Genomic DNA, 71720 nt, shown 5'->3' with positions numbered 1-71720 from the left:
TGGGCAGGGGGAGCAGAGAGGGAAAACATCATTTCACTTATAAAAGAGTGCATTCAGAGCAGAAAACACTAGGAAAAAATGTCATGTTTCTCAGAAAAGCTATTGCATGCCTAAATGTTGGGTTTACAAGCCCAAACTCCATTTGAAAACAGCAAACTCAGGACTGGTTTCCCAAGAGTCATGTCCAGGAATGGAATTTTATGGATTAAATTAATCACCCAGCATTTGCTAGCTGGTTGTCCACTTTGCTTAAGAAGTTACTTCCTAAATAAAATGTAATCCCTTCACTCTGGATGAGGATCTGCCTTCAAACCACAGCACTACAGCTTTATTCCAGAGAGAAAGTCCCCAACATCCAGCCCCTCAACATCCATGCTCAACACCTTCCCCAGTGACTGCTCTGCCATGCTCTCATCCCTTTCCCCAGAGCACACCAGCAGGCTGCAAATATTAATGCAGACAGAGATCATGGTTGAAGCCCAAAAATACTAATTATTAACACTGATTATTAAACATAATTAGCAAATCATGGACCGGGAAGGAAAAATCATAATAACAGAAGTATTAAGACACAACACGTTTGAATTGAAATTGATCATCATCACCACCTGCCAGTGTCCAAAAATAATAAATAAAAAATCACCTGTTTCCTTGGCAGGCAGCAAATGGAGAGCTTTCCTAAATTTGCAGCATTGGAGTCCACACTGAAATTGTTCTGCTGACGGAAATCCAGCAAACTTCTCCGTCACTGCTGCGGGTAGAGGACAGGCCACCGATGGGAATAGTTTCATAATTCTTTTATTGGAAGCATCTGTAGAAACCATAAAAACAACAACTACAACAACAGCAACACAAAGCCATGTTTTCTCACTTCTTTCCGAGCAAGGAGGGTGCCAGAGCGATTCCCCGCCCTACCCCTGCACTGCATGGTGGTTTCCTTTGTTCATATTTCACTGCCTGGATCCAGCAGCAAGATTTATGGGCTGGTGCTGAGCTCGGGATGTGCACAGGACTGGTCTCTGGGGACCTGGGCTTGGCCCTGCAGAATGGGGGTGCAGAAAGGCTCCTGCCACTCCAGGGAGGGAGGAACTGGAGGGAGGTTATTCCGGGCCATATTCCAGCGCCTTCCACTGAGTAACAGCTCGCCAAAAGCTCGCCCAGCCCTGGTAGCTAATGAGACTCTTCACGGAGAAATGCTGTCACTCGGTGTCTGCGGGGTGTCGCACCCAAGGACACAATGCCTGGATCCAGCCCGATGTCCCCTGCGCTCCCTTCCGGTCTTGGTCCCCATCCCAGCACGGAGGAGCCCATTTATCCCAACGTCAGATGACTTCCCTGCAACAAAAGTGTTCCAGGAGCACTTGCCAGCCTGGCCAACAGCAGCATTTTAGTGCCTCCAGTTCTGCTGGGACCTGGAGTGGGGCTGAGCCGAGGGGATCCCAGCGGGGAAAAGGCTCAGAATGTTGGGAAGATGGTTGTGCAAGAGCAGGACATGAGATGCCAGGTGAACATCTTGGCTCAGACACTTTCCCAATGTGGTTTTTGATAGGTTACATCAGTTCTGAGCTGCCTTACCCCAGGCAAAGGGGGGATGTTGTATTTCTTGACACTTCACGCTGTCATACGGAGGAAAAAAGTCTCCTATTTGAGAAGGGTTGGAGGAAGAGGCCAGGAAAGCAAAGCGGAGAACAAGACAACAAACCAGCCAGCAGTAGAGCCACTCAGCAAAAGCAATGACCACACAGGGTTGAGTATAAATATATCCAGGGTCTGTCCAAATCCTATAGGAGCAGAGCTCCAACACCTCTGGGCAATGACAGGCCTGGGTCCTGTGTATGCAAAACAGGAGATCTATTTCTGCAGTCCTATGCATGTGTGTGTGTTTCTGTGGTGCATGTGCTCATGATAAACCAATAAAAGAAACCCGAGTGAAATACAGACTGGGAAAAACGTAACCTATGAAAGCCACACAGAATCTTTTCCCCCCCCATTTCTTGCTCTTTTTCAGTTTGTCTAAATATACCTCAGGGCTTTTTCTCTTGGTTTCAGCATGCTCTCTCATGGATAGTTTTCAATGTATGTTGAAGTCGCTGGCTGCTGGCAGCTCAGATTTTTGCACTGTGCGTCTCGGCTTTCTCTTCCATTAAGACAAAGTGCTGGCACTGCTCTTTGACCAAGCACATTGTTCATGGTATTGAGCAGCAATTTTCCATCTCTGACTGTCTTTGGGCTCACCCCAGGAGGAAGGGTGAGCCTGGCTTGTTAAGCTCTTGTTTCTCAGAGAGCAGCAACATCTGGAGCGTGGGGTGGGCTGCTGGCATGCCTCAGCGCAAAGGAATTTGGCGTGGGGTGAGGTCTGCCCAGCTCCAGAGGTGTCACTGCAGCCGGGGCTGGGGACAGAGAAATAAGGAAACCCCACATAAAGCAGCACATTTCGACCTGTGCTGGGCTGCTCTGAGGTTTTGTTTCCTCTGACAGGAGTCAGGAGGCCCAGGAACCATGTTGGTCTTGGGTTTTGTCACCCAAGGGTACATTTTGCTCTCCTGCTATGCAAGAGTTTGAAAACTTGTGTTGCCCTTGATGTCTAACTCCATGCACTACCAAAAACCAAGGCAGATGTAGAGGATGAACTCTGCTACTTGATTTCATTGAAGTTCCCTCTGAGGCACTCCTGAAAACCCATCCCAAATGGAGCGGTCCCCTGCAGACAGTGGTACAAAAACCACCTTTGGCTGAGGACAGGTAGCACTTGCTGTGCCCAGCAATGTGGGCATCACCCCTGCCTCTGCTGGATGTCACTTAGGTCCAGTTGAGATGACATGCCCTGGAACCAGCTGGTCTTTGGGACACAGGCCTCCAGGATCTACACACAAGACTCCCATATGTCACTCCTCCACAGCTTTTCACCAAAATCCTCCTTTTCCTAGTGCTCTTACACACCCCAGCTCTCGACTTTTCCTCCAGCTTTTCCCTCTCAATATTACTGGAGAGTCACATGGAAAAGAACCTTGTTGGGTGGGGCTTTCCAGTGCAGTGCTGAGGAACTTTAACTGAACCTCCCCTCAAAATGTTTATGCCTTTGGTCCCCACGTGTGTTTGCAATTGCACTTGCTGGAAAGAGCCCACCACCACCGTGGAGATAAAAGCCATCCAGCACGCGACTCCTAGAAGTTTATTTTGGCTGCCAAGCCAAATGTGGAGATAGTCTCCAGTTGGAAGTGTTGCCTCTGCAGCAGTGCAGAGCAGTAACAAGAGTGGAATTCGTCTGAAGCGTGCGCTGCACTCGCATGGCCATGGTGAATTAAGCAAAAATGTCAAACTCAGCCTGCAAGCAGCAGACACCCTGCATCACATTCCATGTTTGCACCACACAGCAGCCCGGCTATGGGGCACATTTCTTGATGATGTTCATGCTAATTTGGGTTTAAACCCAGAAGAGCCTGGGATGTTCCCTTCTCCACCTTTTCAACTACTGTGATGATGATTAAGGAAGGAGCGTTTCTAGTTAGAGCCTGTCATCACTCAGCTTTGGGAAGATGTGGAACACATTTCATCCAGTGAACCCCAACAGCTGGAGTACACCCACTCAGGGTATTCCTCCTTTGCTGCAACATTTATTTACTTAGAGCTGACTTCTCCAGAGATGTTTATCCTTGCAGAAATATTTGCAAACATCAGGAAATCAGTGTAAAAGCTTTCTGCCAAAATAATACCTCTGCCTGATTTTATTTTAAAGGCTTTAGACCTTCCTGTAATGTACACAGAAATGGTATTTACCTACAGATGACCAGGAGTTACAAAGACTACAGAGTTGAATGAACAGTAGCATTTTTTATCATCACAAATAAACTTCATTTCTCAAAGGAAGAACCATATTTTAAAGATTTGTGGTGCTCTTACTGTGTGTATTACTACACATGGACATAATCCTCAGGTGAAAAGTCCTCTTTGCCACTTTTGGATTTTTTTCTGTAGCATTTTTCCCTAGCATACCCCAACACCAAAAGACAAAAAATAAATAACCAAAGGAGAACCTTCCAGGAATTCTTCAAAACCCAACTTTTTCTTATATGATGACAATATGACTTTAAGGCAAAATGTTCTCAAGAGCTACAAAACTTAGAAATAGCTCCTCCATCAAATGCAGGTCTCTGGTTTGAAGCCTGGGGAGCTAGACCTGCTCTCAAGAAGTGTGAAGCTATTGATTTCCTCCTCTGTGCCAAACACTGTCAGTACCCCCAGCCCTTTGCCAGAGCACATCGCTACACACCAAGCAGGAAAGAAAACCAGGAGTGAAAACAAACCTGTCAACCCCTCTGGGCCTTTGGCTAGAGCTCCACAGGGTCAACAGAGGCCAAGACACAACTGTAAGATTAATTTCTCCCCACCTGCAAGAATTAGTCTGTTTATTTAAATCAGAACAAAAAAAATCCAACACCCTTACAAAACCTCTCAATGGTCACATATTGCAACACGCTCAAACCCTTTTAAAAACCAGCAGCTCCTGGTGCTCACAGATGGGCACATCCAGTCACAAACCCAGTTTATCCCAGCTTGGTGACACCTCAGGCAGTGTTGAAGCAATGTGTCTTCACCAGGAACTGCCCCTGGGGTGGTTTGCTCCCAGTTAACTCCAGTTAAAAGCTGTGCCTGAAGCACCTGACTGTGAACAATCGTTCCCAGCAAAATCTTGTGCAAGCAGAACAAAGAATTTTCTTCCTAATAAAAGCAAGACCTTCAAGATTGATGGAGCCAACAAGTTAATCAAGTTTCCTACTAAACAGGAAGTTGTGGGACTGTGGCAGGAGGAGAAAATCTGTGTTTTGGCTGGAGAAAGAGTGGAGAGAAATAATACAAATTAACCACTGGGGTTTGTTGTTTATTTGACAGGAAAATACCCTTCAAATGTACCAGTTTGGTTAATACCCAGTCTGATAAGACTTGCAATAAAATGAAAGCTGAACTTCAGAAAAGGGATGAGTGAAGCCACCACAGGCATGAGGACCATTGTAACTAAACCATGCTATTAATATTTTTTAGGACTGCTCCCACAATAGTTGTTATTACCACTAATTACAACTGCAGCAATACTTGCACTGCAGAAGTGTTTGGCTTTTCTGCCCTGGAGCAGGATCTCAGCGTGTTGCTCAAATGTGGAACAAAATTAATAGCTCTGAGCCACAGAAGAAGGTTTCTAATATATCACGTTCTTTTGCAGGAGCTTAAAAAGGAGAATAAACTCACTGCTGGTTCCATTCTTGTCCATATAAACCAGCTTCCACTTTCGAGGACTTGCACGTTTCCCTGTCATCTGATGGGCAATTAGTCCAGTGCATCTCACAATGGTGGCGACAGACCAAATCAAGAGGAGCAAAAAAGTACAGACAAAAATGCAATCATGTCATTACAGCAGAACATATGACCACATTTTGCTTCTAGCTACCAAGCAGTACTATGGGATGTGTGTATTCATGTGAAAATAAACCCAACCAGTCATTGAGATATATACAAAATGGATGATTCATGGTACTTGTGACACTGGAATTGCTCGACAAAGAGAGGGAAGAAAGCTGTTGATTGCCAGGCACCTCAAGAAAGACCACAGATACAGATAAATTTAATGTTATAGACACTGTGGACGTGCAAATTTCTGTCTGAAGACTAACAGACCGGCCTGTGAAAAGAAATGAAGAAAAACATGCTCTTTAGATTCAAAATAACTGGGGAAAGTTGCACATCCACCAATTGAAAAAGGGTGAGAGTCACTGAGTCAATATGCAGCACTCAAAGGTCCTAATGAGCAAAACACCCTTTCTAGCCTTGATCCTTTGAAACAGTAAATGGCAGAGAAGACCACAAAGAAAACACATAGATCACAGCCCAGCTATGGTCCTTCAGCTCTTTGGGATTTATCTTTCTCAAAATAAGCAGCATTATTGAACCCTCAGTACACTGGGCGACTTGAAAGTGTAAGTATTTGTTGGATCAAAGTATGCATTACTTCAAAAGCATGAAATGCTTAGATATTGAAGGCCATAAATCTTCCTCTGTAAAATACATGCATATATAATTTATATGATAAGCTTAATACTGAGATTTTTAGCTTGGCTTCCATCAGACATGAGATGCAGGCAATTATGTTCCCTTAAGAGCAAGTCCGTATGTCCCCTCTCAGTCCCAAAGAAAATAACTTTGGAGCCCACTAGCCAATTTCAACCAATTTTGGCAGAGGGATGGAGGTCTTGAGGGTATGAAGTTCCCATATGCTTTGTGCCCCTAGGTGGCCAGGTAGGAGTGGCAGACTCACTGGCCAGTGCCTTGAAGGAATGGCACCAGTATGGACACCACCATTTTGGGGACATCAGAGAACCCAGAGAGACCTCGGAAATCTTCAAATAGATGTGTGAGAAAATTCACATCTCATTAGGCAAGTCAGAGCACAAGACTTGAGGACGTCCTGCTGTTGAAACCACCAATGTCTCCTTCTCCTTTGGTCCCAACAGCAGCTTTGGTACCTTCAGAGCACCTTCACATCCCAACTCCCCACTCACTGCAGTTGTGTCTTTCCATTTAATGGGAGCCCCATTGCATTTTTATGGCTCAGCTCTCTGCTCATAACTGGGGCTATCTCCGAACATATGGAAACAATTCATTTTCTTTGTCATCGTTTGGATCTGAAACTCGGGCACTCTGAAATGTAACTATACATGAATTTCCCTGAACTAATTACATAATATTTATCCTATTTTCTTTAAAGTAATACTCGCTAGCTAAGAAATGAAGAACTGCATTGCTTATAATAAACTCTGCATGCTACATTGTAATCTAAACTGTACAGTTATATATGGTGAAGAACTAAAAGGTTTGAGTTATTCCCCTTGGCAAACATTTTTTTAAGGATTGCTTAAATAAGCAGTACAGAAACCAGATGTCATTTGGTAAGAGTATCTGAATGACCAAAAATTTGCTGTCTGGGTACTTTTTTTTAAACTTTATAAAAACATGAGAAATTCTTTGGATTTATATCATATTTAGCAGCTGTGAAACAGTGCAAACATCTGTTTGTACCTATAGGGAGCTGACCTACAGGGTCCTCATCTCTTAATCACCAAGCAACAAGCCAGTCTCATATACATAGTTTATTGTTTTCTTTTCAGCTGCCTCCTGCACTTCAAAGTTTTTATACTCTCATGTTCCATTATCACGGTGAGAGGGACTGTCCATTCATTACAAGCCCAGATCTGTGCAGTAACTGATCAAAAATGGCCATAAAGCACTGTGGACACAGAATTGCCCTCAAACACAGCCATAAGAAACTCCGAGTGTGTCATAAAAATTGTTCCTTCCCTTTTCCCCCCTCCATTATTCATTGTTGGTCGGCTGCTGTGGGGTTTTATTTAAATGTAAAGGCTGAAAGAAAAGAAGATGAAAAGCAACAGAAGACTCTTTTAGTAGCCAATCCTACTGTGGGAAGAGGGGTTGACAAGAGAACTCCATGAGGTCTCATCTACCCTCTTTTTCTAGGTTTCCACAATTGTCAGTTATTGTAAGAAAAGACTGCTATCTTCTACAGCTATGGAGCACCCCAATGACTCCAAAAGAAGGAAAATAAGGTAACTTTAGGGGATATCCCCTTCCAAAGAGGCTCTAGTGCAAATTCCCAGCACAAAGCCGAAGGAGGATCCCATCCTCTGTCAGGAGTTCTAATGTAAAGCAGGGCATGGAGGGAAAATGAAATTTATTGGAGAAGATTTTGTTGCCCTGTTCATTACCACAACACACATTCACACCCCATCCTTTAGTGATTTAGCCAGGAGCAAAATTTTTCAGCCTCCAAGATAATCTTTTCCCCCTAATGTAATATTGACCCTGGGACCTTGATTTTTATACAGTGAGAGAAGAGTGCAAACAGTGTGGAAGAAAAGATTTGTGGTCCTTGGACATGAGAGTGGAATCAGCACTCCCAGATATACTATGAGAGCTTAAGCTACACTCTGAACTAAGGCTGAAAACAAATGGGAAACACTGTATGATTCCATCCCATTACAGTACAAATAAATCATTTGTGGAAATCTAAAACAAATGGCCCCAGCTCAGCTCTATGGATGATCCAAATGCAAAAAAGCTGCTAATTCTAAAAGGCAGATGCAAGTAACCAATTAAGAATGCAGAAAAAAAAAAAATAAGGAGTGTAACTTGTTTAGCAGGAAGATGTTAAGGCCACAGAAGTGGGTCTTCCAATCACCTTTTTTGGTATTCCTGAGCAAACATTCTTTTTTGCTTACGTTAATATGGAATGTATTATGACAACGTTCTTATGGATATCCATGCCTTTTGTCTATCAGTACTTGCAGATACATTCAAAACAGCTGCAAATATTTTTTAAATTATGTAAAAGTCCCAAACACTTTGAAAAGAATATTAATATCCCTTTAAAACAGCAGTGTATTATATTAAATTAAGGGTAGGAATTTAGAGAACAAAAAAAATGTTGTTAGCATTAACATTTTCACTGCTTTCAAATGCAGTCGCCTCAGATAAGACTTAGAACTATTTTGGTAAAATTTAGAAGCATTACGGTGTTTGCACATTTAGATGACAAAGCACATAATCACACATACAGGTTACAAGGAAAGGTTTGTCTTCTCAAAGCTCAGCTGGTTTTTAACAACTATTTGAAAAAATACAGAATTTTTTCTACATATCACCTCTCCCTAACTTTGCTTTGCTTCAATCTGGAGATCATCATAGCTACAGTCCCATTCCCAGTGCCCATGGAGATATTATTTCTCTTATTTCTTCCTCACTCTTTGTCTCTGAAGCCATAATGAAATAAAAAAAAAATGAAATGAAATTAAATTAAATTAAATGAAAAAATAAAATAAAATAAAATAAAATAAAATAAAATAAAATAAAATAAAATAAAATAAAATAAAATAAAATAAAATAAAATAAAGTACTTTGGAGGGGTTTTCAGGAGGGATCTGGAAAGGGGAGGTATCATTTCTTGCAATGAACCCCTCAACCATCTTCCATCTTCCCACATCCATAACACAGCTGGTAGCAGGCAGGGAAGTTATGGGACATGAGCAGCTCTATCTGTCACATCCACAAAACTCCTGAGGAAGGAAAAACACAAATTAGTGTTTTTCCCTGGCCATGGGAGCAATGCCACATCAACAGAGGCATTGACACCCTCAAAAGATCACTGCAGAAGCACCACAGAAAGTGCAGAATGGGAGAGGTCTGCACTCATCCCACCCTCCCACACTGCATTTTTGGGGAACATCTGCTCTGCAAAGGCAGGAGGATTCGTGTCTTGACTCAGAATCCAGCAAAAAAGAGAAGAGACAGTGCAAGAGCACCCAGGGGAGCTGAAACACCACGCTCTGAAATGCACCAAAGCATGCATATGGAGAAGTGGCTGTAGCTTGGAAATGCATTTCCTGGCTCGTGGGTCAGCCACTACTTTTAATTTTAATTTTAACTTTAATTTTAAGGGACACCCATTTCACAACCTGGACACAGTACAGGCTGCTTGAGCAAGGGCTTTCCACCACTTCTTCTGGCTGTTTCTTTTCCCATGGACTGCAGTTTCATGTCCTTTGGCCAGGTGTGTGCAGCTCCACTTTCTCCTTCCCTAATGATATACCAAATAACAGGGAGGATGAGCAAAGGAGAGAAGAATAAAAGAGGAATAAAGCTGATTCCACGTGCTAACTCCATTGCCGGGTACTTGTAGGCTGTGGTTACTTTCTTTGGTTTTGATTTTTTGTTGGTTTGGGTTTTGGGTTTTTTTAGGATTAAACAGCTAATGAATACAGATCTCATTTCCCATAAATATCATTTTATCTGTCATCTCACTCAAAGAATGATCAATAGTTAGTGCACGAGACTTTACAATACAACAAAATAAGTTCTGCATTTACTTTTCTTGAGATATCTTGGAATCCTCCACCTCATTTTGGTCTTACCTAAAATACCAGTTATGTCTCCCAAAAACCAACCAGTGCCTTGGTTACACACAGATGGATCCCTTCAAAACTTCTGGAAACATGACCTAGACCTAAATAATACCTACATCCTAGGTTGCTCTAAGCCTCATCCAGCCTGGCCTTGGACATTTCCAGGGATGGGGCATCCACAACTTTTTTGGGCAACCTCTTCCAGTGCCTCAGTGTTAACCCAGACAAAATTAGCAACATTAAACTATCAAATGGTTCTTCTCAGTGATCAAATATCAAATCAATAAAAAAAAAAATCTCAATTTTTATCTGTAAATTTTTAACTATTAAAAAATCTACTTGGCTCCTGCTCTTCTTCTTCAGACAGAGGCAAAGCAACACATTCAATGCAGTATTATTTTTGCTTTTCACCTTTACCTTCCACCTCATGGGTGGCACTTATCAAATCTGCTTTTGCACCTGTGCCTAATTTAAAGGTTATAGTTCATCCATTAACCCTGCTAACACCACCCAAGAGACTGAGCAGCAATATTAACTTAGTGGTACCTGGAACTCTGCTCTAAAACCTCAATTTAAAAATTTTAAAAGTTTTCTAAGCAACGTTTATAAATATATCTATGTAATTATATCTATAATTAATACCTATTACATGTTATGTTTTATATATTATCTACTATATATATTATAATTTATATAATACAACAGATATATATCTTGGCATAGAGGCACAATTTTTGATGCCACAAACTCTTGCCCTGGGTTTCCCTTCATGTGTATAAAAACATTATTAGGATGCTTTTTGTGTGGCATCCTTCGAAGCTCCTTGAGTCACCACCCTCGCAGAAGTGGCTGAAATTTGCTGTGTCTGCGTGTGGAAACAGCTCTGCTATCTCTGCCTGTGGTTACCTGGACATTCCGATGGACAATTTTTGGATTATAATTCCACTACCCACTCAGCTACCAAATCTTGCAACCTGTCCCTGCCAAGAAAACTCCAGGAGAAATAAAATCCCCTGAAAAACTTGCTCACAATGCTCCAGCTCAGAGCTTGGCAGCTGCCTTCCAAAATTAAATTATTAAAGTAATGCTAATGAGACATTCATCCCCTTCACCTTTTTCCTTAAAATAAATATGCAGGGCTCTGCATTACAGGTGCATGCAAAATTGCTTAAATAGACATCTTGGAAGCACAGGAAATAAAAACAAAGGACACTCTGGCAGAAAGTTCTCAAAATACTTGAAAACGTAACTGAATAAATAACTCTTGTTTTTGGACTGAAATCTGCAAACCTTAGCAGATGTGTCCAAGCTAAACCAAATATCCAGGGAACTGGATCTCCTTTCTGATGAGAAATAATGAAGAGCACTGCACTGGCAAGGAGACAGGCTGGAAGGACCTGCTGGTCTTTTCCAGCTCCCACTTCCGTGATAGCCTGGAGTTATCCTTAGGCATTGGCTGGATCCATCAATGGAGTTCCTCATTGTGGGCCCAGGCCCCAGGGCTGCCAAACCTACACCCAGATTGAACTGGAAGCATTCAAGCATTCATGGAGTGAATAGGATTATTGGATACTCACAGGCCAGCACGTGCCCCTGTCTTTGTGGGAGTGGAAGCACTGGAAAGATCATGGAATATTAGCAGAGGGTAAAAGTCCACTCAAGAAGAGGAAAAAATATGGGAGCCACTTTTGTTTTTTTTTAATATTTAAGAAATGCCACCACGGAGGTGTCAACTTAAATTATTAGGGAAAATACTAAGGCAAATAAAGAAATGGCATTCCACAGACCTGCATGGAGGTGTAAAGGGGATATTTTCAGTGGGGCTTTTTTTCAGGTCCTGCTCTAACAGTACCTGCCATTGTATTTGCAGGGCAGGGTGTCAAATCTGCTTACAGGATTTTTAGCTGCTCTACTTTGCAATCCTTTCTGCTGCAGGGCCCTGCTCCTCCGAAGGTGAAGCCCACAGCAAAACCCTTCTCCCCAACAACAATGGCAGCAGGAGCAGGCCCCAAGTTTGTAAATATTAACTTCTTTCGAATGACAGATTATTTACTCTCTGCTCTTCGAACCACCCAGGCCAAATGGACGTGGGCCAAGTTTGTTAACAATAGCTCTTGGCTGGGACACGCCGTAGCAAAGGTTAAATCCTGTTTGCCTTATTCCAGTGTGGAGTCCCACTGCTGGCTTAGGGAGGGCAGCAGGCTTGGACACCGGGACCTGCCCTCGGTTTTGCAGGATGCAGAGAGCCCTGAGTGACCCACAGGCACTGAGCTGGAGCCTCCAAGCAGCAAGACCCACCAAGATGAGGGGCTGAAACCCAGCCAGAGGGGGTTTGTAACCATTGAGGAGAGCCTTTGCTGCCACAACACTCAGGCGCGTCCATCTGGGCCTTCTCGCAGTTGTAGTGGGCCTGGTGGGGATCTCAGTGAGAAAGGAGATTACGAAATCACAGAATGGTTTGGGCTGGAAGAGACCCTTAAGTCCATCTCATTCCACCCCCTGCCATGGGCAGGGACATCTTCCACTATCCCAGATTGCTCCAAGCCCTGTCCAACCTGGCCTGGAACACCTCCAGGGATGGGACAGCCACAGCTGCTCTGGACACCCTGTGCCAGGGCCTGCCCACCCTCACAGCCACCAAGACATTCCTGCCTGTCCTGTGTGAATTAATGAGACACCCCTCTTTGCAAGGTCAGCTCTTGCCTCCTTATTGATCAATCATGGAACACCAAGCAGAGGAAAGCAGCTGCCATTTGGCCACAAGTCTCCAAATCCACACCAAGAAACAAGCACTGTCTGGCAAGATGGACACCCCAAAACAGCCTCAGCACAGACACAGGAGTCGCCTTTCCCAGAAGAATCCCGTTTCCATGCAGCAAGGTAGGAACAGCAGCGGCTGACCCACTTTGCACCCTTCCTCATTCTGTGTATGACTCTCCTCTTCCTCCTCCCAGCTGGTGCCAGGGGTGCAAAACACACTGATCCACGAGGGCACAGGGTGTGCTTTGCCCGGCGTGACCCGCACAGATGGCTCGCAAAGGAAGCGCTTGCACAGCAGAGCCAAGTGGCCACAGGCTCATCCAGAGACATTCCTCCCCTGATTAGGAAGGCTGGGAGGGAGCCAGGGGTGGATCTCCTTCCTGTGGCTGCAGCCATTCCTGCCACGACTTGGATCACACCTCTCGGAGACACTCTCGGGTCGGGCACGGGAAGTTCACGGCGGCAAAGGCGCTGGCAGGGAAGGGGGAAGAGCACGGGGATGGAGGGGAAGTTCACTGGGGTTCAGCCAAAGCTGGGTCTGGAAGAACAGAGTCTGATAAAAAGGAGAGAGGAATTGCAGTGGACATGACCCCCAGGGACTCCTCATCCCTTCTCTGGTCAGAGCAAGGTGCTGGACACATCAAGAATGAGGAGCACAGCTCCAAGAAACCCACAGCTTAGAGAGGTTTGAAGAAATGCAGGTACAGACCTACCACCACACCTCACCTGGGTGAAAATCAGAATCTCCAGGTCAGAGGATGATATTTCTCACCTCTTCTGGCATCCCCAATGCAAACTGTCCTGCTGAACTTGGACAGGTTTGCTGTGCTGCACACACTGTGTGCTCCACAGCACAGGAAAGACTAAACAAATCTCTCCAGGCAGCCAGGGTCAAGCCATACCATTTTTATCCCCGAAGCCAAGGAGGAGAAATTGCACTTCCTAGCAGGGAAAACAACGACGCAGCAAAACAAAAAAAAAAAAAAACAAGGGAAGCATTACTCAAATTATCTCCACAGCGAGTGGAGGGATGGGAGTCCAGAGAACAAAGAGATCAGATGACCAGATGGGACAGATCAAGCTGACCACAAAGTCTCTGTCCAACATTTTTTGACAACTGCTAGAGCCATATGTTCATGAGGATTGTTGAATAACTAGGAAGGGTGTGTGGACTCAGAGTGAGCCCAATTGCACTTGGAGCTGTGTGTGTAGGGTGTGAGCCAGGGAACCTTTGGTGTGTGACCCAGATCCCAGCCCTGCACCCTCAGAAGGAAAAGGGGCTGGTAGATCATTTAGCTCACCTCATGACGGGCTCTGACCAGCCCTTCTCGTGTGTTTCCTGGTGTTTGGTCCATCTCTAATGAGCCATGCTCTGGGGGGAATTCTTAGGTCATTTATTTTGCATCACGTCTGCGAGGAGAGGTAGCAAGACTATGGCTAATTAGGAAAGCAGACAGATAGCACCAAACAAAGCCAAGGACAGAGGGGTCGTGTCTGGGGTGCACGAGGGCTGGGAGTGACCCTTTCTGCCAGCTGCCCCATGGACATGAACATCAGCACTCCTGAAGGGCAGGAGCTGCACACCCCAAACGGCCTGTCCTGCCCTTTGGGCGACGTCCCCATAAAAAACACACTTTCCTCATTTATTTTGTCAGCTGCTCCTTTTGATTACTTAGCACATTCCAAGGAGTGCGAGGAAATTCGATGGATGACGTCCTGCAAAGCAAAGGTGACAGTTTTCAGGAGTGAGAAGTAATGGCAGATACCCCTCCTAGGGATGTGCAGGGACATTCAGCCCTTCCCTGAGGCAGTTTGTCACCCACTAATGAGTGGGTCTGCTACACACAGCAAATTCAGGGCACAAAACCAACCAGCCACCATGGCAGGCAATAGTTTTTCCCTCTAAAATTGAAGTGGAGAGAGAATTTAACCACATAATATTACTTAATTTTCACCCTGAGATGAGTGACCAAGGGACCATTTCCCATTGTAATATTCCAAACTGCCCCTGGTCTTTGACAGAGCCTTGGAGTCCTTCTAGAACCAGAATGACATTAATAACTTCCAGCAAAAAAAGGTAAAACAAGTGTCAAAAAGCATCAAACATGGGCAGAGGTGCGCTCCTGCAAAACACCTGCTGGACACACTCAAGCTGCACCAGAGCAGCACCAAGACCCCTCTTGCACCCTTTCCCCCAAAGCCCACATAATCCCAGACCATTCCCTGGATCCCCACATGATGCACAATTTTCTTTCATCTCCAAGAGCCCAGACTGCTCCTCCATCAGCAGATCCAGCCTGTGCTCTGTGCTTTGTTATAACTCCCCAAAACTCCTGACCAGAGAAGGAAACACTGCAGCTTATTTCTCACCCTAAGGGTCTGCAGGTGCTTTGGGATGGTGCTGCAGGAATTCATATCCCAGAGGCTGCTCTTAGGCAGTGGTGGTGGTGTGCTTGGGTGGTGAGGACACTGAGAAAGGTGGCCAAAAGCTCAGCAGATGTCCATGGACCACGGTCCTGGTGCCACAATCACCCAAGTCTCCTGCACACTGTGAAAAGTGAGTCCAGAGGACTCAAATCCCAAAGATGATCAGAGGGTGGAATGCCTCTCCTGCAAGGAAAAGCTGAGGGAATTGAGATTGTTCAGCCTGGACAAAAGGAAGTTCCAGGGTGAGCTTTTTGTGGCACTTCAGTACATGAAGGAGCTACAAGAGACACTGGGAGGGAGTTTGGACAAGGGTCTGTAGTGACAGGACACAGGGAATGGCTTCCCACTGACAGAGGGCAGGGTTAGATGGGATATTGGGGAGAAATTCATCCCTGTGAGGGTGGGGAGGCCCTGGTACAAAGTGCCCAAAGAAGCTGTGGCTGCCTCATCCCTGAAAGTGTTCAGGGAGAGGTTGGATGGGGCTTGGAACGATCTGGTCTATAGAAGGTGTCTCTGCCCTCAGCAGGTGAGATGATCTTTAAGGTCCCTTACCTTAACCATCCTGGGATTTTAGGATTCTGCGAAGGAGAAAAAGGGAAAACTCTGAGAACTCACAGAGAAAACGCTGTGAACAGAAGAGTTCATAGTGTGACTCCACCAGCCTGGAGTGAGGGACAGCAGCACAGCCAAGAACTCCATGGGCAGGGAGTTTCCCATCACTGTGACGGGAGCGCTCCCCTTTGCCAGGACAGCACATCCCCTCCACAGGGGCTGCACCACGAGGGGAGCCCACCCCTCCTCTGTGCCCAGCAGCACTAGCAAGGGGCTGGCTGCCCTTCCCCATGCTCGATATCCCCACCCCCCTATCCAGTGACATTTCCTGGGCAGATGGAAGCAAGGACCAGGTTAGGAAATGCGGCACGAGCGTGTTTGCTGGCGGGTAATGTAAACAGGGCTGTGGGACACTGTGAGTGCTGCCAGGCTTTGATCAGAGCCAGTTGGATGGCCAGGCTCTCCCCAGGGCCATGGTCCTGCTCTGCTGCCCCATCCCTGCAGGGGCCTCGTCCTTCTGCTGGCAGAGAGAGGAAGCTCTCGTGGCTTTGCGTCTCACACCGGCAATTTTGGGATGCAGGAGGAATAATTTGGGTTATTCCCCACCAGCAGCTGGAGGAAGATTACTCCCTGTTTTTGGACCTGAGTTTCCCAAGGGGAAAATGGTGCCTTGGGTTTAGGGAATTTTGTGGGCATTTGAGCTCTAATGTAGCTCACTTATGGTTTTTGTCCACCAGCAGAGCCAGGGAGCTGGAGTAAGATCTTCCTGTTGTCTGAGCTGCTCATGGCTGAGCCTTTTCCCCCTAAATCACTTCACGTCACCCAGTGAAATGCTCCAGGTTACATAAAATAGGAATCTGGGGAGTGTAGCACTTTCTACACTCGCTGGGTCTGGATCACCGCAGGGATGTGGTTCATGGCCCACCTGCAGATGGTTTCTCACCCAGCAAGGGGCAGCAGGGACATCACATCTCACCCCACATCCCACCCAGCTGCTGCTCACCCTGTCAGGAATGCTGCTCCATTGTCCCTCTGGATCTGCAGAGCCTGATCCTGGCCACCACGCAGCTCCTGGGATGTGAGCACTGAGGGAGGGGAGGGGATGTAGCTGCAGCTGCAGGGACATCCTGCCCATGTGCCAACGAGAAATCTTACAAGTAGTCATTTCTCACATCAAGTTTTCCAGAATTCTCATATTTTCCTCCCTGCTACCTTAAGATCAGTTTTACCTCACTGTTTTTTCTATTTATTACTCAAAGTTTATGTCTTTCACCTGTTATAAAGCAACAAAAGCCTTAGGAGAGACAGAGTGAATAAATTGGCTTTTTTTGGTAGAGATTTTGTCCACAACTGTGTAATTCCTGTGTTATGGTTGGGAGAAAAGTGTCCAAGGCTGGGAAACACCAGCATTTTGTGCAGCAGCCTTTTTGAAAGTAGTAACAGCTCAATGAAGTGGTTAGGAGTTTACAAGGGCTTGGAAAAAATTACCTCCTTTTAGAAAGTGTTAATTATATGACTAATTAAATAGAGAGGAGGTTGAAACACTCTCCTAGTCATAACCTGTGTGCTCCTTGCCCGCTCCTTGCGTGACAGAGAAAACAGGGAATGGATCCTGTTTGGCCTTCATGGCAGGAAGTGGCTACTAAACCAGCCCTAACTTCTAATTTATTTACCTGGGAAGCCGTAGGGAACTGTTTTAAAATTGACCAACGTTTCTGCTACTTAAAAAAAAAACCCCAAACCCACCAGCCATTCAGTAAAAACACATTTGGAACAGCCTGAGTTTTAAGTAAGAGATATAAAAGGCCACTTTGTTTATGTTTTTCAGCAATGGTATGCTGGCTTCTTTTTTTCCTAAATGACGGCGAAGAAAAAAAACATTATGTTAAATCTCTTATCTCCACACAAAGTGGTTGCAGCTATCATAAAACACACACATTGTGTCATTTCAAAACACAAATGGGCTCACGGTCAAACATTCTTCAGATTACCTCCTCTTTTCTTTTTCCTTTATAATTCTGTGGGCATTAATAAAAGTTCAGCATATTCAAGTGGGGTGCTTTGTTCCTCCAGTGAGGGATTAATCACATCCTTCTGGAGAAGCACAAAGAAACCACAGGGTCAGGACTGAGCTGCAGTTGCTGCAAAGCCCTCCATGATGCCCAGTGCTGTGGCACCAACCTGCCCCTGATCCCATGGGCTTGTATAGTGACAAAAAGTGGTGGGAATGGGGCTATGATACAGGAATCAGCAAAATCCCTGGTCCAGAGCTCTCTCTGAGTGCAGGCAGCTCATTTAACCTCCCTGTGCCCAGCAGAATAAGTTAGAGTCTCTTTCCATGGGGGATTTAATTTCCATGCAGTGTGACTATATCTCAAACACTTCAGACCTGGAACCTGAGGACAAAACTGAATTTTTGGACGGTCCCAGGTTGATCTGAGCTCACCAGGCTGCCACAGGGAGCTGGCTGGAAGGACAGGCACTTTCACCCACTGCCAAACCCAGGCTGGCACATCTGGCCAGCTGCCACCCACCTGGGCAGGTCCCACTGTTTGAGGGCAGAGCTGAAATCCCTGAGCCAGCTCCAAGGAGAGAGCCCCAACACGGGGGCAGCTCAGCCAAAAAAACAGCCTCTAAATATAACAAAAACTGGGAGGTGGAAAGCAAACAGTGCCTGCTGAGGTGTGCTGTGCCTCAGAAGGGCACGTGGGAGAGGTGGTGGCACAGCTGGAGACTGCCCTGCTCCACTGAATGTGCTGCTGGTCAAGAGGAAAACTCTGCCAGCACAGCCAAAATTATATTTTTGGTACAAAAAAAGGATGTTTTGGCAAAGCTCAGGACTTCTGATGCTGGTGGAGCTGTTGGGTACCTGCTGCCCACCTGAGCAAAGAGAGGGGTGTCCCGTTTTCCTGGAGCATCCAGAGCCCCTCCAGGACATTTCCATTGGAGAGGTTTTGCACCCCAGAGCCCTCCTCTGTCCCAAACTCCCTCCCAGTGCTGCTGTTTGAACCTGTTTGACTCAGAGGTTCCCGTGGTGCCTGCTGGTTTCACTTCCCACATCCTGCCCCATTTCAAGGTGAATCAGACAGAGATGTTTGAGTCATGTTTGAAGGTGCTGAACCCAAGGCATCACGCTGAGGTGGCCCAAAATTACAGGTGGGTTTTCCAGCCCTCAGTCATGAGTATTTCCACCTCCTCCCAGTCCTCTGCCCTCTTTGTTGCTTTGAAAGGCTTGTGGCTGCAGGCAGCTGAGAAGAGGACGTTGTGCAGGGACATGGCAGCGGGTATTCCTGGGGGAAGTGGCAGTGCCACCAGGCTGGAACTCCTCCCTTTGAGCAGATGCAGGTCATTGATATTTGTCTGGGTGAAGCAGCCACGAGGTGTTCCAGCCTGTGAGGAGGCAAGGGAGAACCTTCTACTTCCACACACCTGGAGCTTTTTACTCCACAGTGACCCTTCAGCCTCCACCATTTACAAATGGCACCTCTAAAGATGCTTCCAAATAAGCAACTAATAAAGGAGCAAGCAGGAGGACTGACAAAAGCTTGGATGCGAAAGAGGCACTGGATTTTTGAAAATGAGGAACCAGAGGAACAGAGATGATCAGAGTTTGTCCTGAGCAGTGGCACCTAGCCAGGACACCTGACCAGCCACCACCAGCATGGCCAGGCAGCTGGGGCCACTAAAATCTGTGCTGTCACAACATCCCAGTGTCACCAGAGCAGAAGAAGCCTGGGGCTGTGGAGATCCTGAGAATTGTGGACCCAAATCCAGCAGAAACCAAGATTTGCAGATGGTTTGAACCCCAGCATTGACCTGCATCCTCAGGGTTGTGTTTTGCTGTGATAGTTTGGTGAGCCTGGAGGTCTGGTACCACCACAGGGACACCTGAGGATCGGAGATGACCAAACCACACTTGGCCTGGGGAGAGGTTCCCTCCTCCTACAGCAATGGGAATTTAGAGGAATCACAGAATCTCAGGATGAGCTGAGCTGGAAGGGACCCACAAGGATCATGGAATCCAACTCCTGCCCTGCACAGGACCATCCCCAAGAGTCATAACCTGTGTCTGAGAGCATTGTTCAAACACCCCTGGAGCTCTGTCAGGCTGGGGCTGTGGCCACTTCTCTGGGGAGCCTCTTCAGTGCCCCATCACCCTCTGGGGGGAGAAGCCATCCCTAATTCCCAGCCTGGACCTCCCCTGACATTCCAGGCCATTCCCCATGTCCTGTAACAGGTCACCAGAGAGAAGAGATCAATGCCTGCTCCTCCTCTTCCCCCCATGAGGAAGCTGTAGACTGCAATGAAGTCTCCCCTCAGTTTCCTCTTTGTTTTCTCTTCTCAAGGCTGGACAGACCAAATGTCCCCAGCCGAGGTGAACCCCAGATGCTGCCAGAGCCCATCAGCAGGAACCAGGACCAAAATCTGCAGAGAAAGTGTCCTCTCCAGATGATCCACACACTCCTGCCCCAAACCCATGCTGGTGAGAGTGCAGGACATGGCACACACAGAAACTACCATCACTTGGCACATCCATTCTTTCCTCCACCCTGCCCAATCCAAACTCTGAGCTGATCCTCAGAGCCAACCACCCCAGAGAGAGTTGGGACTGCAGTATATTCGAAATATAAAAGGTTAAAAGCAGCACAGACTGCGAAAACAAAGGCTTGGGCTTCAAAACAACCTCAACACACCATTTCAGGGAAATTTCTGAAAGTGTTTGTTACCGCTGGTGCCGCGAAAGCGATGGATTTAAGGAACTTGGACGTGCTGGAAAAGGCTCTGCCGTGAGTCACCCGCCCCGAGCGGGCACGGCCAGCAAACAAACCCTGAGCACCACACAAACACTGATAACACTTGCACCAGGCAACAGCCACAGGACCTTTCAGCAGCTGAACTAATCTATTCCCACTGTTACGCCGCGTTACTTCGGGCACAAAGTGGGGAATTTTTTTTTTTTCCCTTTCCCTGCTAATTAACATTTGTTCGCGCACAAAATGCGGAGGCCGGTGCCAAGCGGACATACCTAGATAGAGCCTAATATTAGATTTCACAAAAGCATTCATCCTGTCTAAACAAACATCCTCCATAGAGTGTTAACCTCACAATCTTTGCCCAGACAGATGTTCCCACCGCGGGCACGGCTCGGCGTCGTTTCCCGGGACGGAGCGAAGCCTCCACATCCATGACCATCCCCAATTAACCCAGGCATCGACAGGAAAACACTCTGTTATTTTAGGAAGCTTTGCAGAAAGCTTCCTTTCGAATATAAAACCGGATCAGTCATTATTTGTGTCTAGCAGAGGCTTCTCTTCAAGTTACTCACGTTTTGTTACAGCCAGAGACAGCGTCCTGCTTGTAAGAGTTGAGGAAATTTTCTGGCAAGTGATGCGGGAAGCTGATTAACCAATATATGGTTCAGGTCTGGTCTAACAGGCAGGAGGCTGAAATGGGAAAGCAAGTTTTTTAACAATTTGTTATACACAGTAGCAAGAAAAACAGGAAGTAGGTGTTTATTAGCAGTTTCCAAATATACCAGCCAAAATAAAACTCCCCATGCAGTCTGAGGTATTCAAAATACAGCGACGACCAGAATTCCTCAGATTATAAGAGGGTAATTAATCACAAACAGTGTTCACAGACCAGTGATTTGGAAACTTCCTTTTTATTGAAGATCTGGATCAAGAGCAAACTTCAAAGCAAAACTAATTGATCTGAGATTCATTGTGTCTGGGCGATAAAGCAAAAAAATAAAATATCATTCTGACGCAGCCAGGTCCGTGGTTTACATTCATCCTGCCCTGACAGCCTGTAAAGCACATTAAAAAGCCATTTTTCACTGGATGCTATAGCTCTGACCTATTGCAACATGAAAGCTATTCATACACAGGAGACTGTTGCTTCCTCACAATCAGTGTATTGCACCCAAAGCCAGCCGTGTTATTCCAGGCTTGTTCCTCAGGAATGTGAGCATATCTTGGAGACTGATTCATAAAAGGAAGAGAGCAGCCCATTTCTGGGCCAGGCTCACATGCTTTATTCAGAAGTGAAATTTTCTGAATTTTGTTTGGCTCCAGCAACTCTTAACTCTGCTGGAGCCAGCAGAGCAACTTGAAATGAACAGCTCTGTCCTCATTTTTCTAAAAATTGCCAGAAAATAGCAGGGTTCACCAATTTTTCTCCATCAAGGTTATTTGCAGGTCCCAGCCAGGGGCTGCCATTCACCAGCAGCCAGAATTGACTGAAATATTTGTGATTTAACCTGTGTAATCTGTCACCTAAATCATCTGGCTTTCTCTCCTTGTCCTCCACTGGAGGACTCAACAGGTCCCAGTGATACATCCATAAACACACAGCCCCCCTCTAAATCCATATGCCATAAGACAAATAAAAATATAAGATCAGTAAGTTTTCAAAGGTATTTTCTCCACACCTGCTCTTCTGGCATGTGCCACAGATGCTCCCAATTCCCACACAGGATCCTGTCATCTGAGTTCTCAGGTGGCTGAGGCAGAGCCATGGGGCAAGGGAAGCAGCTGGATTTTGCAGGGTTAATTTTCATGTCTGAAATGGCAAGGTTGGATACAGAGTTTAGAAGAAGGGGAAAGTTGGTTTCTTTTTTTGACTGCAATAAATTCCCAGGCTGAAAGAACTCACCCCAAGCAGAGCTTTTCAATAAGAGAATGCTTTAGGTTGGAAGGAATCTCAGAGACGATCCAGTTGCACCCTCTGCCATGGGCAGGGACAACTTCCACTCTCCCAGGCTGCTCCAAGTCCTGTCCAGCCTGGCCTTGGACACTGCCAGGGATCCAGGGGCAGCCACAGCTTCTCTGGGCACCCTGTGCCAGAATCTCACCACCCTCACAGCCAGGAATTCCTTCCCAATATCCCATCTTTGTAATAGCCCTGCCCCTGGCAGTGGGAGCCATTCCCTGTGTCCTGTCCCTCCACCCCTTCTTCCCAGTCTCTCTCCACCTCTCTGGAGCCCCTTTGTGCTCTGAGCTCTCCCTGGAGCCTTCTGCTCTCCAGGTGAGCACCCCCAGCTCTCCCAGCCTGCCCCCAGCCCTGGAGCATCTCCATGGCCACCTCTGGACTTGCTCCAGCAGCTCCAGGTCCTTCTGGATGCTGGGAGCCCCAGAGCTGGACACAACACTCCAGAAACTTCCATCCATGCTTCTCCTTTGTTTTTCTGGATATTCTGAGGAGTCACTGGCAAATCAACACTGAGGTGCTTCCCCCTTCAGCCCCAGACCCTGCTGGGCAGTTCTGCATCCCGGGGTGTGTAAAGGACCAGAAGAAACTCCAGTGGCCTCTGAGCAGGAGATGAGCGCTGGCTCTCCGCTCCAGTGAAAGTTCTCAGGGGGTGAAGTCTGGGGAAAGGTCCTGATCCTGCTAGGAAGACAGAAGTCCCAGCCAGACTGTGGGATGGGGTGTGCTTGGATCACACACCAAACCCTTCCAAAGCCAAGACTTCCCACTTCAAGCTCTGTCAAAACACAGACGATGCGGACGCATCCAATTTATTCTCAATAGGTTTTGCAGACTTTTGCTTTGCTGGGCTGCTTTCCTGGAATCAAAGGCAGAAATCTCCAAGCTCGCCAAAACCTCTGATAAAGATTTAATCCTAAACACAGGCTGTGATTATTTGATTTTTATTCTTTTTTTTTTTTTTGTCTATTGTCTGCTGATAGCTTCACCTGTGTCATCTGCTCTCAGCCAGGCAGCCCAGAGTTGTGAACAGGAAAGATCACCAGGAACAAAACCTTTTACAAGGGATTAAATTTCATCTAAAAGCATGTAATTCTCCATAGCCAGGAGCAGTTTCTAATCTTCATATATAGAAACTTACAAGGCAAGGAATTCAAAGCCACCGGATTAAATGAAAAATGTGAATGAAAAGCTACATGCTGATACTCAGCTGACCTAGGCAAGTTACTGTACATTTTTCAAAGTTTTAAATTACCACTAATGGAAAACGTGGGGAGTAAGGCTGAAGTGTCTCTCTACATCATTCCTTCAAAAAAAAATAAGGAGGCCAAAACAATGAATGAATATTTTCAGCTTAGCCCCTGATGCTTTCCAACACAGTTGGCCTCACTTTGCTCTTACTGTATAGATCAGCAGGTATCATCGGATTAGATTAAGACCAGCTGTTGGTTTCTAGTAAAGGAATTTCCCAAAAAGGTAAAATATAATTCAAGCTTAGCAGCCTAGATATTTTGGAAGAATAAAAACCTCCGCTCGTGACTGTAAAAAGCAGAGAAAAAGACATTATAAAGCATTTAAGAGCTTTGGTTTCAATTATTTTATATTAAAGGATAGGTAAGCTTAAATTGCTCAGACTCTTTATAAAAATAAAAGGGATTGTAAATAAAATTGGAAACAGATATACAACAACCAAGTTCCCACAGGTGCGTTTTCTTTACTGGGGAAATACCCGTGTGAATCTCCAGTTTCCCATCATGTAAGGGGAGACAATGAATTCTGAAGTTACCCCGTTTGCCTTCGGAGTTTGCCACAGAAGAAGAAACCTCTTGTCTCTCTCCAGAGCCCGGTGTCCCCCTGTGTGTGTCACAGCAAAGCAAAGGTTTGTGCTGCCCGCCGGGGCTCAGCCGAGATCAAAGCCCTGGGCCACTCACAACAAAACAAGAGGGTAAAGCCCAAAGAATCAAAGGGACAAAGGAAAGGTTTAAGAGATAAGGATCAGCCCCAGATATGATATTTCATCCAGATCAGATCCGGTGCAGAAGTTCAATTCAAAGTTCATAAGACAAAAATACAAAAGGGATCAGCTCCGAGGTTTTGTTGTTCTCTATCTCTCCAGGTTTGCAGTGACATTCCCATCTTCCAGGCAACAAAGGTTTCACCTGTATTATGCAAAACCATAGAGCTTATCTCATCTCCTGCTCCTGGCTATGCATCTACTCAAATATGTATTTCAGGCATTTCTAATATCCTCACCCAGCCCCAAACCAAATGCCTCCAGCTGCATCTCACAAACAAGGTGTGAAGCCCTGGGGTAACCAGCCAAACCAGAAACTCACTCCTTTCCTCAGAGAAAGGCACCTCTCCCCTCACTGAAGCTCCACCAAGACATCATGGTGAAACATCTGAAGTTTGGGGGTTTTTTTAAAGAACAAGGAAAAAAAATGGAAAAAACCCCAAACCCCTGCACCTCTGGATTTCTCAGAGGTGCCAAACCCGGTGCATAACATATTTACATCTACAATTGTCTTGGCTTGCAGGGGAGTGCTTGGGAATTGCTTGGTTGAAAGAGTCCATTTATCAAGAATTTAGGAATGAGGGAATGATGGCTCGGGAGGTCTGTAGGTGCTTGAAGGTAGAGGAGACAACTGGGAGCTGAGATGTCATTGCCCTCAGGCCAGGCTTGGCAGTGGGAACAGCTCCTCTGAACGAGGTGAAAATATCATCAAGCAGGATCAGAGACTGCAGGGAGCTGTGCTCCACAAAATTCTACAGCTCTTTAAAGCTTTTATAAAAACACAACCAACACCTTCTTCTCGGTGTTACAGACCCTCAGCTTTTTTCATAGAATATCCTGAGCTGGAAGGGACTCAGAGGGATCATCCAGAGCAGATCCTGCCCTGCACAGACACCCCAACAATCCCACCCTGGGCATCCCTGAGAGTGGTGTCCAAATGATCCTGGAGCCCTGGCAGCCTTGGGAATGTTCCCTGAGGAGCCTGGGCTTTGCCCAGCACCCTCTGGGAGAAGAAAATTTCCTGATCTCCAACCGAAACCTGCTCCAGCTGTTCCCTCAGGTCCTGTCACTGTCACAGCGGACTCAGCTCCTACAGTTCACTCCCCAGGGCATCCCCAGCTGCTCCAGACCAACACAAACCGTGCAGCTCTTCAGGGTGGGCAGGTCACAGCACACCTGGGCAGGTCACAGCACACCTGGCCCTGGGCACTGCCCATCCACAGCCTGCAGGCAGGACAGGAGCCATGGGCACTGCAGGGATGCTGGGCCGCAGCACAGAGAGCCCCCAGGGATGCAGAGCCTTGGGAAAGCGCTCAGCAGCACTGTTTACCATGGGGTTTTGGAACAGCTGTTGCCTAAACACAGAGGTGATTCTGTCACTTGTCAGTCCCTGTGGTCTGCAGACACCCAGGTTATTTCAGGCAGGGCTGAGCAGAGCACTGAGTTCCCTCACAGCAGGTGAGGTTTTTCTGCCTGAACCCACATCTAGCAGAGCCTGCTCTGGCACCCTCACACCCTCCTGCTGCCTTTCCTCACCCCTCTGCTCAAACAGAGTCACCCTGTTCCACAAATATTTACTGGAATACCTATTTCACCCTGCTGCAAAAGAGAACTCTGTGACCTGGTCCAGCACCACATCGAAGGCAGCAGTGGGATGCAGAAGACGACACAGGAGCAGCAAGGAGAAGTTTGGCAGGAATGTTGAGAACTTTCCTGTGCACAGTGTGAGGCAGCTGTCATTGCCTCCCCCTCAGGCAGAGCTGCACAAAACTATGTGAAAAAAAAGCAAAGAAAAAGGGATTTAGGAAAGTGCAAAAGAAAAAAAATAGCTAGAAGATTTAATTCTTAAATTTGGTGAGTGCTGCAGGCTTGTGGTCAGGTTAGGCTGGCCCTTTTTTTCCCTCTCTTTCCAACACATTCAGCTGGTGAAATGACAAGATGGGAAAAGGTGGGATTGTCCAGGATGATCCTTCACTGCAGTGATTGGGAAACCTGCACCACTGCAGGGACCCATGGCTGAGTATCAGGTTAAAAAATCAGGTTTAAAATGCCACAATATAAAAAAAAATATATAATGTAAATAATTAAATACATTATATATATATATATACACATATATACATATATACGTATATACATATATACAAATATACACATATATATACACACATATATGTATATATATGTATATATGCATATATAATGTATCTATATAAATAATTATAAATAAATAGCAATATAAATAAAGATAATATATATAAACATACAAATATGTTCCTAGAATAAAATAGTTTAGACAAGACCATGTCAGAAGTAAAAATAATGGGTTCTTTAGTGCTGCAGTTGTGGGGGATATTATTAGTATTATTAGTTAATAATACTAATTAACTTGTTGTTGCTGTTGTTGTAATTATTATTTTTTGCTGTATGCAATGTTTCAGTTCTTAAAAAGCAGAACCTATGGCAAGACATGGAAAAATAAAATGTAGATGAAAAAAACCATGTTTAAAATTGTTTTTGTATTAAGCAGTCTTATAGCTTTGATCAAAAGAAAATGGCCAAAAGAGCAACTGATCTGTCTGTTCTTACCTGGAGCCTTGTCACAGCAGTTTTGCACTTGCTGAGTATTTTAAAAAGGCTCAAACAATCAGGTGGGGTTGAATAAAATTCAGAATTTCTGTCCATTGGTCATCTCTAATATCATGACAGCTGTTTGGATATTTCATTAGAAATTAGTAAAAAAATAAATTAAATTATCACAAAGAATGTAAAATGAAAAGTTTCAGGTAATTTCTGTATCAGAATCAACACTTTAATGAAACTAACATGAAACTAAATTAATAAAATTAAATGAAGGAATAATCAAATTAAGTTAAAATAAATTTCAGAAGGTTTATTTCAGAAAATGCAATTTTAAAATTTTGCACTGAAGCAAATCAGGCTTCCTGGAATTTCAGGAGACAAAGAAACTCAGATTTGACCCATTTTCTTTGACCAAATTCCATCTTTAATGGAAAAAAATACAGTTACCAAAACTGTAAGTGAACCTGTTAAACTGTGATTTTTGGGCCCCACATGAGCATGGGTGAAACAAAATCCTTGTCCACAATCCCATGGAGCTCACAGCAATTAGGTGAAGCTGGAACAGTAATATCCAGCATTTGTAGTTACACATTTTCAGATCCTGAAGGATTTCATCCTTCCCAGCCCCAGGACACTGACCCAGCCCACCTACTCCTCATTTCCTCAGGCAAGCAACAGACTCATGGGGTGGTTTGGGTTGGAAGGGACCTTTAAAGGGCATTTAAAGGGCACCTTTTCCACCTCCTGCCATGGCAGGGGCACCTTCCAGCATCCCAGGCTGCTCCAAGCCCCATCCAGCCTGGCCTTGGGCACTGCCAGGGATCCAGGGGCAGCCACAGCTGCTCTGGGCACCCTGGGCCAGGGCCTGCCCACCCTCATCCTAAATAATTTCTTCCTTGTATCTATTCTGAAGCTGTCTATTTTCAGTTTAACACCATTACCCCTTGTCCTGCCAAGCATCACCAGTTGTGATCCACCAGGGAGAGACAGAGGAATCCCATCACTGCTGAGGAAGGGAAGAATTCCCAGACATGCTGAGCCCAGCCCCGTTGGCATCACTGGGTGACAGCCAAGTGCAGGCTCTGCAAAATCTTCCTGCCAGTCCTTCTTGACGTGCCACAGCTTCCCACTGGTTGTCCCATAGCTGGGAAATGTGGGAAGGAGCTGAATTGCTGGATTTTGCTTCCCTTGCCAAGCTCCATAGGGATGAAGCCATGGGTGCCCTGCCCAGGGCACTCAGACTTTCCTGCACCCCCACAGCAATGGGAAGTTGTTTGGGTTCCATGGGCAAGCAGCTTCCCCTGGAAAGCTCTTCCCTCTCCAAACACATGACTGAGCTGCTGGACACCGTCCAGCGCAGCAAAGTTACCAAGTTAAGTCATCTGAGCACATTTTTGCAGCGAGAGGAGGCTGTGGTGGGCTGGTTTGGGAGAACACTTGGATGCAAAGGTCCCTGGGGGGAACAGATGGGGATGACACGCTGGGATCCGGCTGGGCTTGCACAGCACCATCCACTGCAGCTCCCCAGCTTTCCTACAGCCAAACACACACACCAAGGGTGGTGCAAAGCCTTTTCCACATCTGCCTCCTGCCACACATCATCCCAGAGCCCACTGCAGGGCCCTCTCTGCTACCTGGCCCGGAGCAGAGCAGCTTTGAGGCTGCTCTGTGTTGTTTTTGTTGCTGGTCCTGCTCAGCACAGCTGAGGCATCTTCCTTCCAGATGTTTGCAGGGTGTGTTTGTGCTCACTTCGCTGATGCCTGGGAACAGTCACAAGACAAGATGCTCAGCACCAGCCAAAATGCCCCAGCCTAAATAGCAGCCTTTATTTCCACCTCACCTGTCCTCAGAACAATGGGGTTTGTGATTTCCTAAGTGTGTAATACAGCAGTGAGCGCTGGATAAATAAACAGGAAACCCTTAGGTCTGATGATGTTGCTCAAGAAAGGCACAAAAGCAAAAATTCCACTTATCTGAGCATCCCTCCCAAATCTGCTTCCCACACAACCTTTTGGGACATCACGTTTGCATCAGTTTCCTCAATTACTGATTCTTCAAGTGGCCTCCCAAGGGTGCCCCAAAGATGAGCCGGGGGTGGGAGGAAAGGGGGTGTAGGAACTCAGCTCTTGTTTTCCTGAGGGCGCCTGAGGCCACGAGCCACGAGCCTGCAGCTTGTGATTTAACCAGGTTTCCTGGAAAGGCAATTCCTTGGATTTTCATCCTACACCTTCCTCCTGGCTGGGCTCACACCAACCAACCTGTGTGTGTGGGGCTGGGCTGGGGATGGTGGCAGGGCTGGAGGGACTGAGACGGGCAGGGATGGAGCCTGGGGAGGCTGAGCAGGGACCTGGAGCATGGAAAGGTGTGAGAAGCCATGTCTGAAGGCATCTGCACTCATGCACAGGGACCTGGGGATCTGCACGAGGAGCAGGGGATCTGCACTCCTGCACAGGGACCAAGGGATCTGGAATTCCTGCACAGGGACCAAGGGATCTGCACTCTTGCACAAAGTCCACAAGGGATCTGCACTCCTGCAACTCCTGCACCAGGAACAAGGGATCTGCACTCCTGCACAAGGACTGAGGGATCTGCACTCCTGGACAGGGACCTGGGGATCCGGAATTCCTGCACAAGGACCAGGGGGTCTGCAGTCCTGTAACTCCTGCACGAGGACCAAGGGATCCGGAATTCCAGAGCGCAGCCCAGCCGAAGGAAATCAGAGCATGGGATTGAAAGACCACTTGGAAAACATTAACAGCTCATTACTGATGGTCTGTTTAAAAAGCCCCATTAATGTGTATACACATGTCCCTGGACAGCACGTTCACCCCCAGCTAATGGCAGTGAGTGGAAGCTGGAATGATCTGTGCATAAGGACTGAGCAAACTCCCAGCCCTCCCTCATTTGCACTTTTCCTGCACAGGCTCCTCCTGACCTCTTCAAATCCCATCCCAATTACAGCCTCCCACTTACCCTTCAATGTAAATAAATCCTGCCTGGTGGGGATGGCTGCTACCAGCACAGATAAAAGCAGAGCAGGGAAAGCAGGACCCGCAGCAGCTCTGGAAAAGGGCAGGAAAGCAAAGCACAGGAGGGAGGGACAGTGGGGCTGAGCCATGGGATGGGAGGGGACACCCTCGGGGTTCTCAGAGCTTGGGCACAGCTCAGTCCTCTGGGGAGAACTCAGAATCATTCAGGCTGAAAAGACCCCTAAGATCAAGTCCAACCATTCTCCCAGCACTGCCAAAGACACCACTAGCCCATGTCCCCAAGTGCCACATGCACATGGCTTTAAAACCCCTCCTGGGCAGCTGTGCCAGGGCTGGACAACCTTTTCCACGAAGAAATTTTCCCCAATATCCAATCTAAACCTCCCCTGGCCCAGCCTGAGCTGTTCCCTCTCCTCCTGTCCCTGTCCCCTCCTGGCAGGAGCTGTGCAGAGCCACAAGGGCCCCCTGAGCCTCCTCTGCTCCAGGCTGAGCCCCTGCCCAGCTCCCTCCTGGTGCTCCAGGCTCTTCCCCAGCTCTGTTCCCTTATCTGGGCACACTCCCGCCCTCAGTGTTGTCATGAGGGGCCCAAAACTGAGCCCAGATCTTGCAAGGAGATCCAAAGCACCAAAAGGTACCCACACCAAACAGATGGATATCCAGCAAGTCCCTACAGGTTATCCATGCACCTGAGTCCTCTCCTTGCTTGGATGCATAGGAAAGTGCCTCAGGAAACTCAGGATCTTCCCCTGGGAAAAAACGCCATCTCCCCAGATGATTCAAGAGGGCTCTGAGAGAAAAACACCTGGATCTCTGTTGGCTTCCTGGGGCATCCTCAGGCTGCTGCTGCACTAACAGGATTTTCTCTGGATTTGTGGAGGCTGAAGTGCACTTTTGGGCACTGGGGCAGGGTGAACCCTCACAGCACAAGATGAATGGAGAGGATGAATCAGCTGAAGCCATCCAGGCTGTTCATTCCTAAATTTCATCTCCAAATGCATCTTCCTCAGCTTGCACCCAACCTCATCCCTGGGACCTCACACTGCAGTTTCTACAGGAGCCAGCACCTCCTGTGCAATTCCAAGCCATTGGTGTGTCCCAGGTGTGACAGATCTTGGGTTCCAAGTTGCTGGATATTGGAGGCATCTTTTGGATTTTTTTTCTCTTATTTGTGGGCTTAATGTGGGATTCTTCTACTGATCATTAAACAATTACCCTGTGGCTTGAAATTGTTTTCAAAGGACTAAGTGATGTTATAATGCTCTGGAACTGTCAGCTTAATATATGGGGCTGTATTCAGCATAAATTACAGCAGTTTCCATGCCACAAAAGCCACACAAGTTCATGGATCCAGCCAAAATATTCAGCAGAGAGTTGTGCCAGGCCGCAGGGCCCGTTGTGCCAAGACGTGCAGGTGTTCTCCATGGAGAGCAGCCCCACCACCGATCCAGGAGATTCCACATCTCCTCCCAGCCAGCCACAATCTCCCCGGGACACCTGGGCCAAAGCCTGGTGTGATCCCAGGAGCAGCAGGGGGGATTTTTGGAGCTGTTGCAGCCCTGAGGTGACACAGCCTTTCACCTGCAGGTGCAGCAGCTCTGGATGGAGACCTTGCCAGAAATTTTGGAGAGGTTCAGCCCCAGGGTGCAAACAGGGCTTGGAGCCTTGGAGTTTTGTGACACTGAGGGGACACAAGGCTCCACTTTCTCCTTGCTCATGGGGAGAGTCCTTTCCTGTCAGGAGAGAAGGGAGTTTGGAGGTTGGAATATTGAGGAACAGATTTCGGCCACACAGTCCTGGAGACAGGGAGAGCTCTGTGGGACATCCTCCCCTTGCCCCCCCCTGTTCTGTGCCTGCCAGGGATGGTGAACTCCAAAGCTCCAGAATCTGGAGATGCTCCTCACCCTGAGCTCCCAGCAGATGGGAATGGGTCCTGTCATCCCCAAGCCTCAGGGAACACTGGAATGATGGAGCCCCACCAGCTTCTCACGGCAAATTTGTCCACCAACGGCTGGCTCCTCCAAGGCAGGGATGGAAGAAAATTCAGCAGCATTTTTGAGCATTTTTGTGGCAGATCCTTGCTTGGCCTGGCTGTGCCCCTGCCAGGGAGCAAAGGGAAGAGCCCTGTGTCCTCACCCAAGAGCAAGGTCAGGAAATGCTTAGTCCATCCCTGCTCCTGGTTTTGCTGAGTCTGGAGTGAGCTGTCCAGAACAAGATAAACGGGGAGCAGCGGATGTGAGCAGGATGCCACGGGCTCTGTGCAAAACATCCTGTTGTCCTCTGCTTTGCAAAGTGGCAGGGACAAACAGGGCCCATCAGGGTGGATGCAGGGCAAACTGTCCCATCTCTGCTCCCGGAGGCTGTTTGATCCTGATACCAAGTCCAGTAAGGTCTGAAACAATTCCCCATGAATGCAGGGATCAGAAACTGTCCCATCTCTGCATTCCTGTAGGATGGAAACCTCTCTGTCCCACAGTCTCACTTGGGTGGCTTTAATTGCTGGCTGGGCTGAGCTTGGTGTCAAGGATCCCTCAGGAAGAATAAACTGCAGTGGACACAAACAGGCAAAGCCCCTGGTATGGTGCCAGAGCAGGGCTGAGAGGAGGGAGGGGAGGACCTGGCCCACAGGTGGCTCTCCCAGATGTCACATTTTGCTCCACAAATGACACATTCCAACAGAAAACACTTTAAATCATCACTTGTGCGGCCTCTGGATCCGGCCCACCCAAACCAATCACATCTGCCCCCAAAACCAGAAAATATCATTTGTGTTTCAGCTGCTTTTCTGGGAGCATTAACACCTTCCAGCCACATAAAACCTTCACCTCCCAAAGGAAACGGGGGAGAGACAGCAAGGAAAGCCACGGAAAGCTCCAGCTTGGCCCCAAACTGAACAACCCCAGTCCAAGAGGGGCTGACCTGCTACAGAAAGGTTTCCCCACACGGGGCTTTGGACCAAGCCGGGATGCGGGGATGCCACGTGGCCAAACGTTGGGATGTGGGAGCAGGGCCAGGATGGCCGTCCCCAGGCTGTCCCCAGGCTGTCCCCAGGCTGCTGGGATGCTGCCACCACCCCGTTCCCAGGCGCCACATCCAGCCTGCAGCTGCAGGCAGCCGTCATCAGCCCTGGGCTCTGTCCCTGCTGGTTTGGGACTTTTTTCCACTGAAGATGCTCCTAACCCAAATCAGATTTGATTCCCAAATATCCCCCATCTCCCTTAAAGCTTACAAATCTTCCACACCTGTGTTTGCTCATTGCTGCTGCTGGGCCCTGCCCTGGGAAGGACAATGTTTATCCCACTCCTCCACAGCTATTTACAATGGGGTTTTGGGATGGAGATGGAGCACATTTTTGTCTAATGGCAACAGGGCAGTGAATTTAATTCTCCTCATTAACAGTCATCAGCTTAACGGGAAGCAATAAAAGATTTTTTTCCTTCTTTTTTTTTCAAGAGCAGCTGCTTGTGAGATAATATTTATGGCTGGGACTGTCAGCAGGATGAGTGCATTGCTGGCTTGTGAGGGGGGGAAACTGAGGCACGAGGCCATTCACTGACCCACCCTGGACCACACAGATGGAGGTGGGAAGAAAACCCAGCCCTGCTCTCTCCATCCTGAGGCTGAGCTGCCCCAGGCCCAGCAGCCATGTAGCTATCATGAGCCAGCTATTCATCCCACAGGAAGGGGAATTGCTGAGCATTCCACATTTCCAGCACCCAAGGGAGCCACAGCAGGGCACCCTCCTCTTCCCCCCATAAGCCACTTCCAAATCTCTGACTGGCTGGAGACAGCAAATGCCCCTTGCCGTGTCCCCCCACCACCCATCAAACCAGGAAAGGGAATTTTGACCCCACTCTGATGGTGATAAATAGTTTTGTCTGTGTTGCTTCTCTTCTATGGTGGCTGGTGAGATCCACAGTGAAACCTGGGATTTATGGGGGTCCCTGAGTGCCTTGGGGTCAAGGTGCTGCCCTGACATCCTGTGCCCAAAGCTGCAGAGACCCCCAAGCAGGGCAGAGCAGCTCTCTGCTCTCCTGAGAACAACATTTTGCTTTCCCATTGGTACAGATTTTTCAAAATCTGTCCATGTTTGGAGTTGGCTCCTCTTTACCAATGGGAAATTTTTTGAATTAGCCTATCTGGGATCTCATTTCTGATAACTGGATTTTTCTTTCCTGTTCCTGCTCAGATGGAATTTTTTTGAATTGGCCCATCTGGGATCTCATTTCTGATAACTGGATTTTTCTTTACAGTTCCCCAAATGCTCCTGCTCAGAGATGAGCAGCCCTTCCCTCTCATTGGTATTTACCCCAAGACACACACAGAATTCCCCTCCAGCCTCCCATTTTCCTGGCAGAACCTGACCAGGCTGCTCCCTGGCGTTGTTTGATCCTGATACCAGCCCAGTAAAGGTCTGAAGCAAATCCCCACAAATGCAGGGATCAGAAAACCAGTCAGCACTCAGCCCTGCCTTTGGCAGCTCCAGGGGGAAATCCTTACTTCACCCATCCCAAGTGGAATTTGGGCTCTCTTGAGTTGTTTTCTGACCAGCAAAGCCCCCAGGTTTTTTTCTGCCACATCCAAGCTGCTCAGCTCTCTGTGGAGCCCTTCTCACCACATTTCATTGCTTGCACCACCAAATTTTGCTCCCAGATCCCGTCCTGCTACCGAGGCACATGTGAGTCCTGCTCAGCGCTACCATTGGTTAATCAAATTGAAAATATTATCTTTGCAAATGACCCTTGGGGACTGCCTCTTACTGGGAAACTGTCCAGCTCCACAAACTGTCTTTCAAGGAAATTATTATTATTAATCCCTTTAAACACCAAAACAAACAGCGACTCCTCAAGCTGTATGTGTTAAACCTCTTCAAGTGACACCTAGAAATACCTGTTCCAGGTGCTGGGAGCCCAGAACTGGGAAGGATCAGGATGTTCACAGGATGTCTTGCTCGGTGCCTCTGCCAGGGATGCTCATGATGTGAAGGCTGAGGATGAGGGTTCCTGTGGTGCCGTGTGGGGTTGGAGCCCTTCTCCTCAGACATCCAGCGATGGGATAAGGCCCTGGGTTTCCTCTTTGGTGTAGAGCAGCAGCAATAAACCCCCCCAGGACCAGCCCAGCAGCGTGGGGTGCCCCAGAGCAGGTCAGAGCTCAGGCAGGGGAGCAGTGGTGGGGCTGTGCTGCTCCCACCAGCCCCAACCCACAGCTCCATCCCTTTATTCTGCTCCACAAAGAGCGTCTGTCAGCCAGAGAAGCATTTCCAGAGAACCACAGACTGGTTTGGGTTGGAAGAGACCTCAAAGTTCATCTCATTCTACCCCCTGCCATGAGCAGGGACACCTTCCACTATCCCAGGGTGCTCCAAAACTCAGGGAAAAAAGGACCTGTGTGTCTCCTCACTGAGCTCCCCAGCCCTCCTCCTTTGGAGATGACTGCTCAGTGTGGCATTCAAGCAGAATGTTTGCTTCTATTTATTTAATTCCCTGTTAAACATCCTTCAACCTGCCCATCCTGTCCAGGCTCCCCTGGTGAGGTGTAAAATCAATTTGGCATTTCTGAGCTAATCTTGGCATGAAGGGTTTCACTGATTCCAGTACTAAATAGCAGGTGTGCATTACAGCCCAGACAAAACCCACAAAGCCAAGAACAGCAATGCAGATTTGTCACCATCTTCTCACAAATCTGAAATGTAAAACAGTACAGTCTGCATCAGGAGATCATTTTGTAACATCTAATCTCATATTTCTGAAGGAACAGGTGAGGGATGGATTGATTACTTGGAAAACCACTTGCTCTTTGCCTGTGGGACTCCACTGTGTCAAAAAACATAAGAACTGTGGAGAATGAAGATGAACTTCTAGGTGATGGTTTCAAAGCCAAAAAAAGGCAACAGTTCAAAAGGAAAGGATAAACAAAGTGTGGGAGTCTCCAGCACAGGTCAAAAAAATTATAAAACTTATAAAGCAATTCTATAAATTACTGGATGCAAAGTTCACAGTGGCCTATTAAATACAGTGACCCTGATTTTGGATGTGGAAGCTCTGACCTGTAAATAGCTGGAGACTGATGGGTGCTGCAGAAAAACGTTGTTATAGGCCTGCTGTGTTCCTGCCTTCTCCCACAGCACTAGGTGGAATTTTGGAGAGAATTAGCATGGATTTTTCCTTTTTTTCATTGTGAATATAGAGTAACTTCAGTATTTTCCATTCATAGTCTGCTAGAACTGGAAACCAGCATCTCCTCTGGGAGCTGTGTGGTCTCCCTGGATCTGCACCTCTGTGATCCCCAGGAAAAGGGAGAATCAGACCAAAAATCTGCATCTATACATACATTCTGTGCCAACACCTGATGAGGACTGGGAGAAATGCTGATGGTGTGAGATGCAGCCACGCCTTGTGGCTCGACATCCTTGAGCTCTGCTAAGGTGGAAATTATGGAGTTTTTCCTTCACTGATTGTGTCTTAATGGATACTCTGCAGTTGACTAAGGAACAAGTGTGAAAATAAGGCATTGAAAGTCCTATTTTACACTTTCAGACTTGAATGCAGGATCCATGAAGTGGATGAGCACTGTCTGGGCCATTCCAAATGCTCCCTGTCACTATCACTCCTGCCTAGGAAACAACATGGACTTGGTAGCTTTCTCTCCCTTGTATTATCCAGGAATCCACCTCTGATTTGAGGTGGTGTGATGGATCTGCAGGAGGCCAGGCCCCAGACCAGGGAAGAGTTTTATGCCACACCACAGGACAGGGCTGGGGTGTCAGATACCTCTCCTGGCTCTGCCTGCTCTTCACACATGACTCTGCCCAAGCCTCTTCATCTCTGTGTGCTCAAAACCTTTATCTATAGGGGGTCAGTGATATCTCCTCTTACCTGTTTTGGTCCTGTGATTTCAGAAACAAACTCCACAGCAGAGGATCTTCAGACCTGCTTTCATGCCATGAAACCCCAGCATGAAGAGAACAAGCCTCTGTTGGTGTCAAGATTTCCAAGCCCTCCCAGCCTGACTGTGCCCATCATTTTGTGATGGGTGAGAAGTTTTCCAGAGGTGTCCAGGCAGCAGGGAAGGGCCCAGTCTTCCTTTGCTGGCTCTGCAGCAAAGCCTCTGTGCCTCTCCCACAATAGCAACGTGCAGAACTCGGTGCTTCTCTCCCAAACCCATCTGCATTTTTAGAAACTGATTTGCAAAGTCTCTGCCCCTGTGGCTGCAAGCAAAGCCTGGCTGTCTGTGCAGCCTCCTCAGCCACAGCATCTCTGGGGCAGCAGCTTTGCTCAGTGTGATGCTGCAAACTTGGACTGGGGGTGGATTTACAACTGAGAGAAGAAAATCCTGCCTGAGGATTCTTGGGATCCCAAAGCCATCAGGGAAAGGGTTGGAGATGGGATCAGTGTCACCACAGGTCTCCGGGGGGAGCTCCTGGCACATGGCAGAGCTGGGACCCCGATTTCCAGCACACCTGACCCCACATTCACCTGTGCTCAGCAAAGACATCATTCCAGAGCATCCAGTGGCTCTCACCATCACCACCACGGTGACCACTGGAGCACAGTGAGCTGGCAAACCCCACTGAGCTCTTCCCCTCATTTCCTATATCCATAAGCCACACAAGCAGTAACTTTCAGGCATCCAAAGGCACAGCCTTCCTGGGGAAGGCACAGAGCAGATCATCTCCCATCCAGCTCACACTTCTGGGAATGCTGGTCCATGGCACAGCCACCAGGAGGACACCAGATGGTGGGAAGTGGCTGCACACCCACCTTTGGTTCACAGCCTGGACTGAACCAGGGCGATTGAACTGATATCCTTATCTCAGCCCTCCCAGGGATCCCTGCCCCAGCCAACACAAACGCAGCTCTCGCTCTGAAATCAGCCACATTTGCAAAGAGCAAGTTCCACACTCAGAGGGATGATGCCATGATACATTTCTCATATTTTTAAGCAAAGATAAGCATTTGTTGCCTGAGATTAAGCCTCACTCCAGGTCTGTCCTGCTCAAACCACACCAGCCCTTCTATGGCACAGAGCACTCATCAAACAGGCAGGGTTGGTCACCACGTTCATTCCAGCATGGGATTAAACCCCATAACTGCTGCAAGAAATGCACAAAACAACAGCCAGAAACACTGTGAGAAATTCCAGGGTCTCTCCACACTGATGCTTCACTCCCAGCTTCCCAAAACCAACCCTGCTCCTCCCTGCCAGGATGGTGAAGAGAGCTCAGGTCAACACCATTCAAACACAGCACAAATTGGAGTGGGGAGAAGAAACACCACTGGCTGTCAGATGGAAACTAGAAAGGGACTAATTCTGGCTTCACTTCAGTTTTGGGGTGTTTTCCTATTTTTAAATGATTTAGCAGTTTGAGCATTTCACTCAGAGCCTCTCCAGCCACACAAGGTTGTGCAGCAGTTTGCCACCCATGTGTGACAAGGACACACACGAGGAGGGGAACCCTCAGCCCCTGTGTTCTGTGTAAAATGCAGAAGTTCAGCAGTGATCAATAAATTCCTTAATGCATCCATGAGTATTTTGTCCCTGAGATCACATTTACTGTCAGCAGGTTTATAACCACACTTTAGATTCCTATAAATTCTACATAATTTTTTTTAACAGTTGACTTTTTCCCCTATAGTTTCTGAGCAGAACACCCCATGCAGGATCTCAGGCAAAAGAAACTCTCCCAAAGGCCCCAGGACAAGAGCACCTACAGAAAAGCAAGTGTCTGTGCCTCCACAGGGTCAAAGCTTCGATTTCATCATTGAAACGCAATGCAAAAAGAAGCACCAAAATAAACAGCTCCATAAAGCAGCAGGAACGCAGCAGAGCAGGAGGCTCCTCCAGGAGGATGACCTAAATCCAAGAGGCATTTGTGCAGATGCAGCTCCACAACACCCTCACGGCCTCGGGACAGCCCGGGATGCACCGGCCAACAGGGAAGCGAACCTGGGAGAAGCCTCTTGCTTTTTAGTAAAGTCACCGTGATTTTCTTTAATTTTTGTTTCCCCCAATGTGGAAAACAGCCTCCCACCGTGGCTGCCCTCCATCCAGGGCTGCCCGGGGGCCCGGAGCCCCCTTTTCCCACCCGACCCGGGGTTATCGAGGGAGATGTGTGTAATTGCCCTGTCAGGCAGCTGAAAGGCGCTCGCCTTTAGCTGATGCCACTTCAAAATGAAATTCTTTCTTTGGCATGGCTATGTCTGATATGCAGGCATCAAAGGGGAGGCAGCAGGTCGCCGGTGCCCCAGGCCACGCATTTCCCTTCTAAAGGCAGGAATGGGAGCGGCAGCTCGGGGCCGAGGGGGCCCCGGAGAGCCAACACCCATCGCTCCTGCTTGAGGACCCCCCAGCACCGGGGACACCCGGGGCTCTCCGAGGGGACCCTGCGGCCCGGAGCCGCTGGGATGGAGGGCCGGGAAAGCCTCGGCGGCACAGGGGAGGCCGAGGGCCGGGGATTTTTGTTTCCAAGAGCAGCACAGGGCCGCGCTCTCCTCCTCCCCCCCGCAGCTCCCATCTCCTCCATCCACCTGCGCTCCTCAGGGAGCCAAAGCCTTTGGCAAGCTCTCCGCTCCACTTTTTATTGGTTTCAACTAAGCTGCCCCTTTCGGAGGCTTGGAAAGCTTTCAATCATTAAAGGAAAAGAAATCATAAAAAAAAAAAAAAAAATAAAGGAAGGAAAAGAAAGCATCATGCACCCTTCACCCTGCTGTCCCCTCCCCACTCCCACACGGCCCCACACCCCCATCCCAGGCACAGCTCCCTGCTTTCCAAGCCCCTCCAATGCATTTGAGGCAGGGTTTTCAAGGCCCTGGACTCCTCCAACTGTACCTGCTCGGCTCCAACCACCTTCCTGCTCGGAAGCAATTTAGAAAGGACACAGCACAGGTAGCTATTAGCTAACACATATTTAACTGCTCCAGATATCTTTTTTTCCTTTTTTTTTTTTTTTTTTTTTTTGGCATTGTAATGGAGTGATTTGATCTTCAAAGGACCTGTGGAAACCTTTGAAGCTTCCCAATCTCCAGTGGGGAGGGGAGGAGGGGGGGGGGGAAATGTTAATAGTTTTAAAACCTGGGGAATCCTGAAGTCAGAGCAAGGGTATAAAACCCAGCGGGTTTAGCATAAAGCCCTCAGGTAAATCTTCACCTTCTTTTCAAATGCATTTTTGGTGGGTTGCTTTGGAAAGGCTTGGGCCAGGTTAGCAAGGTCGGCTCTATTCCCAGCAGCTCTTAAATCTCCAGGGACCCTCATCTCCCACGTGGCACAGCCCCAGCACCAGGAGATCCGCGGTACCTCGGCGAGAAATAGAAAGACTAATAAAATTTGCAAAGCCTTTAAGTGAAAATAGGGTGGGGGGAGGAAGGAGTGGAGAAGGAGGGAGGGGAGCAAGAAGATAAGGAGACAAAATAAACTCCCGGCTGCACTCCCAGCCAGCACAGCCTCAGCAGCACCCTGAGAGGCGAGACACAAAATGCATTTACCTTTAAAATAATGACTCATTTTATTTTTTTCTTTTAATATGTAGTTATAAATATATTTTGTCAAAATATATGATCATTATTGTCAAAAACATTTGCACATAAAGTCATAAATAAGGTCAAGGTGAACGTTTAGTTTAGAGAAGAGTCCAGCTATAGCAAGCAGTTCTGGGGTGGGACGGGAGGGACCGAGAAGGGGAGGAGAGGGCGGCGGGGAAGGGAGAGGTCAGCGGCACCCGCACCCCTCCACCACCATCTCCTGGTAGTTTTTCAGGACCACCTTGTCATACTCATCCAGGTAGAGCATGGAGATGGCGCTGAGCTCCGTGGGTACGCAGCAGGCCTTGGGAATGCTGGAGTTCACGGAGTTCACCAGCGTCTGCACGATGGCGTGGTTCGTGGAGTTGAGGTGGTCGGCCAGAGGGAAGGGGCAGTCCCCGTGGCAGTAAAACGCCTGGTAGCCCGGCGGTGCCACGATCCAGTCGTTCCAGCCCACGTCGCTGAAATCCACATAGAGGGCATGGCGGCGGCAGTTTTTTTTGTTCTTGCGGGAACGCTGGTGCTTGGGGCTCCGGCGGGCTCTGCGGGTCAGAGCGTGGCCTCGCCCGTCGTGCCCAAAAGTGACCAGGAGCGGCCTGAGCTGCGCCCAGTCCCCACGCCCTTGAGGTAAAGATCGGCTAATCCTGACGTGTTTGCCCTGATGAGTCTGTGCGTGGTGGAGGTGGGTGACCTCGATCACCAGCCCGTGGTTCGGCTGCTTGTCCTTGGTCCACCGGATCACGGCCGGGCTCACATCAAAGCTCTCCCAGCGCGTCTCGTTGTGGTGCACCAGCCGCGTGTCCAGCAGGCGCGTAATGGCCTGGGCGCGCTCCGACAGCGGCTTCATCACTTCGTAAATGTTTATCCGGTGGAAGCCCCTCTCCCACGCCGAGCTGGGCTCCTCCACCTGCTCCCGGTACAGCCGCAGCTCCGCCGAGGAGATCACCTCGTTTTCCGGCACGCTGCTGAGGTTGAAGACGAAGCGGATGCGGGGCGCCTCGCTGGGACCCGGGACGGTCTCCAGGTGCTCTGGAGGAGAGCAGGGATGGGGGAAAGAGGTAAGACAAGCAAAGAAGAGCACGTCAGCCCCGGGGCGCACGGCCCGGCACAGGCACAGCTCGCACCCACGCTTCACCTGCCCGGCAGCCGCCGGCCCCGCTCCGCTCCCCGCGCATCCCGCCCGCCGCACCGGGAGCGGCCCCGGCCCCGGCACCGCCGCCCCAGCCGCGCCTCGAGCACTCCCCACCCCTTCCCATCTCGCCTCCCCCGGTCAGAGAGGCTTTTTCCCTTCAGCTTTTCCTCCCCCGGCCTCTCCGAAATCATCTCCCCGGCGAGATGCGGCGCCACGGAGCACAGAGGTGCCTTGTTGCGGGGGGCAGGGGGAGAAAGAGAAGCAAATTCCAACGCAGTAATGATGCGGCTGGATTAATAATTCAGATTTACTTTGGAAAAGAAACATCCGCTAGGAAACATTTGGATCAGATTACAAGGGTCTATTGGATAAACCTTATAAACACACAGCTGTAAGCATTAAATTCGAGTCGGGGTTTGGGGGGATTTTTTTTCTTTCTTTTTTTCTTAAGAGTAAAAGCAGGCAGCAATTGCTTTGATAGTTCAAAAGAAACACTCCAGGGGCGAGATCCCGCCCTCGCTTTACTCCCGCATCCGATCCAGAGCCATTAAATCCACGCGAGCGCAGGCAGTGACCCCGAGGCAGAGGCACCGAAGGAAACTCGCTGTTGTCAACAGAAGCAAAAGCACTTCAAAATATGGTCAAGCTCGGGTTAAGCACAGGATGCTGGAAAAAACAGCGAGCAGCACGCCTGTCACCCACACACGGCAGCCTGGGGGGGATGGCTTTCCTCCCATAAATTTAGGGCCGGGCACGTCCTGCTTCTAAAGGCATTTGTGAGCTTCCAAACGCAGGGAAATCCCGATCGCTACCGGGGCTGGGAATTTACCGCCTCCCATCACTGACCTTCATGGTGGAAACTCCTCACGGTGTTTGCCCGGCTGGTCGATCGCTCAGGGTACTGCAGGCTAATTTCCTGGAGGCTTTCCTCCTCTTCTCCGGACTGGAGTCGATAGAGATCCAGCATGTAACTAGGAATGACGGCTGACTTGCTGGGCTGAGGCCGCCTTCGGAGCCCAAACATCTGCAGCAGAGTTGTTTCGAAACCCCGCAAGAGTTCATGGCTTTGGGCAGAGCGGCGTCCGGATCCGGCTTGTCCCTGAAGCTCTGCCACTTTCTTCCTGCCGGTCTCAGGGATTAGGCTAGCATGGTTAGTACCTCCTAGAAGGACTTGGCATAGTAGGATGACCATCAGCATTCGGTTACCAGGAATCATGGTGTCTCTGGGGTGTAAAAAACACGACAACAAACAAGAGGGAAAGTCAGGACGAGAAGCGAAACCCCCCTCCTCTTCCGAATAAACTTAAAAATAATAATAATAGCAGTAATAATAGTAATAATAAATGGAAAAAGGGCACGGGGAGCAGCCCCCATCCGAGCGGCAGCCGGCGCGCCCCGGCGGGCAAGGACCGGGGGCCGTGCCCGGGCTGTCCGCAGCCCCGCAGCCCCCTCGGGCAGGCGGGATCCCGGCGCATCCCGGCCCCGCAGCCCCCTCGGGCAGGCGGGATCCCGGCGCATCCCGGCCCCGCTGCCCCCTCGGGACCGGACGGGACGGGAGCGCGACCGGCGGAGCCCGGCGGGGAAGGGAGGGGAGCGCGGCTCTGCAGCCCCCGGTGCGAACGCGCCGCCGGACCCCGGGAGGGGACGCCGGGATAAGAACAACAACAAGTTTTTCTCAAAAAAAAAAAAAAAAATTAAAATAAAAAAAGTTAAAGCCCTGCGATGAAAACAAAAAGCGAGGAGCGAGGCGGAGGAAGAAGAGGGCTGTACTCACTGACAGCAAGCAAGGCATATCAGCACAGTCCATGATTCTGGAGAGCCAGCCCGGACCCAGCGCGCCGAAAGCCCCGGGGCAGCGGCTGCCGAGCGCCTCCCGCGATCGCCGCCCGGCGCAGTGCGGCCGCCGCCGCCGCCGGCCCCGGTTTTCTGCCGGCCCCGCAGTCACGTGGAGCCGCGCTCGCCGCCAGCCCGGCCCGGCCCGGCCCGGCCCGCCGCCCCCGGCCCGCCCCCGGCCCGGCCCGGCCCCGCGGGGGACGGCCCTGCCCTGCCCGCTCCGCGCCCGGCAGCGGGGGGAGCGCGGGGACCCCCGGCGGAGCGGCCGCGCTCGGAGCCGCGGGCCGGGGCCGGGGCCGTGCCCGGGATCCCCCGCGCCGCTCAGGTGCATCCCCGGGGACCCTCCCGCCACGCCCTGGCCCCGCACGGCCGGGGCGGGGTGCCCGGGGCGGTCGGGGCTCCGCGGTGCGCCCCGAGGGAGCGGGCTGGGAAGGGAGGCTCGGGACGGGAAACTCGGGAAACTCGGGAAACTCTCCCGGGCTGTCCCCCGACGAGAAGGGAGGGAGAGCTTGGGAACCAGAAGCAGCTGCGCGGGGAAAGGCACGGCGGAGGAGCGTGGGTTTCTCCTGTGCTCCCACCACCCGCCAGCCCCGGGGGTTGGGAGCCCGTTGCCAGCACCGGGGGTTGTCCCCAGTGCCTGCCCGGGGTTCCCTCTCGTCCTCCAGGTTTTCTCATCCTTCTCCCTGGCTGCCTAAACAGCCCTCTCCCCCTTCCCTCCGGGCCGGGTTCCCAGACCCCACCGAGGTGTGCAGCAGGCGCCTCCCCAGCCCCGCACGGGCTGTGTGCGGCCACAGCTGGCGGCCCCAGAGAGGATCTCCGGGAGGAAAGATGCTCCCTGCCCCGCAGTTCAACCCCAGAATTGTTTTGGGCCAGCTTTGGGCTGGGAATAAGAACGAGACTTCTCGAGGCTTGCGGCTGCTCCCAGGAGGGGGTTTGGGACAAACTGGTTTACCATTAGCACACATTAACTGGACACAACACGTGCAGGCACAGGGTGGGATTCTTGGGGCTGTCCTGTGCAGGGCCAGGACTTGGACTCAGTGATCCTTGTGGGTGCCTTCCAGCTCAGGATATTCTGTGATTCTCTGACCTTCTGGGGGTGATGTATGAGCACACAGCGTGGAGAAGGCAACTCTGGGGAGAGACCCTCTGAAGGAAGTGTGACAGATGCTCCATCCTTTGGAGACTGAGCAGAGTAGACTGAGCAACCCATGGTAAATCAAGCCAGCTCCACCAGGGCATTAAGATCTGTCCCTTTGCCCTGCTGGGGTATCCCTTTGTGTTGGGCAAACTGTCACCCACGGTGAGAACACAGTTAATTTATGAGACCAAAAGATGTGGTCATGGAGTGGCCATGGGAACTCCTAAACTCATCAATTAACCACAGCCAAAAACCAGCTCAGAAACGATGACTGTGGCCACAAACCACGGGGCTGCTGTGCCTGAGTGCAGCAAACCCACACCAGCGCCTTGGTGTCCTCCCAGCGCTGCCCCAGAGCTCACACACCATCACAGACGCCTTCTTTTCATATTTCACTTTTTTTTTGTTTGAGCTCAGACCTGACCCATGCATTAGAAAAGCCCAGGGATGTCACCGAAAGGACACGCACAGATAAAAGGCAGTGCTGACACTGTAATATCTCTGAGTTATTCCTATACCACTCCGAGTTTAAAAGAAACATCTGTTAGCAAGGTATTTGGACTATGAATCCATCAAAATTTGTGAAATATTGCTATCACCATTTCAAATGTATCACACTGTGTGTTATTCTTAACAAGGAAAAACAATTTTGGGAGTAGCTGCTGTGCAACTTTTTTTAAGTTAAATAACATTTTCATTGAAAATACTCCAGTCTATAAACAAAGTTTACATGAGGGCCTGTATAGTGCTGCTCCTAAAGCAGACCTCTGGACTGGGAAAAGCAACCAGCTCCCTCTTTGTGGGGTATGTTCCTCTCTTTGTCTGAAGACCTCGCTCAGGTTTTGTAGGGATCAGAGAGTGGCCGTGCTGGAAATGTTTGTGCTGAAGGAATTCAGTGGCAGGGCATCCAGTGCCTGCTCTCCTAAGCCATCCTGCTGAGCTGAGATCCCAAAAATTGCTTATGTAACACTGGTTAGCCGTGCCCCTGTGCTGGGGCCAGAGAGCCAGGGCAGAGCAGTGTGGTTTGGGGTCTCGTAGGAGGCAAGAGCGTATTTGAGTAGCTCTCTGGTTACTAAGGAGTGTTAGTCATGGGGAAAGCTGTAGAATTTATTCCGTAAAATGTAAATACATAACCCAAACCACAAAGGAATAGCCATGGATGGAAATAGTGTAGCGTTTACTGAAGGAGCTGGGCTGCTTTTCTACAGAAGCTGTATTTCCTTGGCCCCACAGAGCGTAATTCACCTTGAACAGAGCTTCTGCTCCAGCCCGTGGAGTTACACATCGGCTGAACTCGGTCCAGGCACACTAAACAACCCAGTGTGTTATATATTCCAACCAAAAAAGTGATGCCAAAACGGAGCTAAAAATACAAATGTGGAAGGTCTGAAAAGCAAACACTGCTTAATTCAGCGGTGGATGCAACATTAAAGATCCAGCACATCAAAACCAGAGAATGTTGTGTCTGCACTCAACACAAGGCTCAGCTCCCCTGGTCACACCTCACATGGTGATGGGGGATCAATGGTGGTCTTGCCTGTGACCCAGCCCCAGTCTAAGGGATTTGCTGCCAGGTTTTTTCCTCTCTGTCTTCTGTGGAAAACCTTCTGGGAATCTCTGCACCTGGGTGGCAAAACCATGGGTCTCCTCTGGAAGTTGGAGCGTTGGGGACGTCACCCTGCGAAGGCTGGCCAGACCCAGGGGTGACCCACCACGGGCACGCCTTGGCTGTGACACCAGACTGCTGTGGCACTGAGCTGCCCTGGAGCTGGCAGGTGTCCTGGAGCCCCAGAGCCCAGCTCTGCTCACGGGGGTCAGCAGCTGAGGGACAATTATTTGCTCAGTTTTGTTTCAGCCCGATAATTGTGGGTTTGCCCAGACACGTTTGTGATAAAACCTCAGCCACTCACATCTGACCCATTTCCAGGTTTTGTGTGCTCAGGACCCACCAGCAAGCGCTGCAGGTCGATGTTCAGCACCTCTAGAAATTAGGCCAGCTCTGTTTACAAGGAAAACTTCTCCTCTAATGGCAGCATTTCAGGAGATGCCTCTGGACTCAGACCTTCCCAAACCAGTTCTTGGATCCTGTGTTATTTTTAGAGCAGCTGCACCTTTTTGGGCTCTAAAGTCTGCAAACAACCCGCCTTGGGAAAAACAAAAAAGAAAGGAAAAAAAAAAAAAGCAAAAAAAAAAGCAACAACAACAACAAAAATAACTTGCCTCACCAGATTTGTGCTTGAGCAGGAACAAGCCTAAAACCATAAATAAATAAATAAATAAATAAATAAATAAATAAATAAATAAATAAATAAATGCCTATGTAAGAAACATTTTAATGACATGAGTTAAAGGAGGAGATGCCCATAAGTGTGCTAAGATCAATTCCCTCCTGCCCTTTCCTTTCAACTGCCTAAGCTTGTCAATTAAAACAAAGGGAACTGAGCAAACAACTCCAAGGGGTTACGTTTTCCAAAGTAGCTCTTCACCAAAGAGCTGACCGGTAAAAACAAGTGCAGCTGCTTGAACGGCAAAAGGAACATTTTTTACAACCACTCTGAGATTTTCATGATTTCTCTGAGTGCTTCAGAGCTGGCCTGTTCTACCAGAATATTCTACCTCCTCCTGAATAAATAAATTCATACTTCTCCTAAAACACAGAACTGGGCCCAGCTTGGACTTTATTTCTACTTTACATTAAAGTGTCTCTACCAAGGTGTCAGGACCACGTCTAGAGCCACTCCTGAGCTAATAGGAGAATCAGGTTCAGCACTGCTCTTTCATTTCAAACAGTTTTTGGGGTTTTTTTTACAAATCCCTACAAAAACATTGTGTGGGAACATTAAAATAAAGCAGTTCTAAAAAGGCAGTCTTTGGTAATCAGACACAAGGCAGTCGAAACAGTAGGATTGTCTGCTCTTTTCTATTTTTAAGTCTTGAAGGATGATTTTTATTGTTTTGAGAATGCTATTAAAAGGTTGGCTGTCCCACGCAGGGTGAATCTTAAGCTGCTGTTACTTGACTCATTCCCTTTGTCACTTTTCAGAGATGCCCAAGAGTGAGCAAGGCTGGAAAAGTTACCCCTTGCTGTTCATACTCTCTGCCTTCTGCTGTGAGAGTGCGAGGTCTCTGCTGCTAAATATTGTTCATTTAGAGATGAACAAAACTCAGAGGTCTGGGTCGTTCAGGCTGGACAGCAGGAAGAATTTCTTCACAGAAAGTGTGGTTAGGCATTGGAGTGGGCTGCCCAGGGAGGGAATGAAATCAGCATCCCTGGAGGTGTTCAAAAACAGCTCAGTGTTTTGATGCTGCTTGGGAAGGTGGTGAATGGCCAAAGGTTGGACCCAACGACCTTGGAGCTTTTCTCCAACCTTAATGTTTCTATGATTCCATGATTAGGGAAGTGCTTCAACAACACAACTCATAAAATGAAGGGAGAGCCATTTTAATGGCCTGTTGTTAAAATTCCCCTGAGCTGTGTTAGAAGCACATCTGTTGTAAAATCATCTCCACATCAGTGGGTTTCCTCGAGGGATGTGACAAGAAGAACACGCACTGATCTCATCCAGCTTTTGGAGAGAATCTCTGCCTTTAGCCCATGTTTGCCTCAGCACTCTGTGGCTCCCCGCTCCTCAAAGCCTCATCCCCAAGAAGCAAGGAGGGCCTCCAGAAGGTGAAGAGCTCATTCTGCCTGCTCTGCAGTTGTGGCTGGTACTAACAAACACCATCATTCTCCTAAGGAGTGCTGTCCAGCCATGTGGCTACTGGAGATAAGCAGATTCCTTTTGGATCTGATGGAGGCTTTTGGAGAACAGCACGGGGCTGGCAGCTCCCTGACCTTACAAACCACTCTGTGTGTCTCCAGCCCTGAGATGTGGCTTTGTCTGAGTTCTGCTGTTACTGATATTTTGCTCTCCCTTGCTGCCAAAATCTGCAATTCCACACAACAACATAGCACCTCTGAGGTGCTGACATTTGTCTTTGTCCTTTAATTGCAGCTTGAGATCTGCTGCCAGCAGAAGCTTTAATGATCTCAATCACTACTACAAGGTGTAAACAATCAGAGCAGGAAAACTGCTGCAGAAATAATTCACGTGGGCTCTACTGGATTTTTAGCAATAGCAAAGGACTTTACTGGTAGGTGCTGTAGCAAGTTCTGGGGAATGTCAGCACAGGGATGAATTTTGAGTTCATTAATGTGAACATCCTCACCTGAAAGCAGAGAGGGAGGATCCTGCCCAGGAGTCCCTCTTGGGAACCATGGCTGTGCCCTGAGGCCTCCATCTCCAACAATAACAAACTGGTGGGGCTCGTTTGTACCAGTTGCCTGGTGACAAGGTTCATACTCACAATTAATCATCATTCTTAGAAAGTGCTCACTGAATAAACTTACACAGGGTGTGTGTGAGCAGAGCACGAGCTCCCACAGACACGTGACACTGAAAAGATGGTTTCTGGTGGAGAGGCTCCTGCTCATTCTGTCCTAGAATATCCTCAGTTGGAAGGGACTCACCAGGATCAGAGCCCAGCTCCTGGCCCTGCTCAGACACCCCAACAATCCCACCCTGTGCCTCAGAGCAGTGTCCAAACCCTCCTGGAGCTCTGGCAGCCCTGGGGCTGAGCCCATTCCCTGCTCAGCCTGGGCAGTGCCAGCACCCTCTGGGGGAAGAACCTTTCCTGATGTCCAACCCAAACCTGACCCAATTTCCTGACAAACCTTCCAGCAGGACCTACTCCAGCCTAGCATGGCAAGGCTCTCAGTTCTGCTATTGATCAAGCAAGCTGGTGAGTGAGGTGTTAGCTGGATTTATTTTCAATTAGAGACATTCCTACTTACTGTTACCTGCTCTGCTTCTTGGTGGGGCAGCAAAAAACCTCTTGTAAGCAGAATCAAAGCCCACCTTCTCTCCCAAACAGCCAAGACCAAAAAATACTTGAGTAGAGGCAGAGTTTGTGCCAACAGCAGCGAAACCTGATTTCATTTTTGTCTCTTTTCTGCATAAGCAAGTATCTATTTTCCTCTTCCCTGCTTCCATCATGTACAGACACTGACTCAGCAGCCCAAAGGATGCCTTTAGCAACCTGGGGATTTCAAAGGCCATAGATTTGGTGCAGAGCTGCAAGTACTGGGATGCCTAAAGGAAGGTTGTCCTAGTGATGAAGGACCTGATTTGGACTTCAGAAGGTCTAGGTCCAGCTTTGTGCTTCTGTGGCAGTGACTGAATCATCAGGAATCTACTTTATCCAAGTGGTTAAGAGTACATTAAACAGCGAAGAGTAATTAAAAACATGGGGAAAGGAGGCAATTAGAATTGAAAGCAGGTCAGAGCCTCCTTTCTGGATCAACAAGAGCATTTTGCACCATTGTAAGAAATAAATAAATAAATAAACATTGCTTCTGAACAGGTCCTCAAATTCCAACCCAACAAATAAAAGTCTTTCAAACCCTTTCGGTGGGACTCCAAGTCCTGGGAAAATACTGGAGGAATAACAGGACATGGAGACTCTGAAGGATCTCTGATTTACAGCACATGGAACAAAAGTGGTGCTGCTCTGTCCATCACTGCAGAGACACCTGGTGACTCACCATGTCAGCAGAAGAGGAGAAAGAAGAAGAAGAGAAGAAGGATGAGAAGAAAAAGAAGGAGGAGAAGAATAGGAGGAAGAAGGGAAAAAGAAGCAAAACTGACAATGCCTGGAAATGAGAGATTAAACACATTGTAGTCAGAGGTGAGTTTCCAGCTTTCTCCAGAAATACTCATCAGGGCTTTACATTACTGGCTGGCAGCCACGAGGGCTGTGAACTGAAGGGAGGCCAATTTCTTGACCTGCAGGTTTCAATGCAAAGACAGTCTGTCCTCTCTGATACCTTATCCAAACGATGTGGGCAAACCAGCGCCGTACGTGCGTTCCGTGCGTGTCCCATCCCACAGGCAAACCAGCCTCTCTATTTCCTAAAATACCAGCCACCAGAGAGCTGACAGAGGGAGAAAACCAGGGAACTGGCTCAAAAAAAAAAAAAAAAAAAAAAAAAAAGAGGGACTTTTAGAAAAGGAATATCTAAAAGCCAGTTTGAAGAGGGAAAAAGTGAAATGGCAAAAAAAGAAATTAGTAGAGATATCTCGTAGCTCTTTCTTGCATATGAAGGGGCCTTGGAAGTGAGGGGGTGCTCACCTCCACAGAGCCCCACCTGGGCAGAGGGTTTACGGAGCCAGAGCCCACAGGATCAGCAGGAAGACAGAACAGGAGAGAAAACTGATATGGGAAAGAAGTGAAAACCAAGAAGGCAAATTCAGTCTGGGCAAAGGGCCAAGGCAAGGCCAAGTGCAATTCTAGAAAACAGGACTGGAGCCAGAGGCACCAAGGTGTTATGACAGGCCTGCACTGGTCTACAGTGACAGCCCAGAATGATGCACCTGCCAGGAGCACAGCATCACCCAGACATGAAGAGAAATAGGCTTAAAAGTAGATTTTTTAATGTAAGTCTCAGAATGGAGAGTCTGGACCAGCAGTTTCTGCTTGAGCAGGATCTGGAGTTAGCATAAGGCTGGTATCTCCCTGTACCTGCCCTCTGGGCACACTGGAGTCACTCTTTGAGTCAGGGAAAGCAGAACTAAGTCAGAACAGTTTCCCTGAGGACCTGTTTGTTCCCCTGGTTTCACCCTGCATTCCTGCTTGTTCCACCTCTGTCCTGCTGACTCTGCTGCCTTTTCCCACCCTCTGTACACATACCTGATAGAGCAGCAAGCCTCAGAACCAGGTATTGTATGCAGCACCACACCCCAGTTCGAAGAAATATTGCAAAAAGCAAATGTGAAACGTCATTTGTAAAACTGGCATCAGCTCACAAACGTTCCTCACAAAGACCCAACACTGAGGTTACTCCAGGGCTGCCAAAAAGTCACCTCTCCTGTCTCCAGAGGCCTCAGCAAGTCACTTTATCTCCCATCAGTGTTTCTCTACATAGCTCCTAGGTGCAAAGCGGGGCAGGAATGCTGATGCCTGTCCCCCCCAGCCCAGGCTGAGGAGAAGCTGAGTGGGGTTGGGGCTTCAGGGATTGCAGGATAAAAATGAAGTGGATTAAGACAGATGTTTGAAGAGCAGAGGATAAAATCAGAAGGTCAAAGAGGACTTAGAGTCTGTGAGTATTGACTTGAGTCAGGAATAGTGGAGACAAGCCATAGACCCAAAGCACAAAATGGCAAGGTGGGATTGACAGAATCTCTCTCAGAGTGGTGCCACAAGGAGAGCTTGGGCTTGCAAATCTGTTGTGTGATTTGTTTCCCTCTCTTGGCACTGCTGGCTGCCCCCAGAACAGCCACCATTCCTTTTTCACAGGTTCTCCACCTGATAAGCACCAGGAGCCCAGGAGGAACCCACCACAGGAGGTGCCTTGACATGGATGGCACAACTGCATCACTTCCATCGTGTTTTCTGATGGAGGAGAGGGACTGGAAGCAGATTCCTGAATGAGGTTGAGAATGGCTGTGGCCTGGGGGCTGAGCAAGAGTCACCAGAACTTTGGAGACCCAGCTCTGTGCCTGTGCTTGCAGGAGGTGCACAGCTCCAGCGCCTCAGAGTAACTCCCAGCCCTTTGCAGAATGCAGGGAATTTACCTCACCCAGCACCATCCCTTCCCTTTCCACACAGGATCACCCTTGCCCTGCTGGGCAAAAACTCCTTTCACCCAGTCCAGCAAAACTCAAAGTCCAGTCTGAAAAAACCCAAAATTCTCAAACCCAAAATGAAACCCAAAGACACAGCAGAGTACAAAAGGCATTTTAAAACAAAAACTAACTAAAGGCTGGGCTCTGCTCTGTTTCTTGAGGCATGTAAATGCTCTGTTCATCCATTTCAAACTCTTCCCAGCAACAGAGCCCCCAAAGCACTTTGTGTCTGTGGGGTGAGCAGCTCCATGTCTCCCGTGGCAGAGGGCACTCACAGCGATCTGGCTCGCGTTACTGAGCAGGATCAGGTGATAGATGGAGATCCACGATGCTGAGCAGCAGCTCACAGGTCAAAGCCTTTCCCTTCTGTCTGAAAATCCTCCTGCACCTTTCTTTTCCAAAGTAGAAGCCCTTCGTTCTCCAAAGGTTTTTGTTGCTACCAAGCTTTGTGTACTTGCACATCCCTGCTAGAGCAAGATTTCAGCACAAGAGAATTGGCACAGTATGTTACAGCTCACATAATTTTTTTTTGTTGTTATAATAAAATATTTTGTAAAGCTGTTCATTCTACTGTCTCATGAGAGATGAATTGTAAATCCAGCCAAAAAAACCCTGCCCCACATCCCTGGATCTTAGGAAATGTAGATTTGTCACCTTTCTGTCTCTTTCTATGCTGTTAAGATTTTCTCCCTGTAATTTTATGCTGCTGAGGCATCTAATGACCTAAGTGGTCCCAGGAGAGAGGAATTGGCATCCTCTAAATAAAAGAAATAAAAATTAAAATTTAAAAAAAGAAAGGTGAAAAAAGGTGTTTATTTGCAATTTACCTTACCTGAATTGTTTGAACTGTTATCAGAATGCAAGCACCTACTTTCTTCTCTTCATTTTCACAAGATATCCAAGATTGGCTTGAATTGAGAATGTCTAAAGCCTCAGGCATGATCCTGGGTGTTCTCAAGACTTAAATGTCACTGCTTAAAGAGTTAAAGATCTAGATGGCTGCACTAAGAGGATGATAAACTAATCACTCACTCACTGCTGGTGAGCCTGGTGTCATTTACTGAAACATGGAATGCATTTAACAATGTAAGAGAAACTCCATGCAGTCCAAAAGCCAAAGATTATTGTTAGATTGTCAGGGTTTACTTTGGAGAAAGTCCTCAGTCTAATTACCTACGTTTAAGCAACAGAAGTATTTTTGCCCTCGTTGAAGAAGTTCACATTTTCCTTTCAAGCCAATGGGTGGTTTGAGTTTTTTAAATGCTACTAAGAATTGCAGATTCTGTTCAGGGGGCCACAAAAATTGAAGACAGGGACTAGGTAGAAAAAATAATTCTTCCAGGGAGCACATAAAAAATGTTTCCTATCATTATAACCATGAGAAAAGTAGAAATAATAATTAGACTACTAGTACTGAACATTTACCTATTGATTTGTGTCTTCCAGTTCTGTGAAATGCTGGAAAGAAAAGGACAGCTCTCTACACTCAAAAACATGCACATTTAAAAGCCACACTGTTTTTTAGAGCTGCTGGAAAAAATGCTTGAAATCCTTTTCACTGCAATCTCTGAACCTTGGAGGAGGAGAGAGAGCAGGTCCAGCATTTTGGTGGTGCATTTTTGCACCAGAATTTGGTGAATATTGACAGTTTTTCTTAAAACGAGATCTCAGTTAAAGATCAAGGTAGTAAACATGAGTAAAACATCAAAGGGATTTTGTGGGGCTCACCCAGTGGGCATCCAAACTGCAAATATCACTTTATTCTCTTTTGAACAGTACTTTTTGAACAGTACAACTCCCTTGTGTGAGCAGTTGGTGCAAGACCCTTTCCCAGCACACCGAATCCCAGAGCTGCTCCCTATGGATGCCACCAGGAGTTTTTTGTTGATGGGACAGCAAGGCCTGGAGTGGCAGAGCCAAATGAAGGTGTGACCATAACTCATCGTGGTGGCTCGGTGTCACTTTGACCCAGCACAAACTGGCAAAAACAGGCAGTGCAGTGACATCAGCACGTCCTGGCAGCCAAACCACCCTCCTGAGACTCTGCCTGGGCACTCTGATGTGGCCGTGGCACATCCCTGCACGCCAGTGTCAGTCTGACCTGGCACACACAGGTAAGGAAGGCAGAGGAAGCAGTGCCAGCCCAGCAAGGGTTAAGTGCTTACCTGTTCTGCAGAGATCCAGGTGGGCGCTCTGCTCCCCAGCTCGGACAAAGCTCGTCCCATGGCTCTGCTGCTGTGACCCAAATGACTCTGAGGAGGAGCAGGAGGAGGCAGAAACACCTTCTAATGACACCTGCCTTCATAACAAGCCTGGCAAGACAGCACATGATCATTTTCCCTGCTGGGTGATGATGGCTGGTGGCTCAGGCAGTTCTGCTGACCTTGGTTAGGGCAGTCTCTGAAGAATTTAACTCCAGCCTCAACCAAAGGACAAAAATCCAGCTGTATGGGTGGAAATTCGGCTGCTCAAACAGAGACATCTTCAGCATCATCCTGAAATGAATGTCAGAAATAGATCAGATTGTTCTCAAGCAGTGGCCATTTCCCTGCACGCCTAAAAGGAGAATCCAAATGAGTAACTCAAAATGAGTTGCTGTGCATGTTGCAGAGATCTAAAGGCAGCAAAGAGAAATGCTATTCAAAGGAACCTGCTCTTCCTGTTGTGTAAACCTCTCCCTCTACAAAGATGCAGCATTTTCCCTAGGAACTGTGTGACAACACTTGCCTCACTGCACTGTGTGAAAGACAGAGCAAACACTTTGAGACCAAGACATGTTTTTTTTACAAGGGCATGGAGTGACAGGACAAGGGGAATGGCTTTAGACTGACAGAAGGCAGGGTCAGATTGGAGATTAGTAAGAAATTCTTCCCTGTGAGGGTGGGGAGGCCCAGAGCAGCTGTGGCTGCCCCATCCCTGGCAGTGTTCCAGGCCAGGTTGGACAGAGCTTGGAGCAACCTGGGACAGTGGAAAGTGTCCCTGCCCATGGCAGGGGATAGAACAAGAGGGTCTTTAATGTCCCTTCCAACCCAAACCAGTCTAGGATTCTATAATAAGAACTGGAGAACTTTGGAAATACACTCACAGCTCCACAGACCACAATTGCTACTGCAGCACAAACTGTTTCTATTTCATCTATATGTGCATGATTTTAGGACTTGAAAAACTGCTGCCCTTGTACTTCTCAGCAGCTAATAAAAACCCTTGTTAGCAACATCTGGATACAAGATAAGGGAACCTTGCAAGGAAACATGAGGCATTCAGCAGGTTTCTGCAGTGGGTTCTTCATCGACCCTCTGAGGACTCTGCTCCAAAGGCTGCTGAGGTGTTGAGGTGTTTTTCCATTGACTTCACTGGGCTCCAAACCAAGACCTAAAGCCTCCCTGCTGTGTCTTGGACATTTATTTGTGTTTGATCTGTAATAAGATCTTTCATTTCTCTTATTCCTGTAAAAACAAATAAAGCCAGAGCACAAGAAAGCAACTAAACACATGCTTAGCTTTAAGCATATCCCTAAACCCACTCACTTAAAGTCCTTAATTCTATGGACTCCTGGGAAAGAAAAGCACATGTTAAAGTTAAACACGTGCTTGGGGTCTTTGCTAATTACTGATGGCCTTGTGTCTTACAGGGCCCTAAACACTTCTTAGAGCATCTGGGGTTTTAGGGCCCATATGGGAGAAATTACATGGAGACCATCTCAAAAGTGCAACTTTCAGTGTTGTATCTGATGCTGTAAGCCTGTCTCTAGTGGCTTTCAGACTGATTTTGTTACAACACCATTTACAACTAGCTGAGGGAAGAGTTTCTTAGATATTTGTAAAAATAAGAATATCTAAAACCAGAACCTTTCCTCGGCTAATAATACAATACCATCCCATCAGGACAATCAGTCTAATCAAACTAAAACTCCTTTTTGGAATGGGTGTGCTTACTGGCATCTCAAGGCCAAAACTGTCTCACGTCAGCCAAAGTTTTGTCCCTGATATCCTTCACTTGGCTCAGAGGATGAGTCTGGCTCTGGAAGACAAGCCAGCTTTACCTTTGGGTCAGGCAGCAAATGGAAGAACATTCCCAATAAACCCCACTGAGCAAAAAGCATTTTTCCTCACTGCACCACGTTTATTTTGGACCTCTGCTGAAGTGTTAGAACTCTCAGCTATCTTGCTCAGACAAGGCCTGAAATGTAACGTGTCTGACAGGTCAAATCAGTGTTGTTCCCAGTGAGAGAACATTGGGGAAGTTTCTTCACAAAACATATGCTAGCTAGCAGGAAACCTCTCACCTTGTCAGCATCTCCTCCACAAGGACTGAAATTTATCTTTCTGTGCCTCTTGCAGTCTGTCTCTTATATCTTCCTGAACTTTTTTTCAAGGTGCATCAGTGCACTCAGCTTCAGATGCTCTTGGACTTTCAGCTCTCTCTAAAATTTTATGATGTCCCCTGTTTATGGATTCATTGTTCTGCAAGGCCATGTCCATTAGTGAGGAATCCAGATCAGAAGTGAGCACACATTTTTCTGCCTGGTGCTCCTGCTGGCTTTCCTATTTATACAGCCTGTGGGAAGATAGGTGATATCTGAACCCAGCATAAAGCCTTCAGAAGAACATTTTTTTTTTTTTAAAGAAAAGTGATTGTTTTAATGCTTTACATCACATGGCTGCAGTGTCTTTGACCTGAAACTAGATTTAGCACAGCTTCACACTTACCTCTGAGGAACAGGGAGGTTGTGAGTCAATGCATCAACCAGCAGAACCACCACAAGCAAAACTCTGCTGCAGGCTGTGCTTGCCTAGAAGCACAAGCAGCACACTCCTGCCCAGTCACAGGTCTAGTTAAACACCCAAAACAACCTCAGCTTGGCCCTTGGTGTTTTAAGGATGGAAAGGAGGATAAACACAGGGAGCTTCTCCTGGATCCTTCTGCAGCCCCAGTTTTTAGGTTGGTGATCTCCTAAACTCCCTGGTTCTTCAGTGCTCAAGATCCAGCTTATAGTGAGTGTACAGAATAGATGGAACTTTTGTAGGAGGCATCACATCCACCTTCTCTCAACCTCAAAACAGTAGATGCAAAGCAAAAAGGCCCAGGATGCCCATCTAATGGCAATGCCTTGGATGGTTTTTGCAGCTGAAACACTTGACCTGGTATTTCCAATGTTCTCTGAGCAGACCATGTAATAAAGGAGAATTTACAATCAAAAACTCATCAGCATCTTCTGTGCTGAGTCTCTGATTGCATTAAATATCCTGGAGTTCTGATCCACCTATAAATTACTTTTTGGGGATGACCTATATCACTTGTTGAAGAACAAGGGTTGATATTACTGCGGGCAAGCTGATTTTAGAAAGTCTGCATGAAGAACATATAATACAATTTCAAATTACTCTCTGGTACCCTGCTTTGTGCTGTCCCCACAGCCTGTGGAAATAAAATACTGCCTTCCTTCTGGTAGCAAGTAGGTAAAAGTGTTTCCCAGAAAAGCTGGGGAAAGAAAATTGTGTTCAATACACTTCCTAAACCCAAAGAAGAATGGAAGGCTGTACTCTCTGTAGACCTCAGAAAATTCACTTCTTTCACCACCAGATTCCTGTTCCCAATGCTAACTCTAACCCCTCTGTTTCCCTTCCTTTCCACACAAGATTGATTCACAGAACTTGATTTAAAGGATGTTTATTTCCATAACAAAAATGATCAGGGGTCTAGAAAACATGACCTATGAGGAAAGATTGAAAGAATTGGGTTTGTTTAGTCTAGAGAAGAAAAGACTGAGGGGGAGACATGATAACAGCCTTCAACTATGTAAAAGGTTGTTGCAGATAGGAAGGTAATAAATTGTTCTCAATGTCCACTGGGTATAAGACAAGAAATAATGGGTTTAAATTGCAGCAAGGAGGATATAGGTCAAGCATTAAACACATTTCCTAAGAGGAAGGACAGGTGAGAACTGGAATAAATTAGTCAAGGAGCTACAGACTCCACTGTCACCAGGAATGGCTTAGACCTGGCAAATCTTGCCTTGGGGTAGAGGGATAGATCATCTCTCAAGGTCCTCTCTGCCTCTTCTTCTACTGGTCTATATTTATACCAGTCAAAATCATCAAAAATATGTTTGTTCCAAAGAAAGGAAAGAGAAAATCTTTCTTCAGCCCTCCCTGAGATTTTTCCTGCTGGTTTTATCTATAGTTGCAGTGCATTTGGAGGCATCCACGTTCATTTCCATTTAGACAATTAAGGAAAGGACCATTTTTACAGCCCTATGGCCCTGCCCATGTTTTCTATTGTGGTTCATGCTATAAAATGGTGTGTCTGCACTCTGTTCAAAACCTTTTCTCCAGGTAAACAACAACCCCACGGCCCCAGAGCATGGGCTGGGTTTGGATTTCAGTCTCAGCTCTGCTCATTCCAGTTGTGTCAAACCCTCCAGTTCACCTCCAACGCAAATGGAGTAAAAAACCAACCTCCCTGGCCAGTGAAGAAGAGATGATATGGACAGCAAGGAAATTTCTTCTTTTGGCCTTTCATGGAAGCAAAATGGTTCTGGATCCACTTATGATTTTTGTGTTTCATCTGCAAAGCAAAATTAGTCAATGTGAGGAAAAATATCTTCTGCCACTTATTTTTAATAAAGTTTTTATGATGCAGTGTCTTCATTATTTTAATTTACTTTCAAATAGCAATAAATTACCTTACCTGTGGAGGTCTGGGTGATCATGGTAGTTGAGGACAACCATTATAATTCAATCTGATTAAAAAGTTTTAAATAGCTGTCCCAGTCACCAGAAAACACAGTTTAAGAGTGGTCAAGCCTAAAGGTTTTATTGTGTCAAGCCCAGCTGCAATTTACCTTCCATAAAAAGAAAAGAAAAAAAATCAGAAAAAGGCATGAATATTTGTATGGACCTTTTTTAAGAAGTTCTGATTGTTCATCCAAAATGAATTTTTGAAACTCTTTGCACAATTGCATTTCTAAAGTGGTTTATGCATTGCACACGTTCCCATGTGTATGTAACCCACCAAAAATAAGTAGAACATTTTATTTTAGGCCAAAAAAGCAATTAATATCAAGAGATTTTTTTTTTTTTGAGAACTTTTCTCCCTAAGTTCATGTTATTAAACATGTGCAGACAACAACAGCACTCAACATTTCATAAAAGGTGTTCTTCCTTCAGGTTTCCACCTCAGCTTCCTGGAGAAAAGCTGCAAATCCTACAGGTCCTGCTCAACTGGGCTGGTTTGATAACAGGGTTTGTCTCCATCTGCTGGTGTTTCAGCTTTTAGAGTCTCAAATGTCTGAAAAAATAGTAATATTTTTCAAAAGATTTGAGAAATTCAGGAGATAGTCATCAAGAAGTTCTCTAACTCCTAATTATTAGTACTGAGTTCAAGCATTGTCTGTAGGGCTGGATGCCATTGAGTCATATTGATACATTGATCCTGATGAGGAATTTATTTTCTATACCCACTCTGATTTAATTTTTTTTTTTTTCTGATATTGGGTGACCTCCTGCTTGAACCAACCCACCAGGGAGGGTGGCAGATTTACACCCAGGGTAAAACCCTACATCATCACCACCCAAATCGCCAACCATGAAGCACAGGTGTCCACCTGTGAGACTTGATCCTTTGACTTTGGGATGACAAAATAATAAGGAATTATCCCATTAGACAGGGCTGCTTCCCTCCATTGATGCCAAAATGTGGCAATGCCCCTGGATCCCTGGAAACGTTCCAGGCCAGGCTGGATGGGGCTTGGAGCACCCTGGGATAGTGGAAGGTGTCCCTGCCCATGGCAGGGGTGGGATGGGATGGTCTCTGAGGTCCCTTCCAACCCAATCCAGCCTGGGATTCCAAGTGCAGGAACAGATACCTCTCACTCTGCCATCTAAAGCCATGAAAGGCACATCTCACCCCACACTCCAGGGGTTAACTGCACCCCAAGGGCTTGTTCCCTCAGATTAACATGAAATTCGTGTCTCCCAGCTGGATTTAGATGGTGAAGAACCTATCTTAGATCTCTCCCAGCAAGGCACAAACATTTCCAGTGATCTGGCAGCACATCTAGGAGTGGGGGAGCTGATACTCAATACCTTGTGCACTTCTCATGGCAGGATTCATCTTACCTAACACTATCCACCTGAGAGGCAGCCTCAGGTCTGAGCCAGTCATTTTAGCTCCCTGAACACCCAGCAGAGAGATGCATTTCCAGAGGGCAACTTATTCCATGACTTCAAGAGACCTGTCTTTGGCAAGATAAATCCAATCCTAAGAAAACCTTGTCACCTACATTTTTTTTTTTCACTTCAAAATAAAAGATCACTGTCAGCCTTCCCACCTGGCAAACAGCAGATCAGAGCTGGACTCAACATTCATCTGATGGGCAAGTGAGGCTCTGGAGAAGGCAGTGGAAATGCCCTGAATTATTTCAACTGAAGACTAGAGTTGTTTCCCTGTGTCAGAACTACCCTGGCCTGATACTACAAAATTTAAATACCTTTGCCAAGGACAGTGCTCACATTCAGTTCCTGGGAATAGGAAATAGGTTTTTATGTATTCTCAATTAAGATAAGTCTCCTTGTAACTTGTTTCACCAGTGATTCTAAAGATGATGCTCATTAAAATCCTGTGTCAGATTCTACATAGGCTGCATTTCCTTTTACATTTAAATGCCCACATGCACATAAAGGCACCATTACATCAAGAATATACCATTACATCAAGATTTATTTAACTGAATCCCCCCTAATTAGGTCATAAGGTATGATTAAGCAGCTGTTAACTGTGTCATAAGGAAGTCAACAAAGAGAATGAAATATTTAAAACAGTAATAACATACCTATCCTGCTTTGCTATTTATGCACAGTTAAACACATAAAAACAAAGGAGCAACTCTTAATTACAAGGACAATTTATTTTGCTGACCTTCTTTTTAGGACACAAGCCAAACCCACAGGGGGCTGGTTTGGTGGTTGCTCCGGTTGGCTTTGCAGGGAAAATGTCCCGGCAAAGTTGTTGGAGAGGCTGCAGCTCCTGCCTGGAGAGAGCAGAGCCTTTCACAGGGCTAATTTACAGCCTTCCCCAGTGGTCAAGGGCAGCCATGGAGTACACAAATTACAGTTAAAAATAGAGATGGCTTTGTGGAATCTCATTCCGGTGGCTTCCAAAGGTGCAGGGCCAGGAACATACATCTCATTCCGCGCTGCCTCTAAGCTCTAAGCTCATTTTCATCTTTTTTTTCCTTTTTTTTTTTTAACTTTTCCCCTTGGATCCTGAGCTCCACTTCAGTTTTGAACTTCCATAGGAAGGCAGGAGGTTAAACCAAACTGCTAACTGTGTCTCTTCAAAACTGACATTTAATACAGGGTATAAATCACTGTGGGAGCCTGTTATTCCTTCAGGAATGCAATTACATAGGGTCAAATAAAACATGAAAGAACCCAACAAGTTTTAAAATGTAGTATGTTCTCAAAAGCAGGCAAGAAGGAATGCAAAGCAGTCCAAATATGCTAACATCCACATGTTGTCCTGTGTGAGGGGGATTAGAAGGGAAGGTTTCTGCTCTTTAATGATTATGTTGTTAAGGGTAGGTTTCTTGCAGGTTCTTGCTGAACACCAGCCCACTCAGGGAGCTTTGGGCAGATTACTGTATTTATTTAAAGCAGGTGTCTTTTATATATCTCATTATTTTAATTGCCACCGCAGTTGTGTTTAGGATGCCATTTAGCACACAATGGGATGTGCAAAGTGAGCATTCACCTTTTCCTTGGGACTCAGAGCCCCCACTCCTGTGGGGATGGAGAGACATCAGAGACACATCAGGGGAGAGAGGAACACAGCACTGCAGAATCTGCTCTCTGATAACAAATCCTCCTGATTTAGGCCACCTCCACCTCAGCCTCATCGGTTTGCTTTTGAAACAACAGGCAAAAACGTTCAATAAAACCTCATGGAACCTGTTAAAATCTGAACCAAAGGTGATTAAGCAGGTTCAGCACCTCCTACAGCATCACTCCCTGTCACCATTCACATTTCACTCTGAGAAAAGCCCTTCTGATTTCACATTTTAAATATATTTAAATAGCCTGGAAGGAAAAGGCCAGAGGTTCTAGCAAATTTTTGAGGTCAAATTTGCCACCCTCAATTTCACTACTCTGTATTTTACACTGCGAACAGTTAAACTTAGCAAACTTTGAAGTTATTTAATTGAAAATCTGGGGTTTATCAAAGGCAAGTTTTATCTGAAAGTAATTTTTTTCAGCTAAAAGAGATTTAAAAATTCAAGATTAAAGGTTTTTGGAAAAAAAACAAACAATTTTTTAAGCATCTAAGAATTCCTAGAAATTGTTCCTTTTCTCTTTTTCAATAAGTGACTTCTTTCCAAGAGTGAGTGATGTTTAAAAACTACATATATGAGAGAGTACTTTGCTTTTTAAGAGCCTTATATTTTTTTAAATTGCTTCAATCTTGCTTTTAAAAGTTTTGCTTTCCAAATTTAAATGCAAACCTTTCACTTTTTAACCCTCTTCCTAAGAAAGTAACACAAGCAACACTCTGTATTTCAAGTGTTTTCCAGGGAAAAAACATTTAAAAGAAATATGTGAAATAACTCATTTTTCTCTTTTCAAGTGAAGCAGGGAAAACCTTAATAAATTGGGCAAAAGTAAGGGTTTCCTCCAGATCTTTTAAAAATTACATTTTTACAGCATATTTCCTAATGGGAAAATTACAAGTGGGGATTATTTTTCCCTACAAAATCCCCATAGCTCCCACTCTCAGACTCCCTGATTTCACCTCCACTAAGGGTGCCAGAATAAAACTTTGGATTTCTCTCCTCTGTTTTATAGCAACCCACTGCATTACAGCTCCATGGGTCACTGGTCCTGCCAACATTTATACATATTCTCACAACAAAGTTTTTGCAGAAGAAACCCTTTGTTAAAGGTAGAACTAACACCACTGTCCATTACAAAGATAATTAAATACTTCCTATTGCAAGGATGTGGTTTTATTTGCTTAAAATGTTGATTCACTCCAGCTACAAGGGTGAAATATCCCAGGTTAATCGTGGGCCTCAGGGTTGGTTTGTGTGTGGGGAGGATTTTTTAATATATTTTTAATATCAAGCAGAATGACTCACCTGTTTCAGAGGGGAACAAACACTGCTCCAGGGGTTTCTCAAACAATCCCGGAGCCCTGTGCTTTGAAATGTTCTGATGCTCTAATTCTTTGTAGGTAGGGCTTAAAAATTCCTAGCAAGGGAATCTCTGGATAAAGAACACATTTTTCACTGGTCATGTGAAACTGTCCCCAAATGCAACCAAATTCTGAATGTTTGTAAATTGCTGTTTGCACTCAGGCACAAACTGAATGGAGAAAGAAATTTGATTTTCACTCCAAGTTTGAAGCTGTCTTCCATGCTTAGAGAATTCCTCTTTTTTAAATGTTGTTTGGGAAGGAAATCACAGTGAGGAAAATCCCATCCTCACAGAAGGCACCCCCAAAATCTGAGGACACCCTGGGTTTGTTGGCAGAGGTGCAGGGTCCGTGTGGTGCCTGAAGCATCTTCAAGACTCCAATCCTGATGCCTGTGACATGCTCTGAGCCTGACACTGCCGTGTGAAGTTAGCTTGGAAAATGCTACTAACCCGGTAAAAGTTTAAATGTTTTTCATCCTTTCTAGAAACCTCTTCCTCCTTCAGCTGGGAAGGTTACCTCCTTCAGATACAGCTCCTTGAGCTTTCCTCTGCTGGGAAGAACTAAACCAACACCGGGTAAAATTCAGGTTAGATATAGGTCAGGAATTCTTGGCTGGGAGGGTGGGCAGGCCCTGGCACAGGTGCCCAGAGCAGCTGTGGCTGCCCCTGGATCCCTGGCAGTGTCCCAGGCCAGGCTGGACAGGGCTTGGAGCAGCCTGGGATAGTGGAAGGTGTTCCTGCCATGGCAGGGATGGCACTGAGTGGGCTTTAAGGTTTTTTCCCAACTCAAACCATTCTAAATTCTAAGCCCATTTTGTGTATAGCTGAGCCTGCTCCAGGAAAAGCTCCCCACAGCAGTTCAGTGCCAGCAGATGTGCTGCAGAGATGCTCCTGACTGCAAGAATCTAAGGCAGGTCTGTGTGGTCAAGGTAGAAGTTGAATACAGAGTGAGCAAAAAGGTGAAATTTCAACTTTTTAGATGCATTTAGTACAGAGAGTCACAGAATCATTAAAGTTGGAAAAGCCCTCTGAGATCATTGCATCCAACCATTCCCCCAGCACTGCCAAGGCCACCACTGTCCTCTGTCCCCGAGTGTCACATCCACAGAGCTTTTAAATTCCTCCAGGGATGGTGACCCCACCACTGCTCTGGGCAGCTGTGCCAGGGCTGGGCAAACCTTTTCCATGGAGAAATTTTCCCCAATATCCAATCTAAACCTCCCCTGGTGCAACTTGAGGCTGTTTCCTCTTGTCCTGTCCCTTGTTCTGTAAACAAAGAGACCAACACCCAGAACACAGAGTCTGCAGTGGTCCCTCAAGGAAAAATATTCATTTCACCAACCCAAGTAACACTGAAATAGTGAATGTGCTATAGCAGGGAGAGAGAACTGTCAGCCCAGCTCTGAATGCTGAAAGAAGTAGCCCATGTAACTGCAAATCTGCTGATAAGATTTATTACACTGAAACTGATACCTTAGAGAAAAGCAAAATGTAGTGGCTTTATTTAATGAGAAAAAAAAACCAACTTGAGCACTCATAGACTCAAAACAGCATTATCAATATTATAAAAGGTTCTGAAGAAACACTGGGTAAAGTATAGACAGTTGTGACACAGGGGACAAACTTCAGTCTGGATAGAAGTGTCAGGCTCTTGTACCAGGCTGCTCTATCCAAATATTAGGTAAACCCTTGATATGTTGCCACACAACATTTCTGGTGAAACTGGAGAACAGAGGGATGAGACAAGTGTTGTGAGGAGGATAATAAATTGTCTAAAATGGAGATGAGAGCATGTTGCACTGATGGAACAAGTGAAGTGAAGGGAGGTTACTGGAGGAATTCTCAATATCAGCTGTGGGATGACTGCAGCTAACACTGCCTCTACCATGCTGCTGCTGGAATCATTTCTATCCTTTCCAAATTGCCCGAGGCACAGAGTTAAAAGACATCATTGGTACCAGGAAGATCAGAATATCATACCTGAGGAAATGACCTACAAACCACAAGATGACTCAGGGACCAATACAAATATCTACTGCAATTATTGACACTGAGTAGGACACTCGTGATTCTTTCTGATTAATTCTCTGCTCGGTTGTGTTTGACACAGATTAGTTGAAAGTGGGATAAGTGTGGAAAACAGGTGCTGGTCAAGACCATGACAGGATCTTGAGGCAGGAGACATCATGACAGTAGAGGGATGGAGTAAATGGAAGGTAAACACTGGTAATTGTGGTCAGGAATAAGAAGAGGAAGATTTCTAAGGATTACATCAGTGGGGTTCATAAATAGGATCCCAAGAGGAGCCACAAAAGCCTGAAGCTGCAGCCTCATTAGGTTAAAAACAGACATAAAATGAGGCTGCTTGCTCTCACTCATGGGAAGCTGAGCTCTCAAAGAGGAGAGAGACTTAATCTCAAAACCTGATAAAAACAACACTAAATATGGGTTATTCAGCAGGAGGAGGAAAGTGCTGAAAGACAGGATGGACTTAGCAAGCACTTAGAGCTGAGTAGTGTCGTCTCTGCTGATAAAGTTCTTTTCCCATTTCCTAAACACCCTGAGTGAGCACAAATTTCAGAGGAACCATCAGAGGCAAAGGCACTGCTTGTTAGACAGGATTTCCATCCCCTAGAAAGAAGCCAGTGCTGCACTGGAAGTGCCTCAGAGACCAGCAAACGCCTGGATTACTAGGCATTATTATCTTTAGATTTAAAACAATGTTCTGATTTGGAAAATCCAGGTCAGATGGAGGGTTGCAGGGTAAATCATAAACCAGGTGTGTGAGCAGTTACTGTGCCTGCCATAAACACAACGGCTGAGCCCTAGGGGCAGACCCTGAGGATCATTTTCAGTTGGTGCTTGATCTCTCTTATCCCACTGGTGAAACTGGATTTTTACTAAGTATTGTGCTGGAGATCCTCGTTCCACTCCACACAGGCACACTCACACACACACACATGCATTCAGGCAGGCAGTCTCATAAACTTTAACTGCATACAGAAATTCCCATATTGCCTCTTGGATGTGCTCCAGCTCATGAAGGAGCACTGTGGATGATCAGTACCTGCCAGGTACAAAGCCTTCTCTTTTCTCCCCAGGTCATGGGCTGTCATGAGCTGCCCTAATGCCTTTGCAATAAAACTCATCAAATTCTCCCAGTATAAAGTAACAAGCTGTAGCCCTTCTACCAACCTACATCTGCTACTTACAGCAGGCCAAGAAAACAACCGGCGATGTCAACTCTTCATTCTGTTCCTCAGATCATCAACTCTCTGAAAATAACAAAATCTGAAAGGCATATGGACCTTCTCATAAAAACAACAAACACACAAACAAAACCTCAGATGAGTTTCCCAAGTCAGCAGGATCTGCCTGTTAATTATTACAGTACAGAGGGACCGAGCATCCTGTAGCCAGAAATTCCCCAAGAAGAGGCCTGAGCTCTTCCCCCAGGCTGGACTGTTTGGACACACTGAACTCCCTCATATCTGGGGATAATATGTGGGATTTGGCTGCCCAAATCAACACAGCCACGAGACCTAAAAGGCTACATTTAGATTAGATATTGGGAAGGAATTGTTCCCTGTGAGAGGGGGAGGCCCTGGCACAGGGTGCCAGAGCAGCTGTGGCTGCTCCTGGGTGTCCATGGAAGTGCCCAAGGCCAGGCTGGACAGGGCTTGGAGCAGCCTGGGACAGTGGAAGGTGTCCCTGTCCATATCAGGGGGTGGGAAATTGATGACTTTAAGGTCCCTTCCAATCCAAGCCGTTCTGGGATTCTGTGATAGCAGAGCACTTGTGATGGATGGTGAGGGCTGCCTCTACCCTCGCCTTTGTGCTCCTGCCTCTCACATTTAGACAGTGTGGGCTCTGCAGAAACAAGGAACTCCTCTCTGTCTCAGGAGTCCTTGAGGAGATATTTTTACCCACACAGAGAGAAATATAGATTGATGAATGGTACTGGGCCTGGAGCAAGCAGGCTGGAAAAAAACGGAGAGAGAAATATCTGTAGCCACAGATGGTTTTGACCCTGGAGTGCTCTCTCCCCCACCAGTCCCCTCAAAGCCTCCAAGGAAATGTGTCCATGGGGCATGAGAGAATGGGGATGGGAAGAACACAGCATCCTACACAAACATGACCTTCCCTGCAGACCCAGGGCCTGCTCTCTCCTCATCACCAAGGGCAGGGAGGAGCCATGTGAAGCAACAGGACAATTACCTTCAGCAGATGGGCCCCCCGTGCAGCCCCCATGGTGTCTGTGCTCAGAGCTGCTGCCAGCCCTCTCTTCCAGGGAGAGGATAGAGCTCACCTCCCCATCCAGGAAAAAAAAAAATAGCATCTGTGGGAGAAAGACATATGTCTGGCCTCCACCGTGAACCCTGCGCCTGGCAGGAGAACGCGATGCCGATTCCAGCCCCAGCTTTTCATTCCTGTTGTAACAGTCATAAACGCCTGCTGAAACCTAAGAAGAACAAGACTGTAATCCTAATAAAACAACATTCTGGAACCCTGAAAACTAGATGGAGGCTTCTCAGGCCAACTTTAAAATTATATTCGCTTTTCCAAGAGCTGCACTTTGTGTGTGCCGGCGGGATGGACGCTGGCAGGCTGACCCCGATGGGATGGGGGATTTCAGCAGGAAAAGGCCAGGAGGCAGCTCTGCAGCACAGCAGCCATCCTGTCCCAAAATATAGAGAGAATCCCCCAAGCCCAGGTTCTCAGGATCCCCTCCTAAAAGCAAGCCTTGATATTTTTTCTCCAAATCCAGCCTTCTTTTCCAGATGCCCTGAAAGCATAGAGCAGGAACAGGCTGTGCTTGTTTGAAGGCAAAAGCTCATGCAAAGGCCCAGCTTTCCATGCTGGAGTCTTTGCCTCCCTCTTTGGAGTGTGGTGTTGAACAGAAGCCGTGGGACTTTAAGCACCAGCCACCCTCTAAGTGAAGAGCAGGAGAAAAAGGGGTTCAGCTCTCCCTGCTCTCCATCACCCAGCTCTCCAGGGATGCTGTTCTCCCGTGCTGGCATTGTCTTCAGCAAGGCACCACATCAATTGTGCTTCTCTGTGGGCCTTAAAACACTGACCAGCACTGAGCCCAAGGGTGGCAGGTCCTCAGTAACCATCAATTTGCATCCTTCCCCTGGCATCTGCAGAGCTGGAGCTGCACCAGCCAAGAAGTTGAGCTCTGGAACACCAAACTGTGCCGGCCTTTTCAGAGAAAAAACCCCTCAGTGGCCAACTCTTGTGATTTTACTGCAAATCTTCCCTGATGTTACATGAAACCCGAGCTCCCGATCTGCCACTCCATCCAGCACTTCCACTTTAAGGAAATAAAATCTGTGGTCTTTCTGGTCTTAAAGAAAACACTTTCCAGGAGGTGGCTTGAACACATGCTAAGGGCTAAAAGTAGCATTCACAGAATAAAACCATGTCATGATTTTTAAAAGGTTTTTGCAGTTCTGGGGGCCAGACCTGGGATCTGCCAAACCAGACATTATAGAGAACCCAACAATTGATTGGACAAGCACACTTTCTGATAGCAGGTATTGGTTGGTGGTGGTGGAAGGGATGTGACAGCTCCCCAGTCAGCTCTGTGGGGATGATATGAGTCAGTCTCTGCAGGGAATAGCCCACTGGAACTGCAAACACCCACAGGGCACTGGTAATATTTATCTGGCAAACAGCATTTTCTATCATCACATTGTCTTAGAAGCATCAATTAATTAACTTTAACTCACCAGTGAAGTAGGAAATGTTTTCCCAGGCTGGGGAAGCTGTGGAGGTGCAGAGAGGCTCCAAATCCCAGCCCCAGCCCAGGGAGGCTATCGGGGTCAGGGCTGGCTTTTTAACAGCTCAGCACTTGAGCAGTGGGTGAGCTTCCCCAGCACCCCCATCCCCACTGACACACCACAAAAAGCAGCCAGCATTTCCAAAGAGCTCAGCACACCCGTGTGCACCACAATCTCATCACCACTGTCCTGGTGGAAAATGAGGGGCTGAAACTCTTCTCCCAGGCCACAAAAGGCTGCTCTTGGTGCTGACACTGAGGGCCTCTTTGGACCTGGGTGAGTCACTTCACACCCACACAAACACACACAGCTACACAGCTCCTCCCCACGCCGCAGGACGTGTCCTACTCGTGACATTCACATCACTCTTGACTTCCCAACTTGGCCCTGACTGTGGGTGGTGAATTCTTAGAAATCTGGCCCTGAGTTATTCTGGATTGGCCCTGCAGAGCACAGAGACTGACACACCTCAGCTCTCATGTGCATTTAGTGCTGCACAAGAGAGGGCAGATCCCAACCGATCCACAGGAGCCTCAAGCATGGAAGAAAAGAGGAAAGATCTGCCCACATTCATGCACAGTTCCTCATTTGGTTTGAGTTTTTCCTGAGTGCTGCCTTTAATCTCTGCAGAGTGGAATTTTTGTGGAGGGGAAGTTTTGGAAAGAAATCAATGGACAACATCACAGATCAAAATCATAGCAGGTATTTTAGCTGGCCTTAAAAGAGAGAGCATTTCTGAGTGTAATGTTCAGATGGAGGAGGTTCAGCTCTCAGTGCCTTTCACACACTACAGTTTTCACACTTTAGCCAATAAAGGCATCTCCCCTGTGCTTCTTCCTCAGGATCTCTTCTGCAATAGGATATATAAGCTGTAGAAGTCACATTTCACTTTCAGATCAGCGAAGCAGAACATTGTGTGATGTTTCAGTCCACAGAGAAGGAGGAGAGAGCAAACACTTTGCACTTAACTAAAAGCTTCTAGCGTGACACAAAGGCAAACTTCACTAACCTTTCATTTTCCCCACTTCTTAACAGCACACAGATCCAATGAAATCAAATGAGATAATCCCAGCCTGGTGCAGCCTGGAAGCAGAGGTGAAAACCTCCCAGAGCTCATGCAATCAGAATAGAGCTCGGACATTGTCAACTCCCCCCCTCAACTATTTCCAAATAAAACACTTTGTTGCTTGGCTGCTCCTGCCAAATGAGTTAACAATAAAAGAAGGAACTTGCAAAGCTTCTATCCACAAGAAAAAAAAAATAGTGGGAAAAAAAAAAAAGAGGAAAAAGAAGTTAAGGAACTTTAGGAAAAAAAACAAAAGGGAAAAACCTTCAAGAAACTATAGGGCAGATGCTCTGACTGGAGTAAATCAGCACAGACCCAGCTCTGTTGCTTTACCCCAGGCAAATTGTGGGCCTGGTGCTATTCTGCATTTCTCAGGGGCAGGGGGTGGTCTCCACTGGAAGATTGCAACACTGCAGGATACTTTTCCATATTAAAAAGGCGCTTTTTAGCGTTTTGTCTATTGCCAGGTTTTGGGTTTATTGAGGACTCATTTGGCAGAGCCATCCTGGAAGAACAATACAGATGTTTTATGGAGAAATAAACTGGGACTTGGGCTGGATTCTTTCAGTGCTGGATTCCACCTAATTTGGAGGGAGAAATGGCTGTTTTAATGAAGGGTGCAATCAAAACCTGTATGAAAAGCCAATATGCCCTGGGCAAACGGAGCAGGAGATACACTGCCCCTCTCTGCTGCCTAGTAAATTCTGGTCTCTTTAGCACAGCAAAAGCCTCCCAGAAAGGCTGGAATACATCCTTTTTCAGGCAGGGAATCAGAGCACCATGGCTTTCCTTCTGCTGAATCTCTTGGAGGGACGTGGTGACATCTCAACTCAATAGACCCCTCAATAGAGAGGGCCTTTACAGACTAAATCTGCCACATCTTAATAAGGAGCTGGTCCTGTGGAGTCACCTGGCCTTTGTGAGCTCTCCCTCAGCAGGGACCCACAGTCATCTCCTTAATTAGCACCATTTTTAAATTGCAGCTTCTGGAGCACCTAGAGATGATGTGGGTGCTTCTTCACTCATGCAAGATTGTAAGGGAAGGGTTGAAAAAGTATTGCTCTCCACTCCCAGGCAGGTTGGGTTCACTGCCTTGCCAGGAAGGTGATGCCAGATGACTGGGAAATGCAGGTTTGTTGTTAAATGTCAGCTACACGATGTAGAGTACTCCTTAAATCATGGCAATTGTCATTGACAGAAGAAAGTGCTTGCCACCCTCCAGCGATGCTAAATACTCATTGTCCTTTAGGTCAGATTAAGCTAGAGGGAAGCTGCAGGCTAAAAAAGCCTTTTTTAATCTTTTCTTTGGCTTCTTCCTTACTTCCCATTACCCAAATTTTGCTTTTTACATCAACCATCCCTTCAGATCCTTTTTTTTTTTTTTTTTTTTTTTTTT

The 71720-nt window shown here is 47.3% G+C and overlaps 1 protein-coding gene across 1 annotated transcript; it reads right to left on the bottom strand.

Moving 5' to 3' along the window:
• Positions 1-40598: 40598 nt before the first annotated feature.
• BMP4 (bone morphogenetic protein 4) lies at positions 40599-43508 on the bottom strand. Its single transcript, XM_058026515.1, has 3 exons — positions 43420-43508; positions 42492-42868; positions 40599-41542 (listed from the first exon to the last, which is right to left on the bottom strand). Exons 2-3 carry the CDS (start codon positions 42859-42861, stop codon positions 40701-40703), a joined length of 1212 nt encoding a protein of 403 aa, XP_057882498.1. The 5' UTR covers positions 42862-42868; positions 43420-43508; the 3' UTR covers positions 40599-40700.
• Positions 43509-71720: the final 28212 nt, after the last annotated feature.

Source organism: Melospiza georgiana, chromosome 6 (genome assembly GCF_028018845.1).
Source record: "Melospiza georgiana isolate bMelGeo1 chromosome 6, bMelGeo1.pri, whole genome shotgun sequence".
NCBI classification, from domain to species: Eukaryota; Metazoa; Chordata; class Aves; order Passeriformes; family Passerellidae; genus Melospiza; species Melospiza georgiana.
This window is presented reverse-complemented; position numbering and strand designations above follow the sequence as displayed.

Bases quoted from the DNA above. Each gene is read 5' to 3' on its own strand.
- BMP4 (XM_058026515.1), bottom strand. From the start codon at position 42,861: ATGATTCCTGGTAACCGAATGCTGATGGTCATCCTACTATGCCAAGTC. The intron at 41,543-42,491 runs GTCAGTGATGGG...GCTCTCCTCCAG, and splicing joins GAGGAGTTTCCACCATGAAG to AGCACCTGGAGACCGTCCCG.